The 72,089-nt window shown below is 37.6% G+C and overlaps 7 protein-coding genes across 9 annotated transcripts in view; 4 read left to right on the top strand and 3 right to left on the bottom strand.

Annotated features, from left to right (window-relative positions):
• Positions 1–1,073, bottom strand: part of LOC114531303 (uncharacterized protein PB18E9.04c-like) — a 2,135-nt gene extending 1,062 nt beyond the window's left edge. Inside the window, exons 1-2 of the mRNA XM_028552935.1 lie at positions 749–1,073; positions 1–425 (exon numbers count right to left, since the gene is read on the bottom strand). The exon at positions 1–425 is cut by the window's left edge and continues 1,062 nt beyond it. Coding sequence (XP_028408736.1) covers positions 1–425; positions 749–1,073 — 750 coding nt within the window. The remainder of the gene's footprint in view (positions 426–748) is intronic.
• An 18,562-nt stretch (positions 1,074–19,635) lies between these two features.
• On the top strand, positions 19,636–21,135 carry LOC114531302. Its single transcript, XM_028552934.1, has one exon. It carries the CDS (start codon positions 19,636–19,638, stop codon positions 21,133–21,135), a length of 1,500 nt encoding a protein of 499 aa, XP_028408735.1.
• A 17-nt stretch (positions 21,136–21,152) lies between these two features.
• Positions 21,153–23,012, top strand: LOC114531301. The gene has a single exon (XM_028552933.1). The coding sequence runs from the start codon at positions 21,153–21,155 to the stop codon at positions 23,010–23,012; it is 1,860 nt and encodes a 619-aa protein (XP_028408734.1).
• Positions 23,013–31,513: 8,501 nt separating this feature from the next.
• On the bottom strand, positions 31,514–41,804 carry LOC114531304 (TRAF3-interacting protein 1-like). 2 transcript variants are annotated; one of them, XM_028552936.1, is made up of 19 exons: positions 41,583–41,804; positions 41,415–41,483; positions 41,271–41,319; positions 40,230–40,342; positions 39,922–39,986; positions 39,053–39,146; positions 38,348–38,530; positions 37,594–37,717; positions 36,554–36,574; positions 36,151–36,241; positions 35,934–36,020; positions 35,589–35,703; positions 34,490–34,535; positions 34,006–34,079; positions 33,241–33,300; positions 32,694–32,771; positions 32,398–32,483; positions 32,146–32,215; positions 31,514–31,945 (listed from the first exon to the last, which is right to left on the bottom strand). In XM_028552936.1, the coding sequence occupies exons 1-19, from the start codon at positions 41,703–41,705 to the stop codon at positions 31,859–31,861; spliced, it is 1,635 nt and encodes a 544-aa protein (XP_028408737.1). In that variant the 5' UTR covers positions 41,706–41,804; the 3' UTR covers positions 31,514–31,858. The 2 variants fall into 2 exon arrangements, with proteins under 2 accessions (XP_028408737.1, XP_028408738.1); XM_028552937.1 differs by lacking the exon at positions 36,554–36,574 and having other exon boundaries at positions 31,515–31,945.
• A 3,676-nt stretch (positions 41,805–45,480) lies between these two features.
• Positions 45,481–48,001, top strand: LOC114531331 (DELTA-thalatoxin-Avl2a-like). The gene is made up of 2 exons (XM_028552964.1): positions 45,481–46,647; positions 47,574–48,001. Exons 1-2 carry the CDS (start codon positions 45,481–45,483, stop codon positions 47,808–47,810), a joined length of 1,404 nt encoding a protein of 467 aa, XP_028408765.1. The 3' UTR covers positions 47,811–48,001.
• A 2,693-nt stretch (positions 48,002–50,694) lies between these two features.
• Positions 50,695–54,880, top strand: LOC114531300. The gene is made up of 6 exons (XM_028552932.1): positions 50,695–50,769; positions 52,018–52,269; positions 52,895–53,051; positions 53,574–53,880; positions 54,110–54,303; positions 54,687–54,880. The coding sequence occupies exons 1-6, from the start codon at positions 50,725–50,727 to the stop codon at positions 54,878–54,880; spliced, it is 1,149 nt and encodes a 382-aa protein (XP_028408733.1). The 5' UTR covers positions 50,695–50,724.
• A 959-nt stretch (positions 54,881–55,839) lies between these two features.
• Positions 55,840–71,603, bottom strand: LOC114531352 (V-type proton ATPase 116 kDa subunit a-like). 2 transcript variants are annotated; one of them, XM_028552986.1, is made up of 24 exons: positions 71,417–71,603; positions 71,304–71,324; positions 70,379–70,457; positions 69,521–69,618; positions 68,814–68,942; positions 67,420–67,490; positions 66,711–66,920; positions 66,510–66,603; positions 65,402–65,479; positions 65,085–65,219; positions 64,315–64,465; positions 63,971–64,110; positions 63,469–63,608; positions 63,240–63,336; positions 62,628–62,746; positions 62,361–62,406; positions 61,909–61,992; positions 61,515–61,601; positions 60,412–60,519; positions 58,306–58,467; positions 57,719–57,836; positions 57,500–57,601; positions 57,030–57,099; positions 55,840–56,099 (listed from the first exon to the last, which is right to left on the bottom strand). In XM_028552986.1, exons 1-24 carry the CDS (start codon positions 71,534–71,536, stop codon positions 56,000–56,002), a joined length of 2,559 nt encoding a protein of 852 aa, XP_028408787.1. In that variant the 5' UTR covers positions 71,537–71,603; the 3' UTR covers positions 55,840–55,999. The 2 variants fall into 2 exon arrangements, with proteins under 2 accessions (XP_028408787.1, XP_028408788.1); XM_028552987.1 differs by having other exon boundaries at positions 58,306–58,455.
• Positions 71,604–72,089: the final 486 nt, after the last annotated feature.

Genomic DNA, 72,089 nt, shown 5'->3' with positions numbered 1-72,089 from the left:
ACTACAATCAGCGTTTGTATTACATGGTTCCCCATTGCTTTGGGTTGGATTGGACACTGTGGGGGTTAATAGGGTTGTCAGATTGGAGCTTGTTGGTGTTGGTGTTGACTTCGACGAGCTTAGAGGTTCAGACTCCTTTGGTAGGTGTGAGGAATTTAGTTGTGTAGCGGTTGTGTGGCTCCGTGAATTGGACTCCGTGGCTGTTAATGGGGGTGTTGGTTGGTTGGTTGGATGTTTAGATGGGGGTGTAGGTGGGGATGTAGATGGGGATAGGGGTGTAGGTGTTAGGGTAGGTGTTGGGGTAGGTGCTGGGGTAGGTGGCGGCGGAGGTGGTGGCGGAGGTGGTGGAGGTGGTGGTGGAGGTGTCTGCTTAAATGCACATCTTTTGTTGGAGCTGCAAATTTCACTTGGACCACCGCAGTCAGCTGTTGAAGAACAATATTCTCCAATGCAGTCATCAAGGCACTCGCTGTTCTGTTTTGAGCTTTTACTACAACAATAACGATTTCGTGTACAGTCCGAGTCACTACTACACTTTGGTTCCGCACATTTTCCGCTGATGCAGTATTCGTTAGGTGGGCCACAATCATCATTCAATTTACAGTCAACGTTACGGCAGGATTGGCTGCAACGATCTTGAAAAGGATAGACCGCTTTTTTCCTGCAGCAATATTCCCCCGAATTGCATTCGGAATTGCTTCTACATCTCAAAATACATCCCAGGCTTTTGTCTATTAGGTGTATACACTTATCGCCATGACAACATTCAAATGTTCCACCGCAGTCATCATTGTTGCTGCAAGATTCTCCCAAACAACTCGAAGCGCAGACACCATTCCTGCGACAGCACACATAACCAGAACTACAGTCCGAGTTCGAGGTGCATCCGGAGCAACCTTTAGAAACGCACCAATTTGAGCGACAACATAGCTGCGAATCGCCACAATGGGCATCGGTGTCACAATAGTTGCCAGTACAGTCGAGAAGTCTGCATTCTCGCTTTTTGGGGTTAGTCCACGAATGCCATCCACCACAGCAATACTTATAGAACCAGTTTGCCGCGCAATCGTCATGTGTCGTGCACGTATCAGCTCGTATCAGTAATATTTCGTTGTGAATCAAAGCATATAACGCAATATAAAATATGCGTCTTGCCATGATAAAGACAGCAACTAAACAACGTAGTTCTGTGCGATGCGAAGGAAAGCGCAAATATGAAAATTTTCAAATGCAAAAGGATAATTTGTAGGCTATACGTAAAATGGAACAGCTACGTAATTATTTAATTCTGGCTCTATTGGCGCTAGTTCAGCTGAATACTTAATGCTAATAAGTTAATTACAAGGAAGTCTTGTAGGATTGGGTGAATAGTAAAAGTACGTCATTTAAAATGTCATGTCAAATTTATTTTGAAAGGAAAAATTTAGAAAATGCTATTATTTAGAATAAGAAATCTTGAGAAACAAAGAGCAGGAAGATCAAGCCCAATGGAAAGGATGTTTGAACTCTGATCTGATTGATCTGATTACCTTTAACTCTAAACATTATAACTCTATCAAAAACATTCTTTATGATTAATTTGACAACACATCCTGGGTGAATTTCTAAATTATTCCTTTCTATATAAGTTGAAATGTAGCTTCATTTTCCGTTCTAAACAAATTCAGTAATTCTCATGGCTTTTAAGAAAAAAGAACGGTTAGATATTTTATATACGTCGTTGGTGGCAAATAACACTGTTCGGGTTGAGTTAACACCCATTAACACTAAACGATATATACGCAACAACATAAATGAATTTATCTAATCAATATATCTGGAAACCCAATGTGCATGATCATTTTAAAAACTTTTTCAGCGATGAAGATCGGTCGGGGCAAAAAATCGGTATTAGTAAATCGCTTTTCGTCGGCCAGTCAAAATCACATCGTGTGCGCCAGGCGAACATGTATTTTTTTCTACATTCCTCGCAAAGATCGCTCGACTTCCGGTTTACTTCCGCATGATTGAAATTTTGTGAGAATATTCGATTGAATAGAAAAGGCTATAAATTATATAGTATATATAAAGTATACAAGTTCTAACTGAAATTCGATGCGTCTACCATATCTGGTATTCATCGTGAAAAGATCATTTAATTTTGCAATTTAGTACTGTATATAAGGAAGTATAGGAATTACGCTAAATTAGTTTGACGGTATGTGCGAAAATTAGTATCATAGCTCTATACACACGAAAGTCAATAACTTTGTGATTGACAATTGAGAGTTCTTATCAACTTTGAGTTGTTAAATGATTCATGATTCATATAATGTGTAAGAGCTTAAACTAAAATTGCGTGTATAAATTGAATATATACTGTCCAACATTGTTGGTCGTATGAATGGCGTAACGACTAATGTATACATGCCCTCTAACTCCAGTTGCACTACATAAATTTAACTCCAATATGGTGTTAAATTTATCTCAAAATAACGCCTACCGGGGTTAAAATAACATAGAACATTGCCGCGTTGGTTGAATCTAGTTGAACTTCAAATGGTAGCAGATCGCGTGATTTATGATTCGCAAATTACGCTATCATTTGAAACATTATTCAACATTGTAATTGTGCACATAATTATAATGATAATATAAGTTCAACACAAAGAAATTTATTCCCCAACAATTTCGGGCGACATTCTTTCGGAAGTATATACCTACAATGCTTTGGCACGCAGTGTTTTAGTTCGACGATATGTGCTAAAATAATATTAGAAACGGAAATCAGTAACTCCAGTATTGGCAATTAAATGTCTTTAAATAATGTGTTTTAACGGAGTCTCCTTAGTCAGTATGACGCCTAGTAGTTACACTTATACAACTGCCATTGTGTCTATGAATTGCACATCCACGAGCAGCTCATAGGCGTACGGGCGCAATCATCACCCGAATTTTTGAATTATACAATGTGCCCGAATTATAACTTTTACCAGATTACTAACAATGGATTTGGCAAAGCGGTTGATGTGATTTTCTTCCGATCTAGAGTGTGGGTCGTTAATTGCGCAAGAAATACGCTTGTTGCTGCCGAAACGAGCGAGCCTGGCACGAGCAAGCAAAGCAGCAAATCCTAATTGCTGTCGCAGCGAGCGAGCGCTGGAGCGAGCGAGTAAGTTAGCAGACAATTGGGGTGCAAATCAGTGCTTCCACTTTCAAATGTGATATTTCCATCAAGTAAGGCTGGAATTACCATAAAAATACATACTGAACAAAAATTCCACAAAAAACATGTTTAAATTTCCATAAAATTTCCACGAAAGGTATCAAGAAAAAGCAGTATTTTTTACGGCATTAAAGTAGTTTTCTTCAGTTTCTAATATCAAAGAAGAAATGATATAAGTATGATTCGGTTGCCGAGCCGATCATTGAGTTTGCAGCGGCAGCTGTGTTCCAGGGGCCAGGGGCCCCTCCTCGTTTCTCGCACATAGAATCAGAGAAAATCGACATCGAAATTTGGAAGATCGACCTAAAGGATGCTTACTTCGTGATTCCAATTTGAAGATCACCGGACGTACCTTCGCTTTGCTTGGAAAGATACTCTCCTAAAATCTACGTACCTGCCCTTCGGCTGCTCCACGCGTGTTTACAAAGGTGATGAAGCCAGTTGCATGTCGCTCTTCGCTTGGGGATACGCCAGATAATAGATCTCGAGCGGTGTGTCTAGGGGTAAAAACCGGAGGGCTGTGGTCTCAGATGAAGTACAGCTTTCACATCAATGGCCATAGCCTCGGATGCCCTTCAACAGGATTGGTCGAGGGAGAAGAATTATGCGTTTCCTCCATTTTGCCTCATAATGCGATCACTAGCGAAATTGAGAGGACAAGGGGCCGAGTTGATGCCACTTGCACCTGTGTGGCCCACAAAAGCTTGGTACCCCAGCTTGTTGGATCTGCCAGTGTCCCTACCAGTTCTTCTTCCCATGAGCCACAAGCTCCTGCTGCGCCCTCGGGAGGAAATACATCCTTTATTTGCGAATCAGACCCTTTAGCTAGCCACTTCGCATGAATCCAGCAATCTTTGCGCTCGGACGGCATTTGTGCAGACGCTTCCAAGCTCATCCTTGCAGCGTGGCGGCCAGGCACAAACGCGATTTATAACTCCGCCTGGAAAAAATGGCATAGCTGGTGTCTCAGGCGGGAAGCTGATCCATTTCGTCCCTCTTTAGCCGATATAACTGGATTTCTGGCTCATTCGTTCAACGAGGGCTTGGAGGATAAATACAGGGCATACCGGACGATAAATACATATCGCTCCGCTTTGTCGGGCGTCCTCCCACCAATTGACGGTTTCTCGGTGGGACAACACCCACTCGTTATTCGTTTGCTCAAGGGTGTTCTTAACTCACGACCTGCTTTGCCGCGCTATCAGCAGGCATGGAGCGTAGAAGTCGTCTTAATCTATTTGCGCTCGCTCCCTCGAAATGCTTTGTCATTAAATTACTTACGCAGAAGATAACTATTTTTTTTGCCCTGACCGCTCCTCGGCGCTCTTCCGAGCTTAAACTTCTCGACTTGCGCTTTATGCGTATATTGCCTGAAAGTGTCGAGTTCCAGTTACCTGAGATGACTAAAACATTTTCAGTCGTGACGTCAGTATTCTTCGCGAAGTATGTAGATTGTGCAAACCTTTGTGTGCTCCGCTGTTTGCAGTGTTATATTGCGCGCACTAGCTTACTTAGACCAGGTTTGGGTCCTACCACTCCTAACCAGCTCTTGATCAGTTTCCATAGGCCTCAATGGACGACTTGTTCTTTAAACTAATTTCTTACCTCGGCGATAAAAAGGATATTTTCTGAAAGAGCTTACTAAAATTAGTGAAACTGCCAAGTTTGGCTGCGAGTTGTTGTAAATTACGCAAAATATAGCCATGCGAAGTTCACGAATTTTGTATACTTTTGTATTACGGCCGGAAGTTTGTAACTAAATTAGTTACACATTTCCACATGTAATACCAAAGTATACAAAATTTCCCTAATTGCTATATTTCCCGTATTTTACAAAATTTTGCAGCCAAACTTTGCATTCTCACTTATTTAAGTAAAATCTTTCTAGCTGTGATGATTTATTTTCTTCTAGTTACTTCGATCAAAAATTAGTCTAAAGCGCAAGTCGTCCATAGGTCAATCCTCGTTAGCGCGGGAATAGATACCACAGTATTTAAAGAGCATTCAACTCTGAAGGAAATAATCAAGATGGCTGACTGGTCGAGGACTTAATTCTACCTTTACTCGCTTTTACTATCGCCCAGTTTTCGATAGCGTTTGTTTATGCTAGGACTGTCTTATCTCTGCCTATATCACTGATTTCGGGCGAGAGTTTTGGATGTATAGTTTTGGTTGTCTGGCTTTAAACAAGCATTGTTATATCGAGCTTCCGTGTTTGAACCGCAGTAAAGCCAAGTTTATATAAGAACACAGAAGTGAGATAATTATAACAATAGGGGGAAATTACGCGGATTCGTTTTTTCTTTAGGTTGTGTGGCATCACCGTACGCGTTTCGGAGGATGGAGGATAATCTGGAGGATACACTGGAGGATGGAAGATAATCAGGGTGATGTTTGTACTGTTATCGTTTTCATGAACGTCATTATTTCTAATAAGTCTAAGTTATATTTGAAAGATATTTTTATATACTTGTTTGTAACAAAGTTTTGTTTGTACTTGCTGATTCGAACTGAAGAGAATACGGCTAGGTTACCTAGCTATGACATTCAATTTTTCTTATTGCTTCTAAGTCTTCATCAGCTGTTTTGCGAGTTGGAAGAATAAAGTAGTGTTCAGTATATCTCACTTTTGTGTTCTCATATAATCTCGACTTTAGTGCGGCGCTTCGCGCCCTTGCAAAATCTTCAATTATTTATACTAAGTTGTTTATTCACTTTCAAAATTGCCAGAAGTTCTGCTGGGCTAGTGGTGAAGGCAATGCTCTCCCATGTTTAACACTGAGGTTTCGAGTCCAAGTACGCCTGTTTTTCATTATGTCTTTCGAGAAAAGGATAAAGTAAGTTAAATAACCTAAGCCTTTCAGCAGAAGATCTTGTAGTCTAGTGGCGAAGACTGATGGTCTCCCGAGTGGTAAATCGATGTTTCGAATCCTACCACAACCGTTTTTCATTATGAACTTCTTGAGAAGGATAAAGTAAATTAAATAACTATAGCCGTTCAGCCCAAGATCGTGTATAGTATAGTGGCAAACACAATGGTCTCCCAAGTTGGAAATGGAATGTTTGAATCCTACCATAACCGTTTTTCATTATGAACTTCGTAAAAAAGATATAGTAAATTAAATAACCATAGCCGTTCAGTACAAGATCTTGTAGTCTAGTGGAGAAGACAATGGTCTCTCAAGTAGTAAATCGATAGTTCGAATCCTACCATAAACATTTTTCATTATGAACTTCGTGAAAAGGATAAAGTACATTAATTAAATAATCACAATCGTTCGGCACAAGATCTTGTAGTCTAGTGGCGAAGACAATGTTCTCCCAAGTGGTAAATCGGTAGTTCGAATCCTACCATAACCGCGTCTTTCATTATGAACATCTTGAAAAGGATACAGTAAATTAAATAATAATTTTCATTACGAACTTCGTGAAAAGGATACAGTAAATTAAATAAACATCTTGTAGTCTCCTGGTCAATGTGTTGGTCTTATGTGTCGACAGTCGAAGGTTCAAATCTCGTTGTAGATGGAAATTTTCGTTATTAATATTACATGGTAAGGTTATGGAGAATAAGTTAGTGTAGGCTTCCAACAATCACCAGTTAGCCTTGTGGTACAGTCGTAGGCTATGAAGCACAAGGTCGAAGTATCAAGAACAGGATGCTACGTTTCTCGTGGCGGTAGAGGAAAAAAAGTAAGTATATTTCTCCGGGAATAAACATACTCGGTTAATCTTTAGAAATCAAAGTTAATCTTTGGAAATCAAAGTTAATCTTTAGGGAAATAAGGGGATATGTAGGGTGAATGAGGGGTATGTGAGTACAAAAAGACTTAGTAATTGGGCGGCCTTGTCTCCCGGGGCAAGGGGAAAGGCATAGGTGAGAAAACACTATATAAAACGTTTAAGTCTTTTTGTACTCATTTAAACCTCTTCACCCCTATTTATTCTCCTATTTACTCCTATCTATCCTTACTTTTTCCTATCCTCAGATATCCCTACCTATCCCCAAACACAATTAAATGTTTGAAGAAAGCTTGCTTTGAAAGTCAGGAAAGGCGGGGGAAAGACAACCCCCCTCAGTCTACTCCTCGTCCAAGGCGAGGGCATATTCGCCCTCTCGCTCTACCCCTCTCACACCAACAAATTCTCACCTTATAACCTTGTTCTTCTTTTTGGGTTTATCCAGGACTTGAACCATCGACTGTATACTTGGCAGATCACCGTCTTCACCACTACACCACCAGTTCTTGCGGTGAAAGCCTACAGTTTTTTACAATGCTTTTTTGGAAGGATCTTTGACGAAACTTAATACTTTTTGGGAGGATCTCAAAATGAAATACTAAACAATTTAAACAAGTTCACTTTAATGTTCATGATTTATCTCAAATCTCACACGCTGTATCTTTACAGACTTTACTATCTTACTCGCAGCTTGTAACATATCACATACAGCTAAGAAGTGCCTTAAAGCACCATTTTTCCATAAGTTGGTTATATGCGGCCCAGTGAAGCTAATGGTTACGGTGCGATTGTTTTGTATTTTTGATGAAGTGAATTCAAAGTATAGTACAAGAGTTAACAGTGCATTCAAAATAGGTTTAAAAGAAAAAAAGTACAAGAATTAAGAATAGCCGAATTCATACTAGGGTTGGGAAACTCATCTTAGAAAAGATGAGGTAAAAACCTGTCTGAATATGAATTGGGATAGGGATAAATTCATACGTATGATGGGTCGGGTATATGAGTAATCATCAGTTACGATAATAATGTTGTTTATTTCGCTTAGCCTTGTTCTGTCCTTGACCGTGTTGATATTTTACAAACTCGTCTGATTTTTGATGCACGCGATGATGCGAATTTAAAACGCCGAGTTTCTCTTCCAGACAGGATCCAGTCCAAACTCGCCCGTCTGTTAAGACGGCAAAGTTAGACGGGACGAGAAACCCGTCTGTGATTCACGTCAGACGAGTTCCCGTCTTCGATGGGTTTCCCGTTTTCGATGAGTCTCCCGTCTTCTATGAGTTTTCTGTCTAAGACGAGTTTCCCGTCATGAATTCGGCTAATGTATACAACGCGTATAGTCATGAGGCAACAAGCATTACATCTGAAATCGCAAATGAAGCAATTGACTATGTATTTCAAGACATTGTTGTACAAAAAGTCAAAATACTAGTTGTTCTAGCCGGTTCGTCGATTATAAAATACGCTAATCTAATACTTGAAGCTTTGGACTCAAGAGACCAACGTCTTAACAACTGCTTGACGACCACATCGTTTGTCGATAAGCTATTGTTCTTTATCAGTTGGCTTAATCGTTTCTTCGAAGAACTTGAAATGAAATAGTTATGAATCGTTGCCGTAATGTTGTTGAGCTCGCGAACCCCACAGACGGGTTTCTCGTCCCAATTTTCCCGTCTAAATTAAGAGACGGGTAAGTTAGACGGAATCCCGTCTGGAAGAGAAACTTGTCTTAAAATCGCATTTAGACGGATCAGTAAATCAGACAAGTTTCAGAAATATCAGTACGGTCAAGGACGGAACAAGGCTACGGAAAATAAACACAATGAATTATTATCGTAATGATTACGCATTACCCGAACCATGCATCACATGTATAAATTTTCCATATCCCAATTCACATTCAGACAGGTTTTTACGGCTATCAACTTTCCAGTCACAGTAAGATGTGTATTCGGCTATTCTTAATTCTTGTACTTTGACTTCACTCATTAAAAACACAAAACAATCGCACCGTAACCATTAGCTTCACTTGGGCCGCATATAACCAACTTATGGAAAGATGGTGCTTTAAGGCGCCGCATACTTGTATGTGATCAGTTTAGCGACAACACAAATGGCTAATATTAAATTACAAGCTACGAATAAGATAGTAAAGATACAGTGTGTGAAATTTGAGAAAATAAATCATGAAAATTAATTAAAGTGAACTCATTTAAATTGTTCTTTCATTCGAGATCCTACCAAAAGGTATTAAGTTTTGTCAAAGATCCTTCCAAACAAGGATTAAGTAAAATAAAAAACTGTAGGCTTTCACCGCAAGAATTGGTGGTGTTGTGGTGAAGACGGTGATCTGCGAAGCATACAGTCGATGGTTCAAGCCCTGGATAAACCGAAAAAGAACAACAAGGTAATAAAGTGAGAATTTGTGAGTGTGAGAGGAGTAGAGCGAGAGGGCGAATATGCCCTCGCCTTGGGCGAGGAGTAGACTGAGGGGGGTTCTCTTTCCCCCGGCTTTCCTGACTTTCAAAGCAAGCTTTCTTCAAACATTTAATTGTGTTAGGGGATAGTTGGGGGTATGTGAGGATAGGAAAAAGTAAGGATAGATAGGAGTAAATAGGAGGATAAATAGGGGTAAAGAGGTTTAAATGAGTACAAAAAGACTTAAACATTTTATATACTGTTTTCTCACCTATACCCTCCCCCTTGCCCCGGGAGCCGAGGCCGCCCAATTTTTACTAAGTCTTTTTGTACTCATATACCCCTCATTCACCCTATCTATCACCTGATTTCCCTAAAGATTAACTTTGATTTGCAAATTTAATCGAATACAAACCTCCCCCGAGCAACATTCCTACATTTTTTTATTTACTTTTTTTCCTTTTTCTTTCCATCGCCATGAGGAACGTACCATGCTGTTCTTGATACCCCGATCTTGTACTTGATAATCCACGACTTTACCACAAGGCTAACTGGTGATTGTTGGAAGCCTACAACAACTTATTCTCCATAACCTTACCATGTAATATTAATAACTAAAATTTCCATCTAAAACGAGATTCGTACCTTCGACAGTCGACACATGAGACCAACATCTTGACCACTAGGCTACAAGATCTTTTGCTGAAAGGCTATTGTTATTTAATTTACTTTATCCTTTTAACGAAGTTCATAATTAAAAAACCGTTATTGTAGGATTCGAACCATCGATTTACCACTTGGGACTGAACCATTGTCTTCACCACTAGACTACACGATCTTGTGCTGAACGGCTATGGTTATTTAATTTACTTTATCCTTTCACGAAGTTCATAATGAAAAACGGTTATGGTAGGATTCGAACCACCGATTTACTACTTGGGAGACCATTTTCTTTGCCACTAGACTACACGATCTTGTGCTGAACGGCTATGGTTATTTAATTTACTTTATCCTTTTCACGAAGTTCATAATGAAAAACGGTTATGGTAGGATTCGAACCACCGATTTACCACTTGGGTGACCATTGTCTTCACCATTATACTACACGATCTTGTACTAAACGGCCATGGTTATTTAATTTACTTTATCCTTTTCACGAAGTTCATAATGAAAACCGGCTATGGTAGGATTCGAACCAATGATGCCAATGAGTTTATTTTGACGATGATGATTTATGTTCTCTTCTAAGAGGCACATAACTTTAATTTATATTCGTAGCTTAACCTAATATCAACTATTTGTCTTGACGCTAAAATATCACAGGTATGGATACCTTGAGCAAAGAAGCTTAAGTATTATCTCACCACAAAGTAATTATATGTGGCCCAGGTGAAGCTAATGGTCACGGTGCGATTTGCTTTCGGTCAATGAAGTCAAGTCTGATTTCTCAGGTCACAAATTAGAATTTCAGGAAAATTGTATTTCATTTGGTTGATTCATTAGAATGTTTCCACTTTTGCAACTAATTTCACAGCTGAAATTGTACTCCAATATCAGGCAACAGATGTTAAATAACTCTATTTCTCTTAAGCTCCGTTAACATAAAAAATATTGTGACGTTTGCTCTAAACGTTTTTTTCAAGTTCATAGTGAAAAACATTTCCAAATTTTATTCTTCCGATATGCGAGAAGCCAACAACCACGGCGCCATAGTCAAACTTGCAGGAGGAGCCTCTTTCCTCGAAATAGGACAAGAGACCGAGAACCGATAGAATGGCATGTGGAACGCAATGGATGCGACTTCAAAAGCCGAAGGCTTACGGCTGTATTCTAAAAGCTCACTCACACTCACACTCACACTCAAGTTAAACTCGAGTGAGCTGCTCCCAAGTGTGATTGAAGTGTGAGAATAAGTGGAGTGTGAGTATAACTTTGCACTTTGAAAGGGCGTACTCATTTGAGAAGCAAACTGGTCAAATTGCATTCAAAAAGCTTACTCAAGTGTGACTAACTGGAGTGCAGTTCAGTAAACAATCATCTATATTAGAGTTTGATTTTCTCGGCTGTGAAGTCTAAAGACAACGTGCAGTGAGATGTCCCAAGGCAGGCAGTATTTTTCACAACTAGAAAAGTCACTTCTTACAGAGTTAGTGGCAAAACACAAAGACGTCCTGGAAAGTAAAATCATCGGCTATTGCTTCAATAATCCCTGCTCAAATAGACAGCCTAGAAAACCCTTTTGATGACGATAACTACGAATCTGGTAAGGGTATATGCTATATAGTAGAAAGATTATGGTATTGGGCATGTTTCATTTCTCATCGAAACCGAAAATGGCGAGGCTCAGTCTGGTACAACATCTACAGTTACTCCGCATCAACAACCGTCAACTGTTGTAGAAGCTGCCTTGTCGTTACCAACGACCACAAAGAAACTAATATCTGCGGCTCAAGAGCGTTGTTTGAGCATGCAAGAACAACAACATGAGGCGGAGATGGAATTGTTGGTTATTAAAAAAACCCAATTGATCACTGAACACACAAGAAAGCTTGAAGTGCTGAACGCTGAACTGGAGTATTGGAATTCGATGAGAAAACGCGTAAAACCTAACGAAAAAGAACAGCAGAGACCATTCACCCGTGCTAGGATGCACAATAATTATTGAAGTGAATGATGTTAAACAAAAAACGTCATGAATATTACAACAATTTCATTAATTAATATGTTGTTGTGATAGACGATTCTTACAAATCAAGTTGGCAAACGGTATAAATAACTTATAATATATACAATATGTACAGGTATATATATGATGTAAATAGTATTTGAAACATTGCTTTGAACCGTTGTTTTGAAACCTTTCTCAAACATATTAAAGATGGCTTATTATAATTTAAGTGAAATGTTGTATTATCAAGGCGTCGCGCACAGCAAAACCCAATCGTCCTTCATGACCTTCAACATCCGGAGTCTCGTCATCTTCCTCTGGAATATAGTCCGGTTCTTCAAACGGATCATTTTGGCTTCGGACAAAATTGTACAAAGTAGCTGTAGCAACAATAATAGTGAGTGTTGTTTCTAGTTTTGTACGTAGACTCATTGATAAGCATGGAAATAGTCCCTTTAATAACCAAATGTTCTCTCTATCGTATTTCTTGTCCGTATTTAGGCCATGTTATATCTTCGCTCTTGCGGTGTTTGCGGATTCAACAGTGGTGCCATCAGATAAGGCCGACATGGATAGCCACTGTCGCCCAGTAAAATGCCATCAATGTCCCCTCGTTCAAACTTTGCACATAAGCGACTGTTATAAAAAATTCTCGCATCGTGAACGCTACCTGGCCAGCGTGTGACAATATTTAGAATTTCCAAATTTGCTCCGCAAACAACTTGCACGTTAATGGAAAAGTACCCTTTTCGATTTCGATACAGTTCTGCATTTTGACCCCCGGGAGATGTAATTTTAACGTGGGTACAGTCTATTGCTCCAACAACGTTGGGAAATCCACCAATGCGCCAAAAATTAAGCTTGCTTTGCTGTAGCATATTCTCATTAGGGAATTTTATGTGATTATTCTTTAGACGAGCAATAGCTTCCGACACGCGTTTTATAATGCGACTTGCTGATGGCTGGGATATTTCACATACGTCCGCACATGCTAACTGGAGCGTACCAGTCGCATAAAATCGGAGAGTTATCAGCAGTTGAATATCAGCGGGAATAGGTCTTCCCCTGTCGTTATGTGCACGTTTAGGTGGTCGAATAATTCGCAGCAACTCCTGAAAAGCATCCTTTGTTAACCTATATCTCCTTCTAAATTGCTCATCGTCATACGTGTCTATATTGAACGTATATGTCTTCATTTTATTTCTGTTATTGAATATAATATTATCGACGGCATTCAGTCTATTTAGCCATCGGCCGGCCATGTTTTTATACACACTCGTGAGTGCGGGTCAAGGGAGGTATACATTTCACTCACACTTCACTCCACTTTTAGGCCTCATTGGAGGGTGAGTAACGTCTTTGAATGACTGGAGTATGAGTGTAACAATCAACTCAATGAGTTCGAGGGGGATCTCATTGAGTTGTAAGGGGGATCTCATTGAGCATAAGCGTCCACTCGTTAAGTGTGAGTGTGAGTGAGCTTTTAGAATACAGGCGTTAGTATATATGACATTGCTCTATGTGATTATGTTAAAATGCGTAATTAGTTAAAATGCGTAATCATTACGATAATAATTGTGTTTATTTTCCGTAGCCTTGTTCCGTCCTTGACCGTACTGATATTTCTGAAACTTGTCTGATTTACTGATCCGTCTAAATGCGAATTTAAGACAAGTTTCTCTTCCAGACGGGATTCCGTCTAACTTACCCGTCTCTTAATTTAGACGGGAAAATTGGGACGAGAAACCCGTCTGTGGGGTTCACGAGCTCTACAATATTACGGCAACGATTCATAATTATTCATTTAAAAGTTCTTCGAAGAAACGTCAAATAGAGAACAATAGCTTTTCGACAAACGATGTGGTCATCAAGCAGTTGTTAAGACGTTGGTCTCTTTATGGTAGGATTCGAACTATCGATTTACCACTTGGGAGACCATTGTCCTCGCTTTTAGACAACGAAATTTTGTGCTGAAAGGCTATGGTTATTTAATTTACTTTGTCCTTTTGACGAAGCTCATAATGAAAAACGGTTATGGCAGGATTCGGATCCCGAGTTTGGAAACCGGGAGAGCATTGCCTCACCACTTAGACCAGCATAACTTAATTGTGGCGATTTACTACACTATTTTATTTTATTAGACCTTTTTTCGAAGGATTAACGCACATAACTAGACCTTATATTCGTAGCTTTAACCTAATATCAACCATTTGTGTTAACGCTAAAATATCACAGGCATAGAATCCCTTCAGTGAACAAAGGAGTATTACATTACCATAAGCTAGTTATATGTGGCCCAGGTGAAGCTAATGGTCACGGTGCGATTGTTTACGGTCAATGAAGTCAAGTCTGATTTCACAAATCCTTCACTCACTGCATTTACTATAAGCTAAAACAGGTTGATTTAGTTAAGAAATGATGTGAATAAAGAACATTCTTAATTCTTGATTCAATGCATTAGTTAAAGATAGTACCGCGCACATGTATGCAAAGTTCTAATTAGCATAAAAGGATTAGAGCATCAGCGCTTGGTGTTAAAGGCTACATTTATTTATTTTTACCTAAATACCTTTTCCAAGTGATACTGATGAAAATATATTCGTCCCAGCATTCGAATCACCGACCTAAAGGTTACGAGACAATTGTCTTTACCACTAGACTAAGACTGATAGGACAAGCAATTGACTACATTAAAACAGCGTGATTATCCATACCAGGTATCAAAATATATGGTTACCATAACCTAATATTATTTATGTCTGTCATTTTGCACGAGTAATCTTTGTACTATTTCCTCACATATCGCCTATGGATGTTGCATTTCCGCAGCTCGTTACTGGGCATTTTCCACTGAGCTATATTATAATTCCTATTATACAGCTCACTTGCTCAGTGCCATTTTTCTGCGGTCTTAATTATACGATTGAAAGAGCCAAACACGAGTTTGGGATATTTTGAGCTAGGGGTTATAAATACCGCTAGCCATTTTATTAATAAAATGACGTAATATTTATTAAGTTTAACAGAAACTGATTACCTATATAACTCTACATATGTTTTAACATAGTTTTGCCCGGTAAGGTGGGAGTAAAATTTACGATAACGCACCCCCCCCCCCGCAGCCCCGAATACCATCACAACCAGGTTCATGGATGCAGGCATGGGGTGGAGGTGGAATGTATGAAATTACTTCAGAACAGTTTATGACTTGCTTCGCCAGCTGACCTTGAAATGTTTGAGTGTGTCTTATGACAGCACGCTGAAAATGATCTAATTTTTCCATCTGTTAAATTATTGGCCTACAGCTAAAGTTTTATCTCTTCAGAGCAGATTTCTTCCACTCCATTGGCAGAGTTGCCCATTATGATAGTGAAAAAAAGATGACACCTATTCGCAAGCAAATATTATATATAACCTAGTTTGTAAGATAGTCTAGAACCGTGTTAAACAAGGGCGACATATATAATTATAAATTATAAATGTTACGATGAATGTTACATTTGGTAGAAATTATCAGTACTATTCGTCTTTTTTCACAAATCAAGCACAGGGTGCATGGTTATAAGGTCGCACTGAACTTAAAATGCGAAATTTCTAGTTAAATAATTATAAATGGATTGTACCAAGTCGGATCAAAAGAGATTTGTCTTTGGCCTAGCTACAAAATTGCTTCAATTGAAGTCTATATTTTGTAATCGCATGCAAATGTTAGCATAATTATATGAAATGTCAACAAAATATACTGATTTAAAATACTGATTTCGATTTTTTAAAATATACATATATTATTATACACCAGAAGTTACTGTCGATCAAGATTAGTGAGATTATATCCTTCATTGTTGCGCGTAGGCAGTTTCTATGAACGCCGGATTTTCGTAGAGGTCTTCTTCAGTTTTGATAACATACTCAGGTTGTGAATTTCCGGTTACTTTATCTCGATTTGGAATGCTTTGTGATCCTTCAGATTTATTTACTTCATTCGTGTTACCTAACGTTAACCGCCTTCTTTTAAGATACACAAAAGCAGCAATTGAAACACCAACAGCGAAAAATATTACAACAGGGACTATCACCATGACCAATGTGGGGACAGGTTTTGTTGTTTTCTCCTGGCCGGTGGGTTGTTTTAGTGAGCTTGTTTTGGTGACAGATGGTGAGCTTGTTTTTGCGATAGTTTGTGAGCTTGTTTTTACCACCTCGCATCTGAAGTTCGAGTTGCAAATCTCGTCTGGGGAGCGACAATCCAAATTTGTATTACATTCTTTCTTCGGCGTAGGGGACGTCCTAGAGCTTACAGGAGTGGGAACTGTTGTCTTCCTTAGTTCGCATTTTCCGTTTGAATTGCAAATCTCGTTGTCACCACCACAGTCTTCAGCTTTTGAACACTTTTCTCCAATGCAGTTTGCAAGGCACTCGCTGCTCTCACCCGGGCCTTTCTTGCAACAGTAACGATTACCGGAGGAGGCAGAACAGTCAGAATCGCTGCTACATTTAGGGCAACCAACATTCGTGCATACCCCTTTGTTGCTGCTGACGCTGCAGCACTCATTTTCACCTCCACAATCACCATCTGCATCGCAATCCTCGCCAACGCAAGATCCTTTACGGCAGCCCAGGTTTAAGTCGAACAATTTCTTGCAACAAACCTGACCCGAATAACATTCTGATTTTGTTCCACATTGAAAAAGGCACTTATGTCTCAAGGTCCCTCCGTCTATACATTTCCCGCTTTTGCAGCATGTGTAATAACGAGGACAGTCTTCGTTCATGTCACAACGTTTTCCAATACAATCATCCTTAGTGCATACTTTTTCTGTGAGAGACTTCTTACAACAATAATATGAGGTACCATGCACAATCACCGTCGGTCCTGCATGAATCAACAGTGGCGAAGATGACGCGGAAAACCAAAACATACAATTCAATCGGAAATGTACAACGGTTTTTCATGATGAACCACATGCGGACAACGAACTTGTGGTGCTGTACGCAGAGACGAACTTGTGATGCTGTACGCAAAACGTTTGCAAGAATTCGGTAAAATGATAGTGAGGTGCCAATGCTACTTGACCACAGCAGTGTTGCTACAAAATATCAGAATCTGTAAGTATTAACCGCGGTCTGCACGCATATTTCAAATCTTTCAAAGTATTCGGGCAATTTATTGCATTCGACTAATTCCAGATAATGGTATTGAGAACATTGTTCAAAAAAATTGAGCTTTTTTTCATGCTGACTTCTAGAAATAATTTCACGCCTAAAATACAGAAATAATTTTACTTGACATCTGTTGGTTTCGAAACGGAAGAGACTAACCAACGGATGTTTTCTATAATATTGTATTGGCAAAAACAACCTTGTTATTTTCCGCAGCCACAACCGCTAAACCAAAATGCGTAAGTTTAGTCAGCAAATGCGCAATGCGGTTTCCCAGCCTAACCTAGCAATGTCCGTTGCGCAAAACAACATTTCTAGATCCATTGCACGTTCCGGTATCGCTCTGCATAAATATAGGAGACTCAAGCAAACTTAAGTCAGTGTTTAACGTGGACCTGCTTGTGAGTAAGCAACTGTCGTTGGTGCCTTTATAAAATAATTGGCGCGTCAATATCTATTCACGTTGGTACTCTAGAAATCTACATACTCTACGCTATTTTTCTATAAAGGTTTGGTGCGTGCGCAAACCAAAGTAAGTAAATTTGTTAAATATAATTGTTATTCTATGCGCTATGTTCACATTTTGCGCCATTTGTTTATTTAAGTAATCTGCGCATAATTCTTTGCTATAATGTGTTAGTTTGCATGCCGCAAGTTCCAGTTAAGTATCGCTATTCCAAAACGCTAAATTCGCTGATTATTTTGCATGCCTAATTCAGTGTCTTTTGTTATATCATTGATAGCCACATATATATCGGCAATAGTAATTGTAGTGTTAAAGCATGTTATTCTCAGTATAAGTACTCGTTAATTGTCATATCATATGTATATCATAATTATCTTTCTGTGTTATATAGTCGTTTATAGTTAGTTTGTTTAATTGTTATATTCTAGTTCGAACCGATATCCAGTCGATTCTCAATCTATTTCCAGTCGATTCTCAATCGATCTACAGTCCGTTTCCAGTCGTATTATCTACGGACAATCGTTTCTAGCTCGACTGTGTTATTCCAACGACGAGTTCGTGTTTGTCAGTCTATACCTGTAGTATCGCTGATTTATATTAAACCCTCAGAACATTGTTATCAGAATCGTCTGTCGAGTTCGTTTTGTTATCCACGCACCCGTCTATTTAGTAGTTTCGTTTGGATTATCGTTGCTATTCAAATTCTGTTCAGACGAAAGCTACATTTTAGTTCGAATTTGATGCACTGTCAAAAGGAATTCGACGAATTTGTTACTGGTCAATTGAATGCGTCACGACTGTGTTGACAGCTTGTGATCCGATCCGATTAGCTACCGCAATCATAAATCAATTACCACCTTCTTATCCACGAAGCTTAAAGAAAATCTACCTATGGCTGAGAAGGCACGTTCAATAGAACAATTTAAGAAAGCGCGAAGTACCGCAAAATCAAAAATCACCAGAAAAAAAACACAATCAAAGGGTTTATGCAAAACCAAGATAACTTAGCTGTTGTCAAGGATCAATTAGGAGAACTGCACGATGAACTAAAGGCGTTCAAAGACGTACACGAGGCCTACCATAGTCAGCTAGAATCTGATGTCGACTTGCGCGAATCAGATGACTACCGTCTTTCTGTCGAAAGAATTGCGAGGGATTTCGAACACGAGACAGGCATATGGCTTGCTGAAATAGCTCAAGAGATAGAAAAATCCTTCAAGCATCAATCCGACTCTGAACTTGTGAACATTCAACCAGAAGACTCGATAAGTCAAGTGCAATCCCGTGCTTCGTATCGTACGCACTCAACTTGTGGGTCGAAGACAAGCGTAACCAGCGCGAGAGCAAGAGCTGCTGCTAAAAGGGCTGCCCTACAAGTCGAAGTAGAACTTCTCGAACGTTTGCAGCAAATCGAAATGGAAGAGCTTGCTCTTCAGCAACGGAGGAAACAGCTTCAGTTACGTGGGGAGATTGCAGCAGCTGAGGCTGAAAGAGAAGTTTACGAGAAAGCCAAATCCGAAACACGTAGTGATAGTTTACCCTCTCAAGTTAGAAACTTACAAGCGAGAAAACTTGAACCTGAAGTAACAACAGCCAAAGTTGAACACGATGAACTCAATACGACCCCAGCTCCACCTAAACTCTCCGAAGGCGCCGTTAAACTCCACACCTGTTTCGGCAAACAGTACTTTGAATAACTTCCATGAAGAGTCCTTTAAGAAACTGGTCGAAGTGCAAGATCAACAGAGTCATGCCCTTCAACTACTTATACAACAGCAACAGCAGGGAGTTAAAGCCCTAACCCTTCCTCAACCAAGCATGCAAGTATTCAGCGGTAACCCCATAGATTATTGTGATTTTATCCGTTCTTTCGAGCATCTTATCGAGGCTAAAACTACAAGTTCAAGTGCTCGACTATATTACCTGATCCAGCACACGTCTGGTGCTGCACAAGAACTAATGAAGAGTTGCCTAACAATGGGAGAAGATGAAGGTTATAAAGAAGCGAGAAGGCTGCTAAAGGAAAGATTTGGACAAGACTATAGAGTTGCTGCTGCACACGTACAGGGGCTTATAAACGGACCACAAATTAAGAACGAAGATGGGATCGCCCTACAACAGTTTTCGGTGCAATTGACAAGTTGTACAAACACTCTGGAAAAGATCGGATACTTGGACAGATTGAACAACTCCGATAATCTAAAGAAATTAATCGACCGATTGCCTTATCCAATGAGGATCAAATGGCGAGACAACGTTGATCGAATCGTGGAAAGAGAAGCCAGAGATGTCAGTATTAAGGACGTAAATGACTTTGTCACCGCAAAGGCAAGAGCTACGACCCATCCCATCTTCGGGAAGATTTCCACCGCCGAGAAGGCACCGAAATTCCAGAATCCGAAGATGAGAAGAAATGGAGGAGCCGCAGGGTTTTCGAGTCAGACTACCAAACAAACGCTGAAGTGTCCGCTTTGTGGGTCAAACCATTGGTTATCTCGCTGCGACAAATTCCGAAAGCAATCGCTGGAGGAACGACAAAAATTCGTGAAAGAAAAGAAGCTCTGTAACAATTGTCTCTCAACTGGTCACTTCGTTCGTTCTTGCACCAAACAAAGCTTCTGTAAGGTGCAAGGTTGTACCGGAACCCATTCAACATTCCTCCACCCAAAACTCGCTGAGGACAAGCGTGAAAGCGAAGACTCGAAGAGAAACGAGAATAAAAGGATTCCAGAAGATCAAGGTATTAAAGACGCCTCAGATGGAGCAACCAACGGTTACGTAAAGTCACGGATCCCAAAATACAACTCTGTGACAGGTCTCGCGGTCGTTCCAGTCAAGGTGAAAGTAGCCGGGAGTTCTAGGACAGTAGAAACATATGCATTTCTAGATTCGGGATCCAACACCACGTTTTGTACAGACACCCTGTTGAAGAGACTCGGCGCGAAAGGGAAAAAGACAAAATTAACGCTCACGACAATACAAGGCGAAAATGAACCAATCGAATGCTCCTTTGTCAGTTTGGAAGTCTCCAATATGGAAGGAAACGCCGACATCAAGCTACCCATGGTGTATTCGAGACCCAGCTTACCGATCCCATCTGAAGCGATTGGTAAACAAGAAGACGTCGACAGGTGGCCCCACCTGAGCGGAGTCAAAATTGCCACGATCGCCCAGGACGTAGGTCTGCTAATTGGAAGCGACGTTCCCTCAGCGTTACAGCCTATTGAAGTAAGAGAAAGCAACGGCGAAGGACCATTTGCAACTCGAACAGCTCTCGGATGGACATTGAACGGTCCATTGGGAAGAGAATCAACAAAAACTCCAACTGTGAATTCAATACAAGCTGACAGCAAACTAGATCGACAATTTGAACGTTTTTGTAACCTCGAGTTTAACGATAACCAGTACGATCCAAACCCAACGATGTCTCGAAATGATCTGAAAGCCTTGAGATCATGGATGAAACTGCGAAGTTAGAGAACGGTCACTACGAGATGGCTCTGCCATGGAAAACATATCCACCAAATCTGCCAAACAACCGAGTTCAAGCCGAAAGTCGACTTCAGCTCTTGAGGAAACGATTGCGGAAAAATCCAGATCTGCACACCAAGTATAAGGGATTCATGTCTAATCTCTTAACCAACAATCATGCAAGCAAGGTTGTTGATCATAATGGTGGTCCGAAAGGAATGGATTGGTATCTTCCTCATCACCCGGTATTCCATCCTCAAAAACCTGATAAAGTCCGAGTGGTCTTCGATTGCTCTGCAAAGTATAACGATACCTTGAATGACCAGCTGTTACAGGGGCCGGACCTTACCAATTCACTCATAGGCGTACTAACTCGTTTCCGGCAAGAAGCCGTGGCATTCATATCCGACATTGAAGCCATGTTTTATCAAGTACGCGTAAGACCAAGCGACCGCAATGCATTACGTTTTCTATGGTGGCCGAACGGCGACTTGGATAAACCACCTGAAGAATATCGAATGAATGTGCACCTATTCGGCGGCGCATCAAGTCCAAGTTGCGCTAACTATGCGCTGAAGAAAACGGCAACAGATAACGTTGATCATTTTGATGAGAAAACTGTTGAGACCGTTCGACGCAATTTCTACGTAGATGATTGTCTAAAATCAGTCGCTGACGAAAACGAAGCCGTCAAACTCGCAAAGGATTTACGAGATATGCTCGCGCGGGGTGGCTTCAAACTCACGAAGTGGGTTTCCAACTCAAAGAAAGTTCTAGAATCGGTACCAGAATCTGAAAGAGCGGCAAAAGTAAAGAACCTAGATTTCGATCAAACCTCCATCGAAAGAGCTCTTGGTGTCGGGTGGAATGTGTCATCCGACACATTTGGCTTCTCAGTCGTTATCAAGGATCGACCCTCGACTAGGAGAGGTATACTTTCGGTCGTTAGTTCTGTCTACGACCCTTTGGGTTTTGCTGCTCCTTTCATACTAATTGCAAAACTGATTCTGCAAGATCTTTGTCGCTCGAAGCTCGATTGGGATGACCAGATCCCTGAAGAACATCTAAACCGTTGGCAAGCGTGGCTGATTGATCTTCCTAACTTGGAAAAGTTAGCCATTAATCGTTGTTTTAAACCAAAAACTGCGAATCAGTCAGGAATCAACTCTATTCAACTTCACCATTTCTCTGATGCTTCTCAGAATGGATACGGGGCAGTGACGTATCTCAGGACAGAAAACAGCTCGGGTGAAGTGACGTGTTCATTCGTCATGGGAAAATCAAGGCTAGCACCCATTAAACCTGTAACGATTCCACGAATGGAACTGTCAGCTGCCGTTGTTTCAACGAAATTAGAAAGAATGGTAAAGAATGAACTTACTCTACCTATCGATCAATCGTATTTCTGGACAGACAGTACATGCGTTTTACGTTATATAGAAAATACAGAGAAACGTTTTCAAACTTTCGTTGCTAATCGAATAGCTTCGATACACGATGCTTCTACACCCAATCAGTGGAACTACGTTGACACTGAGTCGAATCCTGCCGATGACGCGTCGAGGGGAGTTTCAGCCAATTCTCTACAACGTTGGATTGAAGGTCCGGATTTTTTGCGCAAATCTACCGAATCCTGGCCACAAAGACCAGCTGAACTAAGTTCAAACGTACCTGACGACGATCTCGAGATAAAGAAGAGCTCGGTTGTGTGTGCAAGCAATTCACCGAAACCAGCGCAAGAACCGTCTGCGGAAATATTCCAAAGGTTTTCATCCTGGACAAGATTAAAAAGAGTGATCGCATGGATGCTCCGCTTCATCACAAACATACGTCGCCGACAGCCGAATCGAGCCACAGATATTCGAACTCTCCACTTTCCTTGAGAGAATTGGCAAATGCAGAAAATTGGATCTTGAAGAGTGTACAAGCAAGTTGTTTTGCAGACGACATCCGTCGTCTTCAAAGGCTCTCCGCGTCAAGTAAAACAAGTCATCCATGTGCATCTAACAAGTCCAGTACTTTAGTCAAACTAGACCCAATCATGGAAGATGGTCTAATCCGTGTTGGAGGTCGTCTCCAACAAGCACCGATCGTATGCGACGCACAACACCAAATTATACTACCCAAGAAACATCATATAGTCTATCTGCTGATCAGATTCTATCACTACATGTCCGGGCATTCAGGCTTGGAATACACCCTATCCTTAATCCGTCAAAGGTTTTGGATCATAAAGGCAAGATCAACCATAAAGAAAATATTGAACGAATGCGTTAGCTGCAAGAAAAGACAAGCATCGGCCGTAGAACAGAAAATGGCAAGTCTACCGAAGGACCGCGTTACGCCGGCAAAGCCGCCCTTTTCATTTACTGGTGTCGATTGCTTTGGGCCATTCCAGATTCGGCGTGGTAGAGGGACAGCGAAACGTTATGGCATCATATTTACGTGTCTGACACTTCGAGCCATTCACATTGAAGTAGCAAGTTCGCTGGATACAGAATCATTCATCAACGCGTTGAGACGGTTTATTGCGAGGCGAGGCCAGCCAGAGGAAATGCGTTCAGATAATGGGGGGAATTTCGTTAAGGGAGAAAGAGAACTTCGCGAGGAAGTTGAAAAGTGGAACCAGTCTCAGATTCATGATTTTCTTGTCCAAAGAAGTATCAAGTGGACGTTTAACCCACCTGCGGGCTCACATCATGGCGGAGTGTGGGAAAATGTATTCGCACCGTTCGAAAGGTTATGAGATCAATCACAAGAGAACAAACGTTAGATGAAGAAGGCCTCAACACGCTGATGTGCGAGGTTGAATCGATCGTGAACGGACGACCCCTGACTAAATTATCAGACGATCCACGTGACCTAGAACCCTTAACCCCTAACCACCTGTTACTTTTGCGAAGTGGTACGAAGGTTCCACCAGGCGTTTTCTCCAAGGATGATAGCTATGATAGAGACGTTGGCGACAAGTGCAACATCTCGCAAATGTTTTCTGGAGGCGATGGATACGGGAATATCTACCCTCACTACAAGAGCGACAGAAATGGAACAAACAGAGACGAAATCTGGCCGTTGACGATGTCGTTTTGATCATGGACGAAAAGACGCCGCGATGCTCATGGCCTCTTGGACGTATACTAGAGGTTTACAAAAACCGGAAAGACGGACTGGTACGTTCGGTGAAGGTAAAGACCAGCACATCTGTGTTTGTGCGACCCGTGGACAAGATCATATTCCTGGAATCCGAGGCAGATACAGTGAACGATAAGTGAACCTTAAAATACCTAGCGCATGCGTCAATTAAGTTTAACGTAGATCACACGGACGGTGATGCTTCTATATAGTTAATGATTATTATCAATTGTTTCGAACCCATGTACGTGTTTGTAAAGGCTAATTTAACGCCTTTAAGGGGCCGGAATGTTGGTTTCGAAACGGAAGAGACTAACCAACGGATGTTTTCTATAATATTGTATTGGCAAAAACAACCTTGTTATTTTCCGCAGCCACAACCGCTAAACCAAAATGCGTAAGTTTAGTCAGCAAATGCGCAATGCGGTTTCCCAGCCTAACCTAGCAATGTCCGTTGCGCAAAACAACATTTCTAGATCCATTGCACGTTCCGGTATCGCTCTGCATAAATATAGGAGACTCAAGCAAACTTAAGTCAGTGTTTAACGTGGACCTGCTTGTGAGTAAGCAACTGTCGTTGGTGCCTTTATAAAATAATTGGCGCGTCAATATCTATTCACGTTGGTACTCTAGAAATCTACATACTCTACGCTATTTTTCTATAAAGGTTTGGTGCGTGCGCAAACCAAAGTAAGTAAATTTGTTAAATATAATTGTTATTCTATGCGCTATGTTCACATTTTGCGCCATTTGTTTATTTAAGTAATCTGCGCATAATTCTTTGCTATAATGTGTTAGTTTGCATGCCGCAAGTTCCAGTTAAGTATCGCTATTCCAAAACGCTAAATTCGCTGATTATTTTGCATGCCTAATTCAGTGTCTTTTGTTATATCATTGATAGCCACATATATATCGGCAATAGTAATTGTAGTGTTAAAGCATGTTATTCTCAGTATAAGTACTCGTTAATTGTCATATCATATGTATATCATAATTATCTTTCTGTGTTATATAGTCGTTTATAGTTAGTTTGTTTAATTGTTATATTCTAGTTCGAACCGATATCCAGTCGATTCTCAATCTATTTCCAGTCGATTCTCAATCGATCTACAGTCCGTTTCCAGTCGTATTATCTATACGGACAATCGTTTCTAGCTCGACTGTGTTATCCCAACGACGAGTTCGTGTTTGTCAGTCTATACCTGTAGTATCGCTGATTTATATTAAACCCTCAGAACATTGTTATCAGAATCGTCTGTCGAGTTCGTTTTGTTATCCACGCACCCGTCTATTTAGTAGTTTCGTTTGGATTATCGTTGCTATTCAAATTCTGTTCAGACGAAAGCTACAACATCAACTTCCTTTTAGCGGCATATAATTGCTAGGAATTTCCGTTGCAATCCTAGTCCGCTACATGCAAGTTGAATCGACTAAAAACAAGAATATGTCTTTGGATAAACAACTGCAAACATTGTGCGCCGAGCAAAGACTGCGATGGAATATTGAAATTTGGAATGAACAATTTGGAATGCGGAAACATCCGATAGTTGCTCTTCTACTTCCACTTTCCATATTTAGCCAGCTTGCATGTTATTGCGATCCGCGGATATCATTTGACCTCACTCGCAATTAAACTGAACTTTGAACATTACCAAACTATACAAACTATGTAATTAAGAACAGAAAATTTTTATCATAAACGTGAAGTGGCTTAGTAAAATAAAAACCCTTTGTTTTTGTTTGAAAACTAACGATATCTCACGACTAAAATTGTATTCCTGGCACGAGAAAATAAAATCCATGGGCCGTTTGTATACGAAAGCTGGTCCATGCACCAGAGTCTTATGGGTATATAGCTACCAACTAAAGGTTGCTTGAAGCCGAAATAGGTCTCAAAAACAAAGGCCTCGCGGAAATGTTGTAAGGCTTCGAGTTAATTAAAAATAGGATCCAGGAAGATTTAAGTTTTTATTTATGGACATAGCGAAATAAAAAAATAATAATATTCTATTGAATCATTCATATTTACACTGTTTTCACGAATACGTTATTATGTTATGTTATGATACAAATTGCTCAATATAATGATGTATATACTTATGAAACGTGATTCTTTTTGGTTGTGAAGTCATAGATATAAGATAGATAATACCTATATAATCATAAGGTTTCACTGGAATAAGGTTTCACAGAAAAATTTCTTTAAATCCGGGCCACCACAATCGTTTTTGGTGTAACATAAATGGCCATCACAATCGCCGTTTTCGCAGCTTAATATCCGTGAAAAGCTACTCCAAGACCATCCGTAGCAACAAAATTCAGAACTAGGGCACTCGCCGTTGTTCTTCCATGCATCATCAGTAACGAATGTAACGCACAAAATAATCCAAAATAACCATCGATTTGCCATGAAGAACGCGACAGTCACTGAACTCGGTGCTGAACCGAGCAAGAGAGGATGAAAATGTTCAGTAGCTTGGCCAGTCTGACTGTTTAGACCCACACTCCCGCTATGCTAACATGTTGGGTTTCGTTGACTGTGAGAACAATGAATTTATGAAAAAGATAATTATATAAACCTGGCTACGCTACTAAAAGTGTTATGAGTTTGAAACGCTGAAGACTCTCTTTCGCCATTATGTGAATCAGCTTGGGATTCTCGCGCTCATGCATCGTGAGCCAATCACCCTAGCTGTATTAACTGCGATGAGAACAAAACACAGGGGACCTATCAGTCAAAAACATATTCACGATCAATTTCAAGTACGCGCGCAAAAACGATTAGTAAAGAAGTTATACAGGGTGTATCAAAAAAAGGAGACCTTTAGAAATCAATAGAAATATGTAAAGGTCTGTTCACACGATCCAATTTTGTTCGATCAAATTCACTTCTGATGGATGTTTTGTAATCTGTTGTCATGTAATGTATATCAGAAGCAAATCCACTGAAGCCAATGTACTACGGCTTCACCATGCAATAGCCGACTATATTTCATATACGTCAGAAGTGAGTTGGATCCAACAAAATCGTGTGAACAGACCAAGCTGACAATATTTTACGCATTTTACGCATATATGCACAAAGCTGACAATATCTTACGCATCCAATGACTTAGCGGAAAGACGGGGCATTTAAATTATAGCAATATATTTTGATTTCTACTGAAAGGTCTTTTTTTTATACATCCTCTATATAGGTGAATCAGCATTATTGTGTATTTGTCAAAAGGTTTAATCGCGCTAAAATTTTAGCAAACATTATTAAAGCAAGACAATGCACATGAATCGAGTCATTATACAGATAATATAATTATGTGGGAAAATTATGTGGCTTTCGAGACGTCTGGAAGGTTAGAATTAGTATATGCAGCTAATCAATAATTGTCGTAATCATCGATTGTAATCATGCATGGTTGGTTGACATCAACTTCCTTTTATAGCTGCGTATAATTCCATGTATTCCATGCATAGCCATCTTCAGCTATCTTCAGTTTAAACGATCAAGCAATTTCCGTTGTAACGCGACATGAAATTTGAATCTACTGAAAACGAGAATGCCTTGGATAAACGACTGAAAACCTTATGCGTCGAGCAAAGGCTGCGATGGAATTAAAATATGAACAATTTGGAATGCGGAAATATCTGATAGTTGCTTTTCTACTTCCACTTTCCACATTTAGCTATTAATATAGCTTGAATGTTATTACAGTTCCTTGCAATCGGAAATCGTTTGACCTATAAAAACTGAACTTGGAATTAAGTTGGAACAATATCAAAATAATACGAAGTATGTAAAAAATAGTGAAATACTTATATTCTTTTTTTTATTAACTTAGCATGGCCAAATATAATAAAGAATTTTTGTTCTTTGAAAATTATGACATATTTTAAGATGTGTTCCCTGATAGAGGTGGCGAGATTTGATACAAGGAAAAGTTGCATGAAAGTACAAATTCTTTATTATTCTTAGCAATCTATAACCGGATTTGAATATTATAGTGTTTTTAGCCATCAAAACAATCGCATTTAGGTAAATATATACGCGATAATTAGCAGAAAATATAAACTTGGTTTCTGGTGACTGACGCAGACAGAACGCAGTTTTTGAGATTTTTTTGTTTTTTAAAATCAAATGAATTTTTACCCATTAGCTATAATATCTTGTAGATTATTATACTTAATGATAATACATTTCGAGCGCTCTGGCGTCCATAGATTCCAAATTTCGCTCGAGGATGAAATTTAACTGAAGAAGATTGGGGGGTTGTATTTCCCATTGTGTCTTTCGCGCATCGGTTCTGCTCGTATATAACAATAGGTAGAATACTTCAGCATTTTACTTATTTTTCTAAACACAAACGTGCTTTCACGACACACGAATTACGTTACGCTACATTTCATTGCATGTTTTGCCATCGTTTGCTAAAATTGTAACAGCTACATATAAAGTGTTAAGGAATATATCGTTTGCTAAAATTGCAATACATATAAAGTGTTAAGGGATATATTTATGGGATACGCTAGTTTGGATATATATATAATCAATAAGGAATAGCGCATTCCTTGTCGTCGCTCATAACAGTTTTTATAAACTCTGGTTCTTCGTACTGATGCTCGAAAACGTGACCAGCTTGGTGGTATTGAATTGCTAACATCAGAGAGCTGAATGTCAGGTTGTGGATTCTGGGTTACTTTTTCTTGATTTGGGGTTGTCGTTGTTGGTGATCCTTCGAATTCGTTTACATCATTTGTGTTGCTTGATCGCCTCTTTTTACAATATACGAAGACACCAATCGATGCACTAACAGCGGTAAGTAACACAACAATAACTATCACAATAGTGTGCAAAGACTCTCCGGCTGCACTACTTGGACTTCCTAGGACCTCTCAGGGCTTCGCACCTAGGTTCAGTTGACATTTATTATTGATACAAATCTCGTCAGGATGATGCTGCAAACAGTCCGAATGTTTATAACATTCAGTTAAAATTGGTGTTGAGGTGGTTATACTTGGAGGTAGATTAGTTGGCGTTCTGACAACTCCTGGTGTAGACGACGAAACACTAGTGCGCAGATGAAAGGTAGTTGAAGAAATTGTGCTTCTACGTTCGCATTTTTTGTAAATCGAATTGCAAATCTCGTTTGGACCACCACAGTCGTCAGTTGTTGAACAAGTTTCCCCAATGGTTGGGAGGAAATGAGTCGATGATGATTTTTTAATTAGTTGGCATCTACCAGAGATGCAGATCTGGTCAGGGTGATGCAAACAGTCCGAATGTTTATAACATTCAGCAAAAACTGGTGTTGATGTGGTTATGCTTGGAGGTAAATTAGTTGGCGTTGTGGCAACTACTGGTGTAGATGATGAAACACTAGGGCGCGGATGTGAAGTAGTTGGTGAAATTGTATTCTTAAGTTCGCATTTTTTGTAAATAGAATTGCAAATCTCATTTGGTACACAATCATTATCTGTTGTACAATTCACGCCAATACAGTTTACACGGCAACCAAAGTTCTCCTGTGTCCCCGGGCAACAATACTCATTTTCGTCACAGTCAGACTTCCTTTCACATTGAAAAAGACAGTTTAGTTTTGTGGTTGCTCCGTTAACACACGTACCAGCACGACAGCAAGTGTAAAATCGAGGACAGTCTTCGTTCATGTCACAAGGGTGACCGACACAACTATACCAAGTACATACTTTTTTATCATGAAATGTCTTGCTCTTGCAACAATAGTGCAAGACACCACAATTTTCTGACGTGCATTCATCAGCAGCAATTCGAACCAGGAAGAAATATTCGGAATAAATCAAAACATACAAAGCAATCCAAAATATACCACCATTTGACATGATGAACGACAGTCATGGAAATTGTGGTGGTGCACCAAGCATGGGACGATGACAATGTTTACCGCGTATAGTGTGTGCATGGAAGACTAATATAGATTTCCACTTTTGATAGGCGTGGGAGCCTCATTCCCATGCATCATGAGCCAATCATCGATCACCCTGGATTATTTGCGATATAAGAATGAGGCTCGCAGGTCAAAATGTATAATTAGCAATTTTGAAATTATCGTAATAGCATCACTGAATTTCTGCGTGCAATTTATGCATTCCTTGAAACTTTAACATGCTTGAAACATTACATAGCACAGGAATTAGACCATTTAACCTGCGTGGTTATCCATTTCAAAATATTTGACATCATAACCAAAGCATGGTTATATTGTTTAATGTTTGTATATGAGCGCCAAACATGCTGGAATCTTTACATAGGACAAGCATTTGACCATTAAAACAGCGTGGTTATCCATATCGAAATTTTTGACATCATAACCAAAGCATGGTTATATTGTTTAGACAGTTTAGTGTTTGTATATGAGCGCCAAACATGCTGGAAACTTTACTTAGGACAAGCATTTGACCACTAAAACAGCTTGGTTCCTCTCATAATTTAATCCTTCCGCTTAAGACATGCGAGAAGCCAACAACTACAGAGCCATTCGACCAGGTGGAGTATACTGATACCGTTCTCCGGCCATATTCGATGCTTGCAAGTTGCAACTTTACATAGATGTTTGTATATGAGCACCAAACACAATTGAAGCTGCATGCGCTTTACATAGCACCAGAATTAGACCGTTTAAACTGCGTGGTTATCCATATCAAAACATTTGACATCATAACCAAAGCATGGTTATATTGTTTAATGTTTGTATATGAGCACGAAGCAGGCTTGCATGGTTATATTGTTTAATGTTTGTATATGAGCACGAAGCATGCTTGCAACTTTACATAATAATAATAATAGGACAAGCATTTGACCATTAAAACAGCGTGGTTATCCATGTCAAAATATTTGACATCATAACCAAAGCATGGTTATATTGTTTAATGTTTGTATAAAAGTGCCAAACATGCTGGAAACTTTACAAAGTATATCTCCTATTTCCCAATAATCCTTGAATTGATAGGCATTTGCGGCCATTTCAGAGGCCTCTGTATATTTCAAAATTTTCACGGACTCTCCGAGCAGGCGCGCGGTTCCGAGCCCCAGCAATACGAAAAACGCTCCGCGGTCCCTGATTTTGGAGCTGCACGACAAATTTGATTTGGTCCTAATAATATCGTCATATAATTTTTATTACGACCACAAGTCATATTTCTCAGAAGACATAATCAACCCAATTTGTATCCAAAAATATACTCGACTGTTCTGTAATTCCAAATGATTCCAAACGCCATTTAGCAGTATTCGCAGGCTCTTAAGACAAATTGAGCAGTCATCTTGAATTCGCAGGGTTACCATACCATTCGCAGGGCCTGCATACTAATACAACAACCGCTGAATGTATCAAATTTCAGGCCATGATTTAAAATAACAAAGAGCAGTACTGAGTTTTCTCAAATCTTAATTTAGAGACAACTTATTTTCCCATATACAACTGTACAAAGCTCGGCAAAGTGAACAAATAGTTACATATTATAGACAATGAATATCTATGAAAAACTATTCAACATTCTTTGAGGGCCAGAAACGATAAATTAATAAATCTGCATTCGTCAATGTTTAATATTTTGCAACTATTTTTTATGAGAAGGCAACGCCACTCAGTAACTGTTGAATTTTCTCTTCATTCCGAAGTATGTTGCATTTCACAGTGCTGATTCTGTCCAGCTGGATGAAAAGAAAAGAAATATAGTCATTCCATGTATAGGTCGCCGGATTTATTTTACATACGTTTTACATACGAGGCCTCTTTCATGCGATTTTTTGTGTGTGAAAACCAAGACAGGTACGGTCATAAAACGGCCTAATTGCCAATCTAAATCTCGCAAAGCAAAACGTTATATTATATAAAGCAAAAACAAACATACCATTTCTTCAACTTCCGCTTCCATTTCTGTTAAGTGAGATTTCAGAGGCAATACTTCACTCTCTGTTATACTACATAATTATAGAAATTCATTTCTCTAAAACACCGGTACGTGAGCGTCATGCATAAAACGAAGACTTACGAGCTTTTAGTAAGAAACGTCGACGTTAGTTTCGATTTTTTAACAGTTAAAGATGCATTGGATTTCTTTAGGTAAAGTTATTAAAAGTACATTTGTTTTTCTAATTCAAACCTTTGTTCTCTTTTTAATGCAATTTGATGCTGTTTATTCTCTTCTTTCCACATTTCTAATTCCTTCTGCATGCTGTCCATATCCTCCTGGAAAAGCAAAGTAATATTTAACAATAATTCTACCATGAGATCTATATATAAAGCTTTATTTGGAATTTTTTACAACTAACATTTCAATTGAGAAAGAGCCCTCTCTTATCAATCAGCAAGGCGAAATCTTAATATACCGTATTATTACTCGTCTATTTTACACGTGACTAATCTAAGTATGCTATCTTTAATTGGAAATCTCCTTACCTGAATATAGTCCATAATTTTACCTAAGGGGTTTGCACTTCGACATAACGTTTGAATACTTTCCCGAAGTTTTTCAATCTTAAAGAAAGTTGGAAACTGCATAAGTGAATATTGTCAAGTAAAGCTGAGATAATGCAATATTATATTCTATATAACGTGTTAGGATAAATTTCGAGGTGACTATTGATTTTCCAGCATTCTGATTGGTCAAGATTCGCTGTCTCTGAAGTGATAGTCACTGGTCGGTGCCTATAGCTTTTTGCTGTTGTTTTTTAAACACAAGATTTGAAGGGATTATAATTTTTTATGAAACTATGTTGATTATTATTTGTAAACACCTCGAAATTTATACTAAAACAATCAGTCGCCTCAGGCTCGGTGATTACAAGCCTATATTCACTTCACCTCGCATTCGGCGACTTGTTGTTAAATAGTGTGATATACTATTGAATGACTCTAGCATACAGAGACATGTGGAGGTAAATAGCGTCAAAATGATACGTGCATGCGGGGGTGAAGAGAATTACCGGGAGGATGAAATTCCTACCTCTTTTTGAGCATGCTCCCGTTGCTTACGCCGATGGGCATCGTTCATGACAGGTTTCGGCTATATAAAAAAGATTATACGTCGTCAGTTCGTCAAAATAAAGAACGAGTATATTACAAAATGCATGTATTCTTGGTTTGCATATGACGTCATAATCAGTCATTCGGCGCCATCTTGGTTGATTCTACAAAGTTTACTTTTGCTTTTCAACAGAACAAACTGCGTGTGATTTGCTTTTCCCTGTTTATTTTGTAACTGCTTATCATCTCTGTCGTATTATTGGGCGGGTATTAAAATACGGCAACAAGGAAAAAATCATGTTTTGAAAAATCAACCAAGATGGTGGCACTTCCAAACCACCCATTGCTGAAAATGGAAATGTAACGTGCAGATATATAATATATAGGTATAGGTTACGCTCGTTTGGTAACGTGTGCTGTATATCAAAATGCGTCTGGCAATATATGCATACAAAAACCATTTTATTATATGTGTCTAGAGATTTATGAACCGTAGAATAAACGTCATTTTTCATGCACTCTGTGTAACTTTAAGTCATTTGATTGGACGATTTCTTCACTCGTGAAAAGTGCTGTACTTTTGTACTTATAAAAAGTGTTTCGTTATCAAATTGATCTCTATTGTATACACACAAATTAATAAACAAATTACTTCATGATTGACTTGTTTGTACAATTAAACAACATATTGTGCACTTTCTGTTGAAGTGGATTTCATTTGCCTTAATAAAGAAGCATAATTTACCTTTGATTCTGTTTTGGATTTACTCTTGCTTTCCAATTCCTTTTTGGTTTCCAACATTTTTTTAACGAGGGCGCCTACAATGAAGAATTTTCATATTAGAAGGAATTCAATGAAAAGAAAACAATATTCCATAAAACTTAGAAAATCGATTAGTTGAGAAATTTGACGTGCATTTTTTTCGATCAATGAATTACAAAGAAGCAAGTAACTCTCTTCTTACAGCAACTCAGTTATACCCAATTTACTGCGTGGTCATCCGGCTATAAAGATGTTATATGAGCTGACAGCCTGACTTAAAAGTTTGCTACTTGCTACCTATTTTCACTTTATATAGAATGAAGTCTTCGATAACACACTAAACCTTCTTTGAAAATCACAAAATTCTCTCATGCTGATGCCTCCCTGGTGTTGCATATACGGCTGCTTTTTTACAATGTTCTGAACGACCCCGCATTTCATGGCTTACTGTACAAATTATACATACCATGTTCATCTTCCGTTCCATTCTCAGCAGGTTCCGATTCACCATTCTAACAATTTCAATACAAGCATTATTTCACCTCAATATAAATCGAGAAACTCGACCTCATGCATCAAGTTTTCGCTGTAGTTACAGCTGTCACCATAGTTAGGTCCGGTTACACATGCATGCATTCAAACTTCATTCAACACTACGCACTAGTAGTGTACACATTACACACTAGTAATTACCTCAGTTTAAAACAACTGAAACTCGGTTAAAAAACAAAACCTTGTTTAAATTACCAGATAGAATTGATCAAAAAGAGATGAATCTGAGACAACCAATTCCGAATTAGTTGTTTTAACAATCTGTTTTACAGAGCACGTTTTGAAAAATTGCTACAAACACGTATAGCACTTGACGGGACAAGAAGGGATTAACAACGCCAGGAAACAACGGTTTAATGGTTACGACGAAAGGAAATTTGTATAATACTTGTGAACGTTTAGACAAAACAATGTCAAGTATAACAGAACATTTCAGTTTAAGTCGCCATTACTTTAGTATTAAACTTTTCGACAAATAAAGATTTCATATAGCCAAAGGCTAAAATTTTTGAAACTAATATCGTATATATCGATTACCGATTATAATCGATATATCGTTTATATATACACCTGCTGAGACCTACGCAATATTATTATCACTTTAAAAGCACAGGGGCCCGTTGTATCAAGCCCGTTTAGCTTAAACGGTGGATAAGGTCTATCGTTTTATTCAACAAGCAAACTAAATGTTTTCAACCTTAATACAAAGATACTGTTTACAACTACATATTCAGTGCATAATATTCAAGTTGACTCATTCAAGAAAGATGTAAAAGTGTTATTTATTTTGACTTATCCACCGTTTAAGCTAAATGGGCTTGATACAACCGGCCCCAGATATAGAAGGGACTAGACTGAGTGCCGAAATATCAATTACCCGAACCGTCTTGACCTAGTAACTCAGTTGAAAGAGTATTGGACTAGCAAACCAAAGGTCGCGGGTTCGATTCCCACCGTGACTCAGAGTAGCATCATCACAATATTCATTTCAAAAATGCAAGTTATCAACTCACATGAACGACTTCCTGGGCAACCGGCGGAGCTTCTTCAACTAAGAATGTGTCATCTTCGTCATCGTCTTTGTTGTTATCAACAATAACGTTGGCTACTTGTGCTGACGAACCAATTCTATATTAAGTAATTAGGAAACCAATTGCATTATATCTATACTTAGCTATTATTTGATGTCACCATAAAAATTTTCAAGAATACAATGCTATATTATTTGCAAATTTCATATACACCTTCATGAGTTTCGATTCTATGCATAGGCAACGGTCGAATTGTCTCAAACAAATGAAAAATATATTCATACGATACCGGTATTCGATATACCAAAATATCTTTAATTTGCTTACTTGGCGATGGTATCTTCCTGCTCTTCTTGCTGTCTTTTCTTACGTGGTGGAGCAGGACGTGCACTGCTTGGTCTCGCAAGCTTTCTTCTACAAAAAACAAGCCTTTGGTAAGTAAATGACATCGAAAACCAAAATAACGTGTATGCAGTGATGACACCAAAAATGACTTGAATACAATTCTCGCAAAAAAGAAATACTTATTTCAAACTATAGTAACCTGGCGGGCATCTCTGGTGGTAAATCATCAGTATCAACTTCGCCATTGACACTATGAGCATTCGTGCTTGGAGACTGTTCTGTTGCCTCGTCTAAAAAGGTAGAACAAGACGATAAAGGGAAAATTTCTGTAATAGAAAACCATTTTTTCCCGGCGCTCTCATACCTTTTTTCTCGGTTCCTTGCAACTAGTAGTTTAAGGTATTTAGAATTTAAGGAGTTTTAAAGAAACGGCTTTCCTGCTTAAATAGGCGATATACGCATCATTAGAAATATCCCTACTCTAATATATAAAAGTTTGTTTTAAGGTTAAAATGTAAAATTTTGTTTTAAAGTGAAAATATATTTGATTGATTAATTTGATTATTGGTTAATTTAATTTATATAGATTTAAATTTATTTACCGTCGCTGTCACCTTGTGAATCTATGTAAACAAAAAATATAACCTTTTATCAAGGTAATGACGCAGGGAACTGCAGCATTATATAATTTTGATTGAAATTCATCCATGACTTCATGTGCCCATCAAGCATAATAGGTCACTTATATATTCACTTATTCACCAAAAACGACGCCATCTTGAATTTGCCGTTGAGCGAAGGGCATTTTGGTAATAAAACTAGGAAAATACGAAATTGGCGAAAGGCTGGAAAAAATTAGAAATTATTAAGTTCAAAGTTTGTTTGGCTTAAAAAGGGTTAATAATAAAAATCAATTTCATTGTCTTCTCTCAATTGACTGTCCTCACGAAAGAGTTTATGACAATAAATTTGTTTTACTGTTTCTCAATACCAAGTACTAAACTGAACGCTTTTAAATTGTGATTTCTATCCTGTATAACGCACAATGCATGTTGATTCAAGATGGCGTCGCTATTCGTGAGTCTTATTTAAGGATAATACACGCAAAGCATTCTGGTCTTAGAGCTAAATAATGCCAGCAAGGTTTAATTTAATTAAATTTAATTTAATTTCTTAATAAAATAAAAGACTATTGTTTAAGGTTAAATTACGATTAGTTAATGCTAGGCGTCACGACTAGCTAATTAGCATGTTGATTACTTTATGGACTTGATTCTTGTTTTACGCTATCTAACGTTAGTCACCATTTTTCAAAGCAAACTTTATCGGGGAAACGGGGGGTATTGTATGCGGAGTTGGAGAACTTATTCGTCTAGTCCTAGCAAAGAGCTACCGTGTGTTTATGTTTGTTTATTTGTCTTGCCTATATCCAATCTCATATGTAAATATTTATAGTTATCTTGCAATCGCCTTTTATAGTTTTCACCGACTGGTTATCAAATAAATTTTACACCGCACAAAGAAGAGCATATTTGGTTTGCCTGTCTGGTTGACACTTCGTTCCCGTCAGCAGGGACACGACACTAGGTTAAGGTATTATTTGGTTAATTGTGGCAAAATTTTTAGTGGACATATAACTTACCATCTCCTTGTTCGTTTTTCGGTCTTCTTCTTTGTCCTTTGGCAGATGCCGGTCGGGGGATGTTTCTATTTTGAATATCATCGTCGCCATCTACATCAGTCGCATCGTTTACAACCTTTTCATTCTGATTATAATAATTAAGAGGTTAAGATTTGAGAACTCATAATTCGGTTACAACATTATCCTTATTTGACTGTATACGATTATTTCTAGGAGAGCTTCACTCCAAGATCCCTAGCCCTCTTGATAAATATTCATTATTATGAGTTTCATAGCCAATATAGCTATGTATGTCAAGAAGCATGTGAATACGAAGAACAAGGCTGTGCGCTTTACCACAAGTAATTGCGAGTTATAGCAAGTTCAGGTTTGATATTATTAATTGTCATTAACTGTCAAAAAATGACAGCTTCTTATTGGCTAATAGCTATGAGTGAAATCGACATGCCCAACGAGTGCTGTCATAACGTGGGATAAGGCTTTCTTACGCACGCTATGACGTCATAACGTGTGATAAATAATCACGACGACATCAACATCCCAAGGGAGCAGAAATGTGAAACCGACACAAATGCGAGCGATAAAGTTTAAGTGTTCACTCTTTGAAAAAAAAATAATGCAAAATTAAATTCGGCCTCCTCAATTTGTGCTTAAAAATACTTCATATCATGTGACAACCGAATTTAATAATTGTTAATTACTTGGCCACTATACTAATGCATGAGCAATCAAACATTTCAACATGCACTATTACCTGCTCCTGGAGTACTTCTTGTTTATCACTACTCCTCTCCCTCGTTCTTTCTCTTTCCCTCGCTTTTCCTTTCGAACCATCTTTTGGTTCATCTTTCCCTCTTTTCTCGAGCGATTCGTCGCGTATCCTCGTGTCACTGCTGTTTACACGACCAGAACTAGATTTCCTTTTTTTATCATCATTCTATCATTTCGAGAAACAAATGAAATAAGAAAACAACATGCTTTGGGCTTGACTGTATATAAATTGAGTGTGGTAAATTAAGGTAAATAAATAACAGGCTAAAGGAGTTAATTTCGAATGGAAATTATACACACATCTAATTTATGCCAGGAAGGGTTTAGAGAAATCATCAACTATACAGTAGGACCTCCGCCAGGAATTTAGCGATTTGGCGAATTAAAAAATGTATTGTATCTTCATAATAATAAAACTGCAGGCGCAATACGCTGGAGAAGGTCATGCAAATTTTGTCGCTTTCATCAATTGTAAACACTCAATTTCTGAAAAAGGAATCAATTTGCACTGACGCGGATATATATTGCGATAAGGACGATAGTGTTCGTCAATTTACATGAGCATATTTTATAGTAATATAGACTCTGTCACTCCGAAAACGTACCAAGAACTTATGACCACAAGAGCTGACAAGCTTCGGCTTCTAATTATAAAATAGACAAATGTACAGTAACGTATACAATGTACCTCGTTAATAGTATCTTTGTTGCTTTCTGATTCCTTTATCCTGTTCTCTTTCTCACTTGTCCTTTCTCTTCCTGATCTTGACTCTTTTCTTTTTCTATAACATTCAATATATAACATTTCTTACAGTTATAAGAAAGGATTGTTAGCTTGCATGTGTAGCTATAATGTTACATTCTAAGGTACTACAGCAATCTTCATGTGTTATAAATGCCTACATTCATTCAAACATTCTGCTTCAATAAAAAGATATTAGATAAAACACTCCAGTATTTGCAAATGGTTAACTTGGATTAAAATGCATCTATAAATGTGTCTAGCTTGTTTTGAGTCTGTGCTTTCAGGCTACAATCCATTTCATTAAATAAATTGTGCAACCATTACTTCCCCCTATCTGAATGTTGTATTTTGAATTGACTGTTAAATAAAACTTGCCTCCATTAGTGGAAACCAACACTACTCAGGGTTCGGGAGCATATATTTAGCACAAGATTGTAGAATTTCTGCTCTTATAGGTAATTTACATCCTACATCAATCTTAATTTGTTCAAAACATTTTGTCTGCCTTTAACATTAAATTGCAGTATGATTTAGACATAACTGTTTTATAAACCCTGCTAAGAACATGCAGTCAAACTCAACACTAGTGTCGATCACTACAACCATGTACTGCTACATCTTCACTAGCTGGTGTTTTATATTACACATGTTTGTGTTGTTGTGAGACTATATAATTTCATTGAAATGCAAACATATATAAATTGCAGTCGAGAAAAAATTACAATACTGTTTGTGTTTCCATGGTATACACTAGCTGTCTTTAATATTGTAATGTACAGTACAAGGTCAGACAATTTGAGGTTCAAGCTTACTTGGCTGAACCTGAGCCAGGCTTCTCTCCTCCCAACACTTTCTTTACACCATCTTTGCTATCAAGCTAAATATACAACATATATTATATTTGGTTTAATATATCAATAAGCGTATGCAATGAAAATTTTACATTATGTAACTAAAATCTAGAAATTGAACTACCCAAATCTGCAGTTCAGCAGCACAACAGGACTCATGTTAATAGTCAATGAATTCAAAGTGGTCTTTAATTAAAGGATAATCAGCACAGCAAGATGCATGTTAAATTGGCATTAAATATTAAGCATTACAGCTTAATTTTTAGTACCTTTTTTAAACAGGCTTTTCCAAGCAACTGCAAAAACTCATTCGTCTTCTCAGGCTCGTGGCCAGCGACAACTTTTGAGGGGCGGACACTCAGTGATTCTCCAGTGACAATAACTAAAATAAAAATCCGTAACATTGTTTTGGGATGAAGAAGTTGGTTATTCATATCATGTTCAAGAAATTCGATACAATACTTACTCCATTGCTGGGCAGTATTGCAGATGGGGAGAATAAATTACTAAAGCTCTAATAAACTTGCAATACATTGGTAGATTTTTAAGTGAAAATATTCTTTAGAAATTTAAATAATCAATACTGTTGTTTATAAGGTATATTAATTTCAAAATTAGGCTGTTTAATTTATTTTGCATAAACCCTGGACCTACTACTGCTCCTGGGGGAAAAGACACTTTTGAACAAGATAAAAAACTGTTCTAAATGAGTACATAATTATTTGCCACAATTGATATATCTATATGAACAAGTAATGCTGTATGCATTTAACAGTCATACTGTTGTCTAAGTTATCAATTCTGTAACACTGAAATAATAGAAATCTTTAAGCAAAGTAGCACACAGGAAAAATCAACAAATGGACTGCTTGAAAAAGTACCCTATATGTTTACTGGAATTTGTACACCACATTTTGTACTTTTTGTATATATCCCTATATAACAAACCTATAGATCAAAGATGCACATGGGGTAGAATCATTCATACTGTAAAATCATCAATGCCAAGACAGAATGTGTCTTTATTTTGTATTTGATAAGATTAGTAGAAGTGGCCACCCCTATATCTAACCTGACCTATACACCTGTACAGGCTGTAGTAATATTTCACTTTCTGTGTAATATATAAAGGCACTTTTATAGATAGCTAAAGACTAAACAATATAGACTTCTGAACATTTTTTTTTCATCCCTTCAATTACAGACCGATTTAATCGGATAGCTGGTGAATTTAATGACATGATATCACGATGAATCAAATTTATATATAATTTGAACGTTTTCAAGTATCAATAGCATTATAAACTGACCTAGACAGTCGATAGCCTTTTGCAGAAAAGCAATTTTTGCCTCTTTTTCCTAGAAAAAGATATAAATCGCACAGAAATATCAATGCTTCTACCGTTGCCATATGAACTGTTTATATAAATACATAAACTCGTGAATATTTCTACCTTGACATTTGCTGAGTTCATCTCATCATTTTGATACAAACCCTTGAAAAATCCATTTGTTTTGATCACCTATAAGATAGATAGGATGTCATAGCATTACATTTGTGAGTCAAAGTATCGAAGATTTGTAAAGGTACATTCGAAAAATAACACAAGCGACAATTCTACCTCCGTGACAATGTCGTGAAGGAAGCGAAACGGTGGTTTATTCAGCAGTTTCTCGGTCATAGGAGGTTTTTTAATAACCTTTCCTAATGTATCTTGCGTTTTCTTGATAACCTCGGAATCCATATTGTACTATTTTGTCACGACATCGTTTTATAGGTATAAAATCAAACAAATCGCTGATACTGTATGTTTTCAAATTTTTGTACTCCTCTTTTCGTTTTGTATTCGAGACCGCCTTGCGTGTTTATTCGCGCGAGCAGGTAGTCCGCGCGCGGGCTACTTGAGAGGTAATCGGGGAATCAGGGAACGGGGAATTTGGGAATCGGGGAATAGACCTTTTCGGTAATTGCGTCACAACATTATCGTTTTACATTTAGAACTCCTTAAATCAGATAGATTTCAAGTTTTATTCTCAAAAGCTATGTGCAAAGATACAAAGCATCCTTCTATAACCCGTGCATAAAAAATAATTTTTCATTTTGACTAATATGTATCGAAATAAGCCATAAGGCGGGAACGAGGCTCACGGTCTTGGCCCCTCAGCCTCGTTCTCGTGAATATTTTCCCTTTGAACGGTCAGGGTCTCCGGCAAAAGATTCTTGCCAAGATCTTTCCAAAAGCATGGTGGTGTTTAGGTGAAATAAAGCTATTTATATATAGCACCGTTTTCAACATTGAACTATACAAAGTTTGCTTATGCGCTGGCAGCGCAGGTAATACTGGTATGATAATATGTAAGACAACCTTGGACGATTTTTCTGTTTTAAACCGTTCAGAAGTTTTGAAATGCTGTATGGCATAACAAGACGAGTTTCAAGGAGTTTGTTCTGTTTCTTATTTTAACGCTGGACTGCCACTATGACGTTTGATTAAAGGCACTAAAAATATGTACAGAGACGGTTTGATTGCCAAAGCTGCAATTAAGGGCACCACTAGTGTGGTTTAAAGGCCTATTTATGCTTTATAAAAAGATTTGGACACGTGTAAGTGGGAATACGTTGGAAACAAAAAGTGTTTTTCATCACAAAAGGGCACTTTTAGTCCCTTGAAAAATTTGGGAGGGGGGCACGTGAGGTCAACTTTCATTTTTCTCTGTCTCCAAGACTGCTGCACATGCTGTACCTACCTTTGCCGGGGTGAAATCACAATGATCCTCAACACCCCCTAAATGGCACTTGAGCGGTTTTGCATTCAAATATAACAAAAAATTATGCTGTCAATACTGGCATGCAAATATCTTTCCACAAGTATTTTTATGCATTGTAAATACCTTTTTACAAGTATTTGTATGCACTGCAAATACCTTTTTACAAGTGTTTGTATGCATTGCAAATACCTTTTTACAAGTATTTGTATGCATTGCAAATACCTTTTTACAAGTGTTTGTGTGCATTGCAAATACCTTTTTACAAGTATTTGTATTGCATGCGTTGCACCAGAAGTGTTTAAAACTTTTGTCTGTAGAATTACACTGTCAGCATAGTATAGTTATTGTTAAAACGAAACCTTTGAGTATAATTGGGGGGGGGGCACATTTTCATATATTCATGTTGCGCAAGATCAATTTCTTTACATATCGTAAGTCTTTACAAGTCTGTTAACATAAATATATATGAATATCTACTGGTACATTACATTTAACGGATAAGCATAAACTGGTTTTAGTACACTGATTTACTATTCAATGCAATTTATTATTGCATGATTGGAAAGTAGCACAATCTGATTGGTTAAGTATTACACGTGACCATTTTGCTTAAATCGATACCGAAATGGGAGACAAAAGGACCACAGGTAAAAACATTGCATGGGTTCTGTTTGGGAACAGTTTCGCATAAGGCAACTTGAGGTGTAGCTTAAAGGCCTTAAACCTGGCGCACAGAGGTGAACTTTTAATAAATCTTTGCTAGCTTTCATTTGTACCTGATGTATAGCAGAATAAATATACTTTGATATGTAAATATAAGTTTGCAAGGGCTTCTTTTCCTCCAAAGTCGGCATGCATGTTGTACCTACTACCTCTGCCCTCTGGCGGGAAAAATTTACCAGGCATGAACTTCAACAACCCCCGATGAAGCAATTGTTATATAACAGAACATTAAACAACAGACTTCTTATGCCTGGCATTCCGTGTACTAGTACCTTTAAATATTAAGTTATCAATCTATTAAAAAGGTTAAGCAAATATTTAGTAAGCGGTACTTGAAAGTTGAATTGTTCTGCATGTGTCTGCATAATGTACATCTAGCAGCCGTGCAAAATTACATACACTTGACAGTTGTTGCAACTGGCATAGGCATGTACCTTCTTCAATTGTACTTTCGCTTCTACAGAAGGCAGACGTTCCAAAAGATGTCCTCAAAAAGGTACCCCAAGTGAAATGAGATTTTTTTAACGAGGGTTGTGATCATTAAAGGTTGTGAGACCTCTTGAAATTTAACTGATGAATGCATGGCTGAAAAATTTTAACTTCTCAGCGATAACACGGCGATAATATCAGGAAAAAATCACACAAATATAAACGGTTTCTTTTTCCTTACAAGTTACAACAAATAAGTTCTGTAGTCAGTTGCAGCGTTGTATTCGAATTGGCGGTATAAGACGAATTTGTGATTTGACATCCTCGTACTGATGTTTGTGAAGAGGAATAAATTTTAGAAGAATCATAAATTAAAGAACAAGAAGAAATTGAAGAATAATAATAAATAAGAATGAAGAATAAAATCATTCCCATGCATGCAAGAGTATAACTACACAATTTCACAACAAAAGATCTGATTTCAATAAAGGGTACCCGGCTTTATTGGGACATCCTGCAGATCTAAGTTTTTGCAAAATGGAAAATTACACCATGCATTTACACGGCATGATTAAAATTGCTCCTATTGTAGCACTGATATACCTACGTGTCTTAAAGATAAATTTGATAAAGTCTGGTTTTCGTCTCCAACTCTAATCAATGATATAATCACCGACAGTCGGTGATGTAGCGTGGTGCAGCTGACATCTGAATCGAATCTGCCGTTTTGATGACTCATTGATCATGAGGAAAAATTTCACCGTGTTTGTTTTTTCCATCTACGCGAGGAAAAAATCTTACGCCTGGGAAGGCATGCTGTAAAACACTGATCAGACTGGACCATGGATTCGACTCGAAACGCAGAGACTCAGTGATTTGTAAAACACGGATCCAATCAGCGATTTGTTAAAAACTGACTCATTCCATGTTTTTACAAATCAATTAATGTTTTATAAATCACAGAAGATCGTCGAAACAAAATCCGTAAATTAGTATTAGCTGATACATGCAGAGCTATGAAGTATCAAATCAATAGTGATAAACTTTTCTTTATGATGAGAACATTTAGCCAGCATGCTGTCTTAGTACCCATTATAGCTCATTATTCATTTTGTTGTCGTCGGTCATTTATGAGCTGATTAGCTGATTAAGATGAATTTGTCTTCGAAACCAGCCAACTATAAAAAGTATATAATAAGTGAATCTTTAATAAGTGAAAGTATATCAGTAACAAGTGAATCTTTATTTTCTAGTTTCTGTCATCATTGTAAAGATATCACCTAAACCTATTGCCAATGTATTCATCGTCGATATATTTATGGTGGTCAGGATAGAAGAAATGGACCTTTTTGTTGCCTAAATAAAAAATTGCTCTATTATGCAAGTGGTGCATTTATTAAAACCAATAAAGCACTCAATTCACAGACGATAACCCCCATCGACGACTGTCGTTGACAAATGAGAACCAGGCCTCATGGCTGAAAACCATTAACCTTTCCTAATAGCGCATGCGCGCACCCTCGAATTTTTTTCCCTGTGATAGTACATAAAAGAAGATACTGCGAAAAGTTTCGACTCATTCAAAGAGAGCACAGAGAGATGAATATCATGAAAACATTTCTTCTCGGAGTAGCTGTAGAGCTCGTTTTCGCAAGCTTTGTCTGTTTGGCAAGCGCAAACCTTGGCCCTCTCGGTCAAGGATTTTATTTACCTTCCAGTGACATACTCGGAGATTATGAGGCTGGAACAACCATCTTCAGTACCATTAAACCATCGTGTGTAAAAGACGTGGAGAGGCCAGTGACCAGACAGGATAGGACGTTCTTTCAGTCATCGGAATCTTTTTATCAGTACGTATCAACACAAACCGACGTTTCCGCAAAATTAATTGGCTCTTTCACGATGGGAACCACCCTAAAGGTAGTGTCGAAATCCGTTAGCAGTAGTTCACATGAATCAAGTGGCTTAACAATTGATATTTTCAGTATTAAAAACGCAAAAGTTGTTTCAAGTCAATGCCAGAACACTCTTCCGCTTTCCAAGGAGTTTCTGGAAGATTTTTCGAAATTGCCAGTGACCATAGAGAACCCCAACAGCAGGAATGACTGGCTGCCGTACCATTCATTTCTCGAGAAATATGGTTCACACATAGTGAAGGAGATTCAATACGGCTCTCGTATTCAACAGTGGAATTTCGCCTCATCTTCCAAAGGGTACTCCGAAAAAGATTTCAACACACGCGCGTGCCTTGATCTTTCGTCAAACACTGGCTCGATGAAAGTAGCCACCTGCACTGATTATTCAAAGAAGCAGATAAAGCGCGCGAAAAAAATGACCATGAGCGATTTGCTCGTCGTGAAAGGAGGGACACCGGAGACAAGGGCAAAATTACGCAAGGAACGGACAGCGGAACTAATTGAAAAATTTATGCTCGAAGCGCAGAGTTCGCCTGGAAGAATCTTGTACAAGTGGACTGGAATTTGGAATTTGTTAAAGCAACGGTTCATTGGAGTGGGGAATGACGATCAGCTATCTCGCGCCTTGAACATGGAGATATACTACAAAGCCGTGCTTGATTTTGGATGCACTTTTTCTTCTAAAAGTGATCTAAATCTCAGGTGGTTAGAGCGAAATACACAATCGAAGCTACCGGATTATTCATGCATGCTTGCAGCTTTAGGTTGCCGGAGCGGGGATGATTGCCATATTGGAGGTTGGGGGTCTGTGTGTTACTGCTATGGTAAAACATGTGTTGACACTGAGAAGGTAAGAAGAAGTGTATTACGTTTCGATAAAAAGGATTAGGAATTATATTGATTAATTTTACATTTCGGTAAACTGATAAAAATATACTAAATATGCAATATACTAACTCTCCTGGTGAAAACCCTTACGTTGAAACGTCGTTTATTTCAGGCAGTTGTTATAGCTACGTCCACAATTGATGCGAAGTTGTTTGGTTATTATTGTTTTATCCATATATCTGCACAGCAAGATAGACCGAATACTATGTAACAAAGCGAGTCTTACTCACAGACTTTCATTATTTGCTTTTACTTGCCAAACCCGCAGTGCGCAAGTCTGAACTTCGGAGCTATAGGTAGTGAACACGGTGAGATATCCATATATTAATTATAGTTTTCGACCATATTATTCGCTCGCAAAGATTTGGTGGCTGTCTTGGTCTAGCAATTAAAATACGTACGTGCATAATTGTCTTCTTGTCTACCAGTGTCTCGATCTGGAAACAATTCCATTATACTTCCTTTATTTCTTCATTAAACAGAGCCGCCTGCTAAACCGTATATTTATATGCAAAACTTAGGGAATTGCCACAGATTAATACCCAGATGTTTCTCTTCTGATTAAAAAGCCTAACTGCGTAAGCGCTTGCTCAGCAATAATAATAATAATATATATTTTCAAACATATTTCATAATTTTCATTTAAAAAGTGTCTGAATATCTTTACATTGAATGGTACATATATTCCGCTTCATTTGAACACATCGTGCAGTTTTTCACTTCAATTCAGTTCGGCTTCATTTTCAAACAATATTTCGGGGGGGGGGTTAAGGCCTCTAGTCACGTGCTAAGCATGCGCAGCAAGCGATCAAACTTCTTGTCACAACCAGTGACTGGTCACAACTGTCTAGTATTCAACTTGAGAATTTCATTCTTCTATGTATATAGGTAAACAACCAAGACAGCAAGATAAAGGAAAATCGATTCATAAAGAAAAACAAAAAAGGTAGTTATAAAGAAGGCGTTAACAAAAGTTGTTATTATCATGCGGGCGCGACCTGTCGATGCCATAAAGATTGGGACGAACCTAAGAAGGTGTGGCAATCGAATGACGAATTAAAATCTCGTGAGCTCCTATTTGGAGTGCATTTCAAAGTAAACGACGAGATAAACTATCACGGTTAACAATACTTTTAAGCAGTTCGTTACATGGATTTATTATGATTTGCATGAGAACAGTAGTTGTAGAACTCCTTGTTTTGGTAGTAAGATAATTGCATATGATATAAATGGAATTAATTGATATTATTGTGTGTTAAAGAATCAATCAGCTTATTGCATGCGTCAGACATATATTACTGATGTGAAAAAAATCTTTCGCGTTAAAAAACAATAAATGATCTTTTGAATTTGACGAGTTAAAATTTAAAATATTCAGTAATCGGTGGTTTAGCTATATCATACCACGCTTATATAGCTATTATGCTGATTACTGAGGCTTTGTCCACATGATCGTGCATGTCGATATGTTGTGTCAAACCTTTTTGGATCATTCCAATGCCTCATGTACCCATGCAGTATTATATTATTCTATTGCCCCTAGTGCCGTATTTTATTATCTAACCACTTTATTATCTAACTACTTAATTTCCCAACTGACTGCAGTACCCAGTATTTCATAATATAACCACTCTATTGCCGGATGCGTGGTCATGTATTTCGCAATGGTCATGAATTTCGCTTGACACCGGTGTACCGAGTGAGCGGGGCCTAAGCATGACGGTAATCTTCTTGGTAAGGCGTTTTTTCGAACGCCGTTATAAAGAGGCTGTAGCGAAGCTTTACCCAGCCCTAGCTGCATCATAGTTAACATGCGGGTGAATTCACACAATGATGATCTACTTATTGGCTTACATAGTGAGGGTGTTTGCGGAGAAGCGCCTTAATTTGTCCACCTGAATCCTCCGACGTCTTGATTCAGTTGATTGCGTATTCGACCATCGATGGCGAGCTGTCCAGGATGTACAGGAATATTTACACCGGATCGTGGTTTATTCAAACACTCATGAAGCAGTTTAATAAGCTTGCCCTGAGCAACCATCTAATGGATATCATGACAAGCGTAAATGACGACATAGCGGCAACTGTATTTTGGGGGCAAAAGAATGATGCCAATGGACCTTTTTCATAATGACGTCAAACGAGGAAAGTATGATGTTACACGAAGTTTGATTGGCTCGATAGTTTTGTGGAGCCAATCAAATTTCGTGTAACATCGGACTTTCCGCGTTTGACGTCATTATAAGAAAGGTCTATTCAAGGTTTTCATGTTCCGATCGCTGCAATTCCAGACGAAACAAATCAAACTATAAACAAACGATTGTCAAAAAGTTTTTCTCTTTTTCAAGTTAGGAATGCAAATTGATTTATTCACAGTTAGCATTACGCGGGGTTTCGAACTAGGTTAACCATGCGAAGGAACACCCGAAAATCGAATCCCTGGTTCACAATTGTGCATTTTTGTATCGCTATCGAAGAGAATACTGTTGAATAAGTTAAAATGTTTAATTTTTCTTCTGAATACGTATTCTACAATCTTTTGACAGCTCGTGATACACATTTGACAGCTGTGAATTGACCATTTTGAGGCTTAAAGTATACATACGGTTAATAATTCAAACAATTTGTTTTTACCGTGTGCAAGCTTCATGCATGCTTCTGTGGAAATTATATCTGGCTGAGCATTTATAAATCTTTTTGCTCACCAAATTTGAAGTCTAAGTATTGTGGCTTAAGTCTTACCAATTTCCGCGGTGTCAGGTGAAGGCGATGACAATTTTGGAACAATAAATAGGCGTCAGTGATATTTAAAAATTAAAATTGGACAAGCCGTCGGAACGGGCGAGTAGTAGTATTAAGGGCTTTAAGATCACTTTGAGATATTGAAATGAGTAAATAATATGATCCTGGCAGTCGTGTTGTTATCGACAATAGTATTGTGCATGCTTTTTTGTTGTCATAAAGACTTATTTTTATATTTCCCAAATCATCTCTCGTTTCTTTGAATCTCTGGTCCGAGTTCATGTGATGTAAACAGCCACATATATGATGTAATATATGGTCCGAGTTCATGTGATGTAAACAGCCACATATATGATGTAATATATGGTCCGAGTTCATGTGATGTAAGTATAGGTTATCACATGAGGGGCGAGGTGATATCAGTTTTATCGCTTGAGGGACGATATCATAAATGTCACGAGTGAGCGCAGCGAACGAGGGACATTTATGATATCGTCCTGAAAGCGATAAAACTGATATCACCTCGTCTCGATTGTGATAACCTGTTTATCACATACTTCTTTTTGATCTATAAAGCAATCGACATTGACTGAAACAAACCTCGAATTGCTCGAGTCAGCCATCTTTGTTTTGACAGCGGCAAATGCAGCGGGACAAAAAGCGATATCAGTGACAAAAAGCGATATCAGTGACAAAAAGCGATATCAGTGACGATATCGTTTTTATGTCACCCTGTTATCGCCCTGATAAAGGCACAAGTATGTGATAAACAGCCTTATATAGGCTCTGTGCACACGAGCGTCATTTTCAAGCGTTTCAAAATCTTTTTGTCTATTTTGTTGTTTTGACGCCCTTGTACACACGATCCAAGCAAAAATATGTTAAATATGATAAATTAGTTTCAACTTCTATTGTAAATTGACGGTGTTTGAAACGGTTTTGGCATGAAAACGAATGTGAAAATGCTCGAAAACGTTACCGTGTGCACATAGCCTTAATCCTCTGTTGTACGAGCAACATCACATAATTATTTGTTTTACCTGTATTTTCGATTTTTTTCCAATGGGTGCATGATTTCAGTAGTCTCCTAAGTTTTTGGGGACACCCTGTATAACCAAAATGGCTACAATACAAATACTGAAACATTGTGAAATTGAAAACATGCCCCTGAATTATAATGATTTAAGATATGTTTCGGGTTCCGGGTCTCCCCTAAAATGTAAGTTTCAATTTCATTTTGTAACAATTAGATCATGTAATACATCATTCGGGCCGTTTATATATATGTATCATAAATATGGACCAATTTATCACTGAAAGAGAAGAAGTACAAGGAACGCAAGTATGTAAACTTCTAAGAACATTTCTAATTTCCAAATGAGTTAATCCAATTTAATATTTATATAAAAAACGAAAGTGTCTAAATAAATTCACGTAGGTAATCGATAACTCATCGATATCTTTTAAGCAATAATAAGTTATCGTTCAATATATGGGATCGAGATCTTTGTATGAACACTACAGTCAGCTACTATCAACTCATATACGACTCGACTTCCTGGTATGATTAAGTTCATTTAGTCGTAATTAAGTGTCGTGAAGAGTCATGCATGTCAAGGTGGCTGATGCGATATAGAATATTTCTATATAATTATACTTGTGTGCGGTCAACAATGACCGATTTGAATACAGAAATAAAGTCAAATTTACAACCGGGCTATATTTCTCATAGTATATGGCTATATATCTCTTAGCTATTTAGGGCTACCTGCACAATAGTCTGGATGATGATTACATGCTTTCAATATTTCAAACCAGAGTAACAATAATAGCGCCATCGCTTCCACGCTGTATTATCGTTATTCTGCATGGTCTTAAATAACGAAAGTAACCTGGTTGCCGTGAACTTAATTATTAACTTCAAGCTTTCGGCACGTGAAAAGTTCGACGTTTGAAACGAGCCTTTATGTGAAAACTATGTGTTTCAGTGGGACTTCAGGGTGGTCGGAAAAATAATTAGCGTACAGCTTCAGTTATATGCTAGCTATTTTTACAACGAGATATTTTGGCTCAGTTCAATGAATAAATAATTTTGTTTTCCGTTTAAACAATGAACGCCTTAATTTCGAACTGCATGAACCGCCGGCCCCATGAAGGGTAGGTTGTATAAAAAGTATAGTCAACTATGCATGGTAGTGGCAGATTTGAAGATAAAACTCATTTACTCTTATTTCAGGTATTATTAAATCGTAGTTAACTATATAAGATAAATGGGATCCTCCTATGTTGACTTATTCTACTAATACGCAACTATATGTTTTGAAGCAGCAAACTAACTGAGCATTTCTTCCACGCCTCGTTATCAGGATTGCCAGGTTAAAAAACAAAAATATGATAATAATATTTACTTAATATTTCATCCGTAAACTGGCAACTCTATTCAATATCATATGATAATATAAAGTTGATCACGTGCATGTAACCGTGGTGATATATCAAAATTATGATGATGCAATCGCTGAACCTTTCCACGTAGTATATATTAAGTATAACTTTCAGAGAGATTAATGTTCGAATCGATTATTTCTAGCCCTGTTCATGCAAAACCAGTTTGCAAAATGAAATGGAGGATGAAATAGAGGAAAAAGACTGTTCTTGCAAAGAAAAAGGATTGGGTGACGAGACGCGCAAGAATGGTGCAAGCGTTGCTGCGTGTAAGGAAGGCAAATCTGATAGTCATATCAAAACAGATGATTCTGGACTACGCGAGAAAAGCACCGAAAAGAAGGTGTCGTCTTATTCTGGCGGAACTAATATGTGGTCATATAATAAGTTCCCACAGGTAAGAATATATCTTGGTGGTTTCAATCGGACAAACCTGGAATAATATATATGTTATTAGTATATATAAAATTTTTAAAAATATTTTGGATAGTGAAAAAAATGTAGTTAAACCCATAATACACGACGCTGCTTGGCCAATTCTGTCACTATATTGTCATACACGACCGGCTTCTTAAGTTAAATGAGCTTTTTTGTGACCGCGTCGCAATAACATGCAGAGTCAGAGATGATTTATTTCATAATATTAAATAAAATAACAAAACTGACATTATTTTATTTCAAGCTCGAGCTAAAATATGAACGTTGATTATATTATAGCGAAAATATAACGGGCTATTTTGCTAACGACCTTTAACTTTCTTATCCCCCCATACGTTAATCTACAGGATGTTAATTGAATTGTTATAATTAATGATACAATTCAAAGCAGGTATTTTGCAAATAGCTAAAATTACTTGTTAAAAACACTGCCTTTTGAACGAAAATAAAGGTGCGTGGTTTCATGCATGAGTGATGTAAAATTACAGGTCTAGATGACAGTTTAACAATTTCTTTATATACACGCCCAGACCAAGGAGCTAAATTCGTATTCATCAGCTAAATTTGACAATTTTATTCTCCAGACATACTATTTTAATGGCGTCCGTCTGGCTGATGATGTCGTTGGTTCTGTGACCATGCCAAAAATATCGACCACTCGCTCTTGTGAAACTTCTGATCTCAATAAGGAAATACCGGATACACGCGGCCCCCAACACATGTCACAAGAGAATGCGATAGGTAGGTCGGCTGAATTAATTTATACCAGGTGTACCACCAACAAACTGGTCAATACGTCGTGCAAAGCTGGTAAATGACGTGTTCATTTTTTTGCATGAAAAAATCGGTTCGGAGAATGTTAGTAAAAGCAAGCGTGTCACATTTCAATGTCATGTTATGTTTTTATGTTATGTTTATAATTATGTTATATTATGCCTCATATTCAAATCAGTCCAATCAAAAATTGTCCCGCATCGCATCCCAGCCCCCTATTTCTGAGCTAGGAACATTAACCTATCATATCATCACTTTGGGAAATATTTCACCGAATCCTCCGAGCGGAGGGTCTGTAAATTATAATTGTGTTGTTCTATTTGATGTTATCTTCGCTCCTTGGTGGTGAAGAAAAAGGCCAAATAAAAGCACGAATAGAAAAATAAGTTATGTTATGCTGTTACATTATGTTATAATATGTATCAATATTCCCAGAAGCAAGCACGAAAAAAAAACCAAACAAAAATTATTTTTGTTTCTCGGACTTAGCTGAAGAAAATGACTTAACTTGCAACTTTGCATCAGAAGCTCTGTTGAAACGGGTTTACAAAATAAACAAAGGGTACGCATTAATAGTACACAACAGATTTTTCAACAATCTCTCGACAAGAGATGGATCAGAGAAAGACCTGGACGCCATAAGATCATTCTGTGAAGAAGCCAACCTGAAGACCGACGTACAGGAGAACCTGGCAGTACGCGAAATCCGCGACCATTGCAAGAGGCTTACGGGAGATGGAAAAATATTTCAAAACTATGACGGTTTTGTTTGTTTTATACTTAGCCACGGAAGGAGGTAAATTTTCACGAAATAGTTTCCCTTTTATCTTTGTTCATGGACGGAAGGCGTTTGTCGGTTCGAACGTCGCCCACGTTATGGATTTCATCATTTTCATGCAGTACAACAAAACGGGCTGTAACAAAACAGCAAAACTTAATTTTCCCAACCCTACATCCAAGCGAACTTGCAGTTGAATGTGTAATGTAGGCTAGTGAAATGATGCTCTTCTTATTTTTCTACATAGTGGCGGTATTTACGGCGTATGTGGAGAAACTATAAGCGTTGAGGAAATCGTCTTCTATTTTAAAGAAAATAGTGACCTCTTGGAAAAGCCCAAGCTGTTCTTCATCCAAGCATGTCGAACCGGCGATATGGAGGAGGACGATGGAACTGAGGATAGCGATGTGAAGAAGCGCCTTTGTCCACCTGGGGCCGGTTGTATCAAGCCCGTTTAGCTTAAACGGTGGATAAGCTCAAAATAGAAAGCAAGTCTAACGTTTTATTCAACAAGCAAACTAAATGTTTTTCACCTTAATACAAAGATACTGTTTACAACTACATATTCAGTGCATGATATTCAATTTGACTCATTCAAGAGAGATGTAAGAGTGTTATTTAATTTTGACTTATCCACCGTTTAAGCTAAACGGGCTTGATACAACCGGCCCCAGAATCTTCTGATGTATTGATCGCGTATTCGACAATCGATGGCGAGCTGTCGTACAGGAATATTTACACCGGATCGTGGTTTATTCAAACACTCATGAAGCAGTTTAATAAGCTTGGGCTGAGTAACCATCTAATGGATATCATGACAACAGTAAATGATGACATAGCGGGAACTGAGTTTGGGGACAAAAGAATGATGCCAATTCAAGTTTCAACTCTCACAAAGTTTGTCTTTTTTAAAATGGCGACCTCTGCCGAAATGATAAATGCAAAACATATACATCAAAACAGGTACACTCATGACCAGGACGATGTAGGAAGTAGTAGTAATTGCTCTCTTATGTAGATTTAAGATGATTTTACACGGAACAGAATATCGTAGTGTAAAGCTGCTTTACAGTGGAGTGCAATTCGGTGTGAGAAAAAAGAAACGCATGTTAATAAAACCACAATAGGACAATCGCAGTGGTAGGAAAAATGTAAACTTCGTAGACAGACATAATAATTGCAGAATAACAGGAATTATAAATAACAGGTGCTAGATATAGACACTGCAAGAGACAAAAAATGATTATATGATTGTTTAAAATTTTAAGAACTTAAACGTTGAGGGTATAGGAAAAAGTTTTGCACAGAATTGCATTTGCATGGAAAACGAAAATATTTAAAACCCTTTCCGGAGAGTCCGTCCGGTTTTATATACTATATAAAGAACAATGGTAATACCGAGATCGACAATGCCTTAAAGGGATGTTCTGCGGGAAAAAGCAGTTCATTCATTCATTATCAACTTCGCTATCACGAGTTCTCTGGTGCAACTTCAGGATGATCTATTTCAAAAGCGGAAAGTTTTTTCGCAATGTTCTCTACACCGTTGCGTGGAAATCCGACGAGAGTAACAATGTATATGAACGATCATAGTATGAACGATCCCATAGGCATAGGCATAGTGCAATTTCTTGAATAATGCAGGAACGATTAAGGTCGATAAAGATGTCAAGTTGTGATAAAGAAAAATTGTGATCTTCAAAATTAAGGTTAATCGTGTAATAATCATTTCGCTCTTGTCAATACGCTTTCCACATAAAAACGCTTTCTACATTAAAACGTATCATAAATTCAAATAAACAATTCGTCTATCATTCACGTTAGATTGGGACGACGAAATAAACTGTTAACGAGCTACAAATCGTCGAATCAGTCTTATATAAAGTAAAGATAAGTAACAACAGGTCGGACTGGCTAATTTCTGAAGGTTCGCTGCTTTTGAAAAAGCCTACAAACGAAAATCTCCACAGCAATGAATAGAAATTCAACGAATTATCCTCGTATATTTTGAAAAGATTATTAATAACATTACTATTATCATTAAAATTAAACTTGACCCATTAATCAAACTTTTAAATGCGAGTTGTCTCATCTATTCTAATTATCTGCATGCAATGCGAACACGCATCAACCATCATCAATGCGATTCGTCCTCCTCAGCGGACTCAATAGCTTTGAAAGAAAATGGCACAAACAAATAGCCGTTACCGTCGTAAAACTTGTTCATAAACTCCACCCTAAACACGAAGGAGAGAAAAATTCAAGAACTTCGTGCCAACTACATGTGGTATATAATTTTCTCGCTATATATAAAATACAGCTGTATTAAATATGAATAATAGTTACACAAATCGACACATAATATTATTATATGTATAATGTTAAAAAAAACTATATAAAATGAAGGGGCCATGCACTAATGTGAAAACATAACAGCATTACAGTATATGGTGCAATTCTGAATTTCCTGAGCAGGCGAGGGTACTAATTTCGCCCAACAATGCAATGCGAAAATGAAGTTGTTCGTCTAGACGTTGGGCGATTTTGTAAGTTATGGTTAACTGGTAACTAGAAACGTTGCAAACGTGCGATTGGTCAACATAACGGCCATTTTAAAACTTTTGAAATGATATTTTTTATTTCGGATCATCTTCCAAGGGTACAGAGAATTGACCAGTAAAATTTATTCAAAGGGAATGTAAAAGATGCCTTCGGACAGAAAAACAGTGATTCAAATACTGTAGATGGTAAAAAATTACGATTTTCAAGTCTTACTTAATTAGAGTGTTTTTTTGAGGGTAAAGGGTAGATTTTTTTATTTAAAAGCACGGATGGTATGTGGAATTACCAACAATTGCATGACAACTCTTTGCTGTTATTCAGTAATTTCGTTTAAATTAATTTGAATTGGGGAAAAGCAGTTGAAATTTTCTAAAAAATTGCAGTAAAAGTATTTTAAATTATTTGTAACAATTTTGATATTATTTTATGATTGAATTTGACAGCTCCAGAGTCGGTATTTAACAGAGGATTTTAACGGAATTTGATAGAGGATTTTACTTATATATTTGGGAAATCGAATTTGATTCATCTTCAGCACAGCGGAATTGATTTCTGCTAGCGCAATGTATACGATTACGCCAACCAAACACGTAAACAAAACTTACCAATGCAGACGAAGCGCGTGAAGAAATGCTGACAATCCTTCCATGACAAGCAGAATAGCAACGGTCATCCCTAGGGTAAGACGAGTACATTTGAAGATACGGGCATTGCGGGATTTAAAAAACCTTGTTCATTTTATCGCTCCAGATCACACAAAGTTCACTGGGATCAAGTTAGTTGGTGACAGTGAACTCAAATAAAACTGGAACGCTCACTCTATGACTTTCCCTCATTGATGAGTGAAGCCAAGATGGCGGATCATGATGCCTTTCTTGTAGGTATGATCCAGGCCTCTGGCGCGGAAACTTCAAAGGAAAAATCAGAATTCCCGACAAAATTTCTGCGTGGAGGCCTGGATCATACCTACAAGAAAGGCTTCATGATCCGCCATCTTGGCTTCAAACTTCCGGCAGAGTGAGCGTTCCAGTTTTATTTCAGTTCACTGGTTGGTGATGATGACGAAATCACGTACCTGCCCAAGCAGCGAAAATAAGGAATACAGCAACACTGCCGAATCCGCTACTGATCCCAAGAGCAAAGGTAAACACCATTTTCCAAAGAACCTCGGATAATTCTAATATTGGAGGCATGCGAGTTTTAGTAAAGCAACTCCATGAAAGCACACACTGTAAAAATGCCAATAGATGCAAAACATATCTTTAGCAAAAATAATTACATTGCATGTGCATACCTGCATGAGCCAAACTCAAAGCCCAGAGCCGAAGGTAGGACGCAGTGTTTGAAATGCACCCCAAGCAAAATTCGATAGTTTCAATGACTTGATGAATGAAGATTTCACCAAATTCAAACTGAAAAGCATCACGAGAACATTAATATTACATTTCGATGAGATGGAATAACAAGCAGAAAATACATTTTCAACAGTATTATCTATGACTGGAGTTGATTATTAGAGCCATGAAAACTGATTGGATGTTGCCTCGTGATGGCCAGATGTTAGCTATATGTACTCTGCTTTCTTTTGTTTTTCGGGCAAACTTATTGACGGTTCTACACGCGGCTTGTTTTCCTAATTTATTTCAGTAAACAGTGAGGAAAAGGAAAAACGTAAAAGAAAAAAACATAATGGTCTACAGTGGCCGCTTGAATATGGTTTTGGCATTGTGGCTTATGGAGTATTACCATCGTTAATAAAAATGAATAGCCAAGGATGCACATTACTCCAAAAGTATTAAAGTATGCCTTGGAACTAATTACGCAAACGTGTTCAGGTGCAGTCGTTTGACACGATTTACCCCGTGCGTAGTAACAACAAACCTCTTCTTCATCGTCAACCTCGTGTCCACTTCCCGAGAATGTATCATGAGTTACGCTTGCACTGCGGGCATCACCGTGCACTAACTGACCTTCGTCGTCAGTATTCTCATTATCGCCTTCGTCATGACTATCATCGCTTGTCTGACGAATCTTTACAAAACCCTAACAGTGTAAGAGAAAAACTGAACCGTGAAAGTATTTGCACGTAATTTGACCCTCCTGCGGTAAAAGTAAAGCACAGCATGTGAGAATTGCGTGAAAGTATGAAACAATACTGTCACAGACATGGTACAAAACAATTGACACTGCACGAAGATGACATGCAAACATTTTTGGCCTATACGTTTTGACTATTTCGTATAGCAGTCAAAGCAATAAACCATCGATCATATAGACAATAAATAATTTATACTTTAACAATCAAACATATAATGCCAAATAGGGAATAAAAAGAAGAAAATCAATAGAAAACAAATCAAGTACCCACGGATAATGTCAATCAATTACTAATTGAACAATCAATCATTATTCTATCAATAATCATTACAAATCATCAATCTCTTAATGATTGCTAACCAATCAATAATTATAAATCAATCATCCATCAATCAATCATTACTTTATAAATCAAGGTCAAAAAGCATTGCAACATTATACGTATATATTAACAAAAGAAAAATGATGCTGTACCTAATAATTATAGTGAATGCGTGTGTATATGAACGAAAATACAAGAGGGTCAAATTGTACAGAGTAATCAATACTCGCCTTGCATTAGTTGATCAAGACACATCCATCATCTTGATAATTACATTTCAAAACAATCCGGAATGTTTTTCGTGAATTGATTCAAATCTACATACACTTTACTTAACCTTTGTACAAGTCAGTATATAGTAAGGTTCCATTTCGTTACACAAAGACAGTCACGGTCAAAGAAAGCAAGTCGACAGAAATTGCAAGAGTTTGGGGGTATACTTTCAGCAAAGACAAAAATGCTTAATACCGGCATTGAGTTTTAAAATAATTTTAACATCATTTTAACACAACTTTTTAAAAAAAGATAATACAATTTTGGCGTGTCATTGCCTGCATGCTCAATTTAAATCTACTCTTTTTAACTGAAATACACTCATTTTGGCTACTTTGAATCGTCGCTTCATTCGAAGAATGGTAACTTGAAAAGTTTAGTGGCGCGATGACATGTCAAAACTGGATTACCGTTTTCGACAATGACGTAAATTTCGAGTATGTGCATGTGTATGTGCATGTGCATGTGCTTATTGTGCGGAGAGATGGAATACAATACGATTTCACGATGTTTGGCAAATTTTTGATTAAAAGAAATTTTTAAATTAACTTGGTATAGATATATTTATCGTGATTTCAATCATGCCATTACTTTCGTTGCTTTACGTTTTTATCGTTAGATCACGCCTTAGCTACCAAGATATGTTCGTAAGGCCTGTGATTGAACGAGGACTTTTTTTCTAAAAACGTTTCTTTTTCAATGAGGGATCATGCGTGAAAATTAGGCTAGGTTTCTTACATCATTTTAGTGACACGCGTTTTTATATAGCTTATATGCGTTTTTATATAGCTTATGCAATTTCTTATAGCTTATGCGTTTTTATATAGCTTATATGCGCATGCAATTTGTGTTATCCAATAATTTAACAGGGTCCTGGTTTCTTACAAACCTACGACCGATGAGATTCCAGTAGAAATATTATTGAAATATTAATATCTCCGTTTATAAAAAAATATGAATGATTTATAAAGTTATAATGATGAATTGATAGATTATATTGATTGATTATATCAACGTACTTCATTCAACATTTAAATAACTCACATTACATGTGAACAACCACATTAAATAATTCCAATTTTTTTCTAATATTATATGTTTGACGTTAAAGCACATTGAAATTTCAGGCCATTCACTTTAGTACTGTTTATTACTCAAGTTTAAAGCCCGCAATACATTTTTTGGTATACAATTATAATTTTTTTTATATTTTATAATGAACAGCCTCAGCGAGACAATACAGGCGAACCGAATGTGCATGGGATATGTGAATAAGAAAAGTAAAGATACATTACCTGACGTCGCATTTTCTGTCGCTGGAAGAGAAGGTACAGAGGTTTGGCAAGTAACAGCCATGGAATGCAGACGGCAGCCAAAATCGCACACATCTTTTCAATAACGGGCTGAAAAAAAAATCGAAAAATTAACCCTTGTTTTATCTGCTTCAGAATATATGATTGATCGTTTTTTTTTCGTATTTCGTATTTACCGACTAGTTTTGAAATTATGTATCGAGAGTTACTATACGTATGATCGACATAATAATAATAATATATACAGAACTGGAACTAGTAAACTGTAAATAATAGATACAGAACTGTAGTGCGCATGCTTAGCAAGTGCCTAAGAAAGGCACAGAATAGGTGCGTAAAATGCTATATAAATTATGACGACATTGTAAAGCTTCAATTAATCGAAAATGTTTGAGCAGGCGTTTACCAAAAAACCCAAGCCATTTCGAACATTTCAGGCACTTGTCGAGCACGCGCAGTTGGTCACTTTTCGCTCAAGCGCACTAAAAAAGCGGGTAGAAAAACGCCATATTTAATTATATGCCACTTAATTTTCAGCTCTGTATCTATTATTTACTCCGTGACAGCATCGACACATCGACACATTTGTTTATCGGCCGTTATTGGTTTATCGGACCATAGTCATAGACAATCCAAAACACCATATATATCTTTTGGATTGTCTATGATCCGACTTTTAAGCTTTCTGGATTTTCTGTACTACTTCACATCCACCTGAGGCCGGTTGTTCAAACAAAGGAATGAAATTATTCTAGTATAGCCATTCTGTCAATGCTCAAAGAACTATAACCACATATAGCTATATGAAATTTAAATATTAAAAACTATATTTTAACCACAAAATTGCAAAGTTCGAGGCTAAATCTTGTTTCAGACGTCGAACTATTAATACATATGCATTCGATTCGGCACATGAAATGTTCGACGTCTCAAACGGGCGTTTCCACTCATTCTGACCACTATCTGCGAATGAATTGTTTTATTGAATATAACATAAATGGTGACTACATTAATAATTATTTGTGGAACAAATTGGACAAATTTTAGCAACATACAGCTACCCAATTAATCATTTCCAACATTACCTGTGCGTCAAACAATTTATCTTCTTTAGCAGTAGGGCTGGTGATTTTCAGAAACATGTTGATGAGCACAATCAATAGACTGGGCGCCTATACATATCATTAGAAACACACAGGTCAACAAGGTAATTGTTATTTGCAATGTCATTTCGCATATATAAGTATGTTGTTTAACCATTAGCTGTGATAAAAAATTCATTTTACAAGCACAGATTGTATCAGAATAGTGAAAATTGTTGCATGAAAAAGATCGAACATTGCACTTGATTGAAGCTGAGCGATTCCAACAGACCACGGCTACTTTAAAATCTATATATGGGAATCTATATTTGCTTGCTTCGAATGGGCTACGGGGGATAAAAAATACAGAAAAAAAGTTATTTCCATTGAGACTTACATGCTCAGAACTTGAATTGAAAAATATCCACTTGTAGAAAATCAAAAATATCAAATACCCAAAAATACTGAGCAGGAAGAGCACCTAAAAAAAGGTATACACGAAAAATGCAACTAGCGTAAAATGGACTTCTAACCCGAGTTATACAAAGCTTTGTTGTTTCATGAAAATATATATAACTGAAAACAAGAACTGGAGGAAACCGACATAATGAACATGCAGAAGATGCAAAAACTTTAGAAAAATGCAAAAATATGAGGAAAAAACTTCACAGCAACTGTATATATAAAAAAACTTGAAACGCGATGAAGGTAAATACAATATTATAAACTCAAAAAAATATCCTGAAACAGTATGCATATGTAGCTACTAAAATTAATAAAACGGCCAAGTTTGGTTGCCAAGTGTAGCAAGGTAGTCGTCCATACAACTAGCCCAATTAGGTAACTTACCTGAGGTATAAACATGGTGTAAATATTGATCCGTTGCTTGAAATGCCTGAAATTAATAAAACAAATTGGAACAGAATGTCTGAAGCTAACAAAAGCATATCACTGCATGCCTATATATAGTCTGGCAAGTGATGTCAGTATAAAATGGGCAAATTGATCGAGAAATGTATACAGATTTATAGTATACTGTAGATGCTGCATTAATGAGGGGTAAAAGGTAGCTATTTCTGGTCATGAACATGAACATGAAAAAGCTGATGTTATTACATGTAGTTGGCACAACTCAAACATATTCCAAACAGCATGTGACTGACACCCAGGATGACAGACATCTTCATCTTCATAGAATTTGTGAAACTGATCTTGTTCTCAGCCAATTGCCATATCTACACAAAAATATGTGACGAAGTCATGAATCGTGCGATATTTCTCAAGTATATATAAAAATTCATTACAACTGAAAGTCAGCGCCTGCAAAATTTGCTAGTCCAGCTAAGAACCAAACCCCCATTCCCAGAAATCAGAGTAACCTACGGTCATGCACACTTTCATTTTCGGGGTGTTGGACGATTTTAGCAGCGTATGTTTTAGCAGTATACAATACCTCTACTATTAGAGTATTGCCTATATATAGAGTGATAAAAATGGATTACGAATGAAATTGTCCACTAAAAAAGAGGTATATCACAAATATATATATTTCGACCACTTGATCGATAAAAAATACTGAAAATTCCGCATTGCCTAATCCGGATCCAACATAAAATATATAGCTACTGTACCACAAACTATTCACGTCACCCCTGCCCGTCTTATCCCGGTCCAAAAGACATCGAAAAATAATAGTGAAAAGTTCTAATTATTCTAACCAGGACATACCGGATCAATTCCAAAGTAGTAAGGTATGCCACGATAGTAGGGGTAGCCAGCTGGTACTAACATACTACTACCTCCTTCTGGGACATCAACTGGAAAACTGAAAAAAAAACACATCGAATGTTATTTTTGTAGTATGGTATAGCATACTGCCTGCCTGCCTGACGCTCACCAAACCAGCCGTAAAACATATAAAGGACGTGAAATTACTGCTGTGACATTTCAAACGCACCTGTGATTGCCTATATGCCAAGCACTACCAAATATGTTGAAGGATTTCGAGAAGCAATCGTTGTAAATTAGGCCAGTATATACGGCAAACGCACCCATCAATAATAGAATATAGCGACCAGAGAATACAGTCTCAAATATCTAGAAAATATTCGAGCATATCATTGCATTTACATGCATGCAACATACTGTGACAGGTCTCTAATGCACGTGACAAGAAGTTTGCATTTCTACTTTATTTGTTAAAGAGAAAGTGCACACATTCTGCGAAAACATTGCCAATGCCTATGGCAAGCAATTTTCGGCGTTCATCTTGAAAAGTCTTCCGAACTAACCGGGTGAGCTCGGAGCGGCATCTGAGCTCGAAAAAGGCTAACCTGCTCGGAACCAATAAAAAAGCCGCTTTTACACCAGGCATCAGATGAGCCTGGGTAACGGGCTAACAGCTGCTGGTCTAAGACATCAATGCGCATGCATATAGCTACGGATATTAAACACATTACCTCTCCACCGGGTTTAGTTATGGCGAGTTTCTTCTCGTTTCGCACCATCCAATACGCAAAAACGAACATAATGAAGCCGTGTCCACAGTCCCCGAACATGACCGCAAATAGAAACGGAAATGTTATAATGGTAAAAAGCGCTGAAACATAACAAAGTACAAGTAATTGGTCATTGTTTGAAATGAAGGATGCAAACAAACACATTTTCTACACTTGCTAAAGTAAAACATATATAACCGCTAAAAATACCTGGTCACGGTTTGAAATGCAGAAATCAAACAAGCATGTCCTCTATAGTAACTTGCTAAGCTAAAACATATAACCGCTTAAATATGAATATATACCTGGATTGACCTCTTGGTAGGTTGCGACACCATAAGCGTCGACTAGATTTTGATAGCCCTCGGTGAATTTGTTGTTGCGATTGAATGTCGGTGGATCCTCTTTTGTTTTCATCCGGTTGAGAATCGATGGCACTGAAGCACCACTTTCATCCTACAGTATAACCAGCGACACTTAGGCAATGCCGTATTAATATAGGGAGCTTTAATAATATTTAAGACAGCGACGCCACTACAACGGCTTTAAAAGTGCCTTTAAATTTATGTTTGAAAAGCAAACTTCCCGTCCCATATCAATTCTATGAATTAACTTTCATGAAAGTTAAAGACATCGCTTGGAGAGTGGGGTTCCGGGACCGTACTGGTAGTTTCACGTTCCCAGGCTTTAAATATAGTGGCGATCTGATTTGTCGAGTTAAACAACGGAGGCACCTTCTGAAATTTCCAAGAAACTTTAAACATTCGATTTACGATTCACTTTAGATAAATTACTTTACTCTAGATAAATATTTCGGGAGAAATTTTCCAACAAGCTTTCTCAAGTTTCCAACATGCAATCATGCACTTAAAAAAACTTGGTTAAACTGATACATAAACTATAAATCGCCGTAGATATTTGTCACAATGAGAGAAAATATTCGGAAGGCGGCGGGGGTGTGGGGGTAGAGACCTCTCCATTTGCCGTGGCCTATACCCTAGAGTCCGCTACTGCATTAGAATGTACCAACTACAGGTAACAAAGCAGTAGTTCCAAAATCCCAAACTACACGCACCGTTCCTCGTTTCAGAGCATCTTGTATTTGATCGAGATCAGAAACTGGGCACCAACATTCAGCAATAAGACATTTGTGTGTCACGTCCAGATTGAACATATTCATCGTGTGGTAGATGGCCTTGATTTTTCTCACCTGTGTTAACATATGAAGAAAAGTTTGTAAACGAAACAGCATGCACTCCATTCAATTAAGGGCCTGATTTCACACGCGCTTTTTCTCGGCGAAATATTTCGTCTGCCTCCATTGAATTGCGACCATTTCGCATTTCGCTTGAAAATTTCTCATGCATTTGTTATGTCCACAGTAAAATTTACCTTAATGAACCAATTATTGATACTTTTGGCAACAGTGGACAACAATCTTCGACGATGTTCTTCGGTTTCATTCAAGACCTAAAAGTAAAGCAGAAGATGACCTTTATAGTTTTCAAGCCAGGTGCATTTTTTATTAATTTCAGCCACCTTTGACAACAGAAAAAGGTAAGAAGAGTATCTATACTGTAGTTTCCTTTCATGAAATAGTATATCTTATATGTAATTGTAAATAATAAAAGGCGGTAAAAAATGACAAATACGAATTTAGATACTGTCGAATTGCTTTTGGCGCGCGATCAAACTTTTAACGGGTTAATTGAAAGTCGTTAACTTCAGTGCATCACAAATATTTCGTTAAGAATCTCGCTGAGCTGAGATATTTCGATGAAAATAGTTTTATTTTTGACGGAAGTACATATTTAATGCATATGTAGGTTCAGTCCGTCGCAAGATGCATGAGAGTATTTTTAAAACTTGACTTAATATATCAACCGTTTACGCTAAACGCCTTTCGAACAATCGTCCGTTGGTTAATAACTCAGTTTAACGATTTATAGGATATACAGTAAAGTAAATGAAGTTCAAGACAAAAGCGGGTTCCATCTTTCAGGTTTATAGCTACTACATATATGCGTAAAATTTATCTTTTCGCTCAGTCTCAGCACAGATGACAAATATAAAAGTTTTCACAGGTAGCTATATAAGACTAAGATTTAAATGAATACTTAAAACCAAAATGTTATATTATCGTGAAATCGAAGTACTCAAGTACATTTAACGAAAAACGTTATTAGACACACTACATAGCTGCGAGTAGTCCTATATTTGCATGAGTAAAGACTAGAGTTCAGAAACGGTAACATTTATTGAGCATCGCGTGAAGACTACTGGTTTCTGAAGTTGATTGGAAAATATCATGCACAACCAGCAGGCAACCTAGATGCAAATCGATTCGATTTCTACGGTTTGACAATTTTGCAAGTTTTTTTCGAGCGAATCAAATTTCATCGAATATAATTTCTTCCCGTTGACGTCATTATGAAGAAAGTATATAGAACGTTATCACGAGTAAAGACACGCCTATATACATTGTGCCAGGTCTTCTTACCGTCTGAAGATCTTCGATCCTAGTCATCACCCCAAGTGCCATCTCTCTTCGTTCTTGAGTAGTATCGGGGCATGGGTACATAGTAGCGCGAAACCTGTAGTAAGAGTTACGCAAGTTTTAGACCTACATAGACCATAGATATCCAAAAGTAATTGTGTATAATAAGATTATGATATAATAGATTAGAGGGGAAAATCATACCCATCGCAAATCTTTTTCACTCTCGACTTAAGTTGCTCTCCTTGAAAGAAAACGATGAAGACACATTTATGGATAACGAAACCAGAAACAGGATCTTCTAAAGGCGTGTCGATCTCGGCTTGCTTGAAGAATACGTTGCCACGACAAGCCCTCCATAAGAGGCGTTCAAATGCAGGAACCCGTTCCCGATCGATCACTCCTGTCACAAACCTGCAATAGAATAATCCAACTGATGTTATTATATTTTACAGACAATACGTGAATGCATGTGTATACAATACGAACAATCAATGTGTAAGACATAAAATTATTCCTGCTGCTTTTATAATATATCAAGCAAAAGAGAAAGGTGAGTTAGGTCCCACCTGCTCTAAATTTTAAGAGTACAATCTAATTTTACTTCAGAGAAAAGTACCAAACACACGAATACAACGCAACTAAATAAGTCTTTAGGAGACAACCTTATTTTTGTAAAAGAAAGTGTACGCAAAAAGAATGGAAATGCTGTATTATGAATCTGGCGAAAAATTTTCCAGAGACTAGTTTTTCGTTTTTGCGTGAAACAGCAATGTTACGTGCGTGACCACAGAATTGCCCTTCTACATCAAATGAGGATTTTTCACGTCTTTTGAACAACTTGCCTCTGTAATAATGTGATCATACATATGCAGTATACCCTAACTATAAAAAAAAAAAATAACGAACAAACCCAAGTTGCGAGCCAGCTTGTTCTTGTTGTTCATCCAGCAATGTTGCCAGGTCATCGGTTCTTCCTTCATGCTGTGGTTCATATATACGAAGTTCAGTATTGTATATATTTTATATACGTATAAGTTCTGTATTGCCACGATACATACATGGCAACATGCACACACAACAACCAATCACGTTTTATAATAATTTGTAATCATTCGTTCATTAAAAATGGCAATAGGACGAATAAGAGGGCAATGATTGCCAAAATCATAGTCACAAAATCAACTGACCACGTAGTGGTGGAAGGTTTATTTGCTAATCCTGACAACGATTTTGGCATCAATTGAACGACTTATTTTGTTCTGTATTACTTATTAATTATAAATCTTCTGTAATCTAAAGATACTATTTATTGAACTCGAATAAGTGAGGTAGTACAATTTTCAATTAATTAAATTTACCACAATTAAACTTCTGAAATTCATATGTATATGAGCAAGAGTGCAATTACATTTCGCAAAGGGTTCAATTAAATGCTCAAATTGCACACCTCAACTTAGCCAATGAAATTGCAGTATATTAATTGCAGTATATTGATTGCAGAAGATATATAATTAATACACTAGTTTATAAAATCATACAGGGCCAACAAAGCATCAAATGACTTTTTAGGTACATATACATGTAGGTGTAATCACACACCAGAGTGAAACTGGGGAAAAGAAGACAGTTCTTTTAGCCAAACCTGTGGCCAAATTTTGAGAATCAGAGAATATCAGACTAAATCATAGAATATTAAACAATTCAAAACGGTTGAACTTAGCTGCATACAGTCAAAAGAGTCCATTTGTTAGTAATCACTATCAATACATAATTTATTATTTTTACCCATTAGTGGTTCTATGTTGTTTTCCCATGTGTATTAAATTATGTATAGTGCTGTAAAGTGATTTTCTTTGATTTCCCCACAAGTATCAAATGACACCTTCCAAACATTGCATTTGTTATGACACATTAAACTCATATCCAATTTCATTCTAAGATTACAGTAAACCTCAATCAAATATAAATGACTGTATTCTAGACATGTATGTGAAATAAGCTAAAAAACCTATCACGACTATCTACATAACTTATATAGATCGCTTTCACATTAAGTAATCTTTTGAATAATAATAACACTAGTGTATTATTTATTGTACATGTACCACTTACTGTATAGTACCTGTGGGAGCACTGCAGGTTAATGGATTGACTAGTAACCGGCGAAAAGGTAATTATGTGCACTACATGTATAATTTTTGCATCGCCTGGCACTACAATAGCAAAGCCTGATCTAATGATTTTCCTGCCAGTCAAAGGTATGCCAGCTCATTAATTCACTCTCGCGTTTAGTCTACAGCCTACCTCTTCAAAAAATACTTGCGTCTTTCGCAAGATATGCTTCAACTCAGTCAGCTCCAACAACCCCTTTTTCATTGCCTCAAAATTCCCATTGCTGTCCTTCATTTCATTTTCTAGCTGTTCAAATTGTGCCTATGTAGGATAAAAATAATTAATTTTGGTTAATCAAAAGCATCTTGTGTAAATAGGTCTCACTTGATGGTGAAGGAATCCAGAAATATTACAAGGCTTGTCAACTAATAAGACTGCATACATTTGCACAAAGCACAGAATCATTATTTTACATTTACAAGTGTATTGTGGTCAAAATCCTAAACACTTAATTTCTGATGATATCAGGTGCAGTAACAATTTTTCATATGGGGGAAACTCACTAGAAAGGTAATGGTAGTGTAGAATTGGGCTGAAAACAATTAATGTTGTCACATGACAATAGGGCCATTTATACGAGTGAAAATAAGCCGCGGCCTAAATAAGCCGCGGCTTAAATAAGTCGCGAAGAACTCGTATAAACGGTTTATTTACAATTAGCCGCGGCTTATTTAAGCCTAGGCTTCAACCCTGGGCTTATTTTAGCCGCGGCTTGCGAACAAAATGACCGTTTATACGAGCCCTTCACGACTTATTTAAGCCGCGGCTTATTTTCACTCGTATAAATAGCCCTAATATAAGTAGGAAATAAAATATGTGAAAATTAGGTTATAATATACCTCAAGATCAATCATTTCTCTAGGATGGGGGGCAGGTGGGCTTTCATGGAAGTTTCCTATGTGAATATCAGCTCTTACAATCTCTTTTTGAAGAAATCCTGTGAATGAAATAAATAGCAAGTTCAGTATCATTTACAATCAATAATGCTACTGGGAATTTTACCTTGGTTTTTTTTTAAAATTTTTCATCCTAAGTGTGTTTTGGCGTGAAATACACTAGTATTTGAAATGTGTATATATGACCTTATTGATCTATGTCACAGTTTTGTCTCCCAAGAGTTGTGGTGCACAGCTTTGGCTAATTTCCCGATGCGCAATTCATTTTCGCTCGCATGTTATGGCAATTCCTCCAAGAGGAACAAATAAACTGTTCTTTTGATGCTTTTCGATTAAGTTTAGATTTAATTGGGGTAAGAATATACCTAATACATGTAGATTCTGGTCCTATTTTAATAATATTGCTGCTATTTCGCCGTTTAACAAGATGTGGTCATGTATGGGCACATTGACAGGTCACAGTTTGCACAGGATTGAAGATTTAATACAACTATATAAGTGCGAATTGTAAGTGCAAAGTGTAAGAGTGTAAGGTGTAAAGGCAAAGTGTAAGACAAAGTGAACGTATCATGCGGTTTTACTTTATTTTCATTTTTGAACAATTGAACCTCTATACTTTAAAATTAAAGCACAATGTGCTTCTGAATTTCGCGATCGAATAACATTTAGCTTGCCAAGGCATCTAAATGAGTATAAACTGTATTGTTTATGTTCGGAAGCTTTATATTGAAGACTGGCATGTGCATAGCATGCCAAAGTTAACGCCAGAACAGGTGTCTTGTTGCATTTAAATTGGCTTACTCAATTTGCGTTCCATTTCATCACATCTTCTCACTTCATTCACAAACTTTCTTTGGAAGGCATTCACATCAGGATTTAACTAAAAATGTCATTGAAGGGTTCACCACTTTAATATAAAGCACCAATTGAAAAGTGACTGACACAAATATTTATGTCTCAATCTAATGGACCACACTTACATTAGTTACATGATAGACCAACGTTTTATTCCGGTAAAAAAAGGAAAATTTTGGAAAAGAACATACTTAACTTAGTAAAATTGCCAAGTTTGGCTGCTGAATAATGTAAAATCAAAGATATAGCCAAGCAAAGTTATCAAATGTTATATACCTTTGTATTATATGGCTGGAAGAGTGAAGTTAAATTAATAACACTTCGGCCCAAAGTATACAAACAATGCCTACTTTGTATAGCTATATTTTCCATACTACTTAACATTTTGCAGCCAAACTTGGCAATTAAATACTAATTTCAGTTTGCACTTTTTATCTGTGCTAATTTTTCCCTTCTTGTTACCTAGATCACAAGTTGGCTATTATCCAAGTGGTCCATTGTATGTACCTCAGTCTTATTTAAGTTAGATGAGACTGCTACCATGATTATATAAGTTCTTTTTTATTCTTTTAAAGACATGTATTAGGCCCAGTTTACACTGTCAAAGTTTCTATGATCACTGTAAAATTACAATTGGTAAAATTGGTAAATCCAAATTAAGTTTGAAAGAATTTGCAATTAAATATATAACAAATTGTAATCAGTGTTACATTTGCCTGACATGTTTTTAGCAAATCCTTTTTAAAACTTGGGATTTGCAGCCTGAAAATTCCAACTATGATCACAGAAATTTTGACAGTGTATGACTTTATTCACTCCTCTAGGACGACATATAAAACAGAATGTGCAGTATTAAATGAGAAATACTTACGTCTTTGAATTGGACTAAACCCTAGACATGGAAAACGAAAGATATTACATTAAATATGAACATATAATCAACACAAACATGGCGGGTAGGTGAAACAAAATTACAAATCTTACCAACTCTCCCAGGGCACTCACACAGGCATATGCTGCCTCGGATTGCAGAAATAACTGAGCTAATGTCATTTCTTCGGATCGAAATAGGGAGATATCTTTTCCCTTGTTTTCAACCGCCATCTTTAAAGCAAATTTTCTCTTATAAATCTCTTTCCTTTCCAAAAGTCCTTGTTCGTCCGTGTCAATCTGTCACGTGAACGCTTGTGAACGCTTTGAGTGCAATGCGTGAACGGCGGGCGGATCAGTGATCGAGCGGAACAGGAACTACAATTACGGATAGGCGAACACCTGGCGACACGTAAGCCAGGTAACTTTTATACATTACACTGATTACAGTGACTGCACGAGCGGGAAACTTGTGTCCAGACTCCAGAAACAAATGCTAATGTAGTTTAAAATACCCGTGCATCGGTGCATGAAATATCTTAGACTGTTCCAATCACAAATCTTTACACAACATGTGTGTACATGGTTGGCTAGGATGTAAAAGTATATTATTTCAGAAGCTGGTTGGCTAGGAAGTAAAAGTATATTATTTTAGAAGCAAGGATTGTCTATTAAGTATCAAACAGGATAATAGTCAAAATTAATCTTCATTAATCCTAGCACACTGTCCCCACACGTGTAACTTGGTTGGAATAATTGCTTTCGGTATTTTCAAAAGGATATTATC

The sequence above is a fragment of the Dendronephthya gigantea genome, unplaced genomic scaffold, assembly GCF_004324835.1.
Source record: "Dendronephthya gigantea isolate DGI-Jeju-01 unplaced genomic scaffold, DenGig_1.0 000070F, whole genome shotgun sequence".
Lineage (NCBI taxonomy): Eukaryota > Metazoa > Cnidaria > Anthozoa > Malacalcyonacea > Nephtheidae > Dendronephthya > Dendronephthya gigantea.
The sequence above is the reverse complement of the archived record's forward strand: the minus strand, read 5'-3'. Positions and strand labels throughout refer to the sequence as shown.

Coding starts and splice junctions, on each gene's coding strand:
- LOC114531331 (XM_028552964.1), top strand. CDS start 45,481: ATGAATATCATGAAAACATTTCTTCTCGGAGTAGCTGTAGAGCTCGTT. Junction 46,648..47,573: donor CATGTGTTGACACTGAGAAG/GTAAGAAGAAGT, acceptor CTATGTATATAG/GTAAACAACCAAGACAGCAA.
- LOC114531300 (XM_028552932.1), top strand. CDS start 50,725: ATGGACCAATTTATCACTGAAAGAGAAGAAGTACAAGGAACGCAA. Junction 50,770..52,017: donor AAGAAGTACAAGGAACGCAA/GTATGTAAACTT, acceptor GATTATTTCTAG/CCCTGTTCATGCAAAACCAG. Junction 53,881..54,109: donor ATACTTAGCCACGGAAGGAG/GTAAATTTTCAC, acceptor TTTTCTACATAG/TGGCGGTATTTACGGCGTAT.
- LOC114531352 (XM_028552986.1), bottom strand. CDS start 71,536: ATGGCGGTTGAAAACAAGGGAAAAGATATCTCCCTATTTCGATCCGAA. Junction 63,337..63,468: donor TGGCATATAGGCAATCACAG/GTGCGTTTGAAA, acceptor TTTTTTTTTCAG/TTTTCCAGTTGATGTCCCAG. Junction 62,407..62,627: donor TTGAGTTGTGCCAACTACAT/GTAATAACATCA, acceptor TATTAATTTCAG/GCATTTCAAGCAACGGATCA.
- LOC114531304 (XM_028552936.1), bottom strand. CDS start 41,705: ATGGATTCCGAGGTTATCAAGAAAACGCAAGATACATTAGGAAAGGTT. Junction 39,987..40,229: donor GAAAAGCCTGTTTAAAAAAG/GTACTAAAAATT, acceptor TTGTATATTTAG/CTTGATAGCAAAGATGGTGT. Junction 38,531..39,052: donor ACAAAGATACTATTAACGAG/GTACATTGTATA, acceptor TCGAAATGATAG/AATGATGATAAAAAAAGGAA.
- LOC114531301 (XM_028552933.1), top strand. CDS start 21,153: ATGGCTCTGCCATGGAAAACATATCCACCAAATCTGCCAAACAACCGA.
- LOC114531302 (XM_028552934.1), top strand. CDS start 19,636: ATGGGAGAAGATGAAGGTTATAAAGAAGCGAGAAGGCTGCTAAAGGAA.